This window comes from Ruditapes philippinarum, unplaced genomic scaffold (assembly GCF_026571515.1).
Source record: "Ruditapes philippinarum isolate M1 unplaced genomic scaffold, ASM2657151v2 ctg1951_1_1_1_1, whole genome shotgun sequence".
Classification (NCBI taxonomy): domain Eukaryota; kingdom Metazoa; phylum Mollusca; class Bivalvia; order Venerida; family Veneridae; genus Ruditapes; species Ruditapes philippinarum.
Genome location: NW_026861315.1, coordinates 43,718 through 115,806, shown reverse-complemented (window position 1 = coordinate 115,806; position 72,089 = coordinate 43,718). Strand labels below are relative to the sequence as shown.

The 72,089-nt window shown below is 30.0% G+C and overlaps 2 protein-coding genes across 3 annotated transcripts; one reads left to right on the top strand and one right to left on the bottom strand.

The window, feature by feature from the left end:
* Positions 1–19,724: 19,724 nt before the first annotated feature.
* Positions 19,725–44,189, top strand: LOC132715225 (uncharacterized). 2 transcript variants are annotated; one of them, XM_060698216.1, is made up of 6 exons: positions 19,725–19,862; positions 34,289–34,385; positions 39,089–39,264; positions 40,930–41,038; positions 43,338–43,449; positions 43,854–44,189. In XM_060698216.1, exons 2-6 carry the CDS (start codon positions 34,305–34,307, stop codon positions 43,931–43,933), a joined length of 558 nt encoding a protein of 185 aa, XP_060554199.1. In that variant the 5' UTR covers positions 19,725–19,862; positions 34,289–34,304; the 3' UTR covers positions 43,934–44,189. The 2 variants fall into 2 exon arrangements, with proteins under 2 accessions (XP_060554199.1, XP_060554198.1); XM_060698215.1 differs by having other exon boundaries at positions 19,726–19,862; positions 43,851–44,189.
* A 19,751-nt stretch (positions 44,190–63,940) lies between these two features.
* On the bottom strand, positions 63,941–68,994 carry LOC132715223 (uncharacterized). The gene is made up of 3 exons (XM_060698214.1): positions 68,641–68,994; positions 67,467–67,634; positions 63,941–64,562 (listed from the first exon to the last, which is right to left on the bottom strand). The coding sequence occupies exons 1-3, from the start codon at positions 68,954–68,956 to the stop codon at positions 64,321–64,323; spliced, it is 726 nt and encodes a 241-aa protein (XP_060554197.1). The 5' UTR covers positions 68,957–68,994; the 3' UTR covers positions 63,941–64,320.
* Between the last annotated feature and the right edge of the window lie 3,095 nt (positions 68,995–72,089).

Here is a 72,089-nt window from a genome sequence, read left to right as displayed (position 1 = left end):
CTCTTTGTCATATATTGACTTATAATATAAACATTTAGTCATGTGGTTTTCAAAACAAATTTATAATAACACATTTATTTATCATTATTTCCCATGGTCATTTGCTTCGAAGAAATTGAATGCAATACCTGCATAAGATTGCAATCTATCAATAACTTATAGAAGATACATTTTACAAATGCATGATACATTTTCTTAGGATCATATTTGCATTGTGAAGCGAAACCTCCAATAGTCAATTCATGAACAAGAATAAATAAATTAACATAGCAATGTTACATTTAAAAGCCAAATACGCTGAATGAAGACAGTACTAGAGAATTTATTCAAACTTTGCATCACCTTAAAATGTTTTAACAGAAACATTTTGAACGAAACACTAAGTGGGGGGTCATCAATCTCTTTTTTGACTTGTCTGTCCCTGATTTTGATCCATGAGCTCAGTGAGCTCCCATATTTTTTGCTTAAATTTGTTTTATTAAAGTAATAATTTAAAGATCATGCAAAGTTTAAACAGAGTTTATATATTCTGCTTATATGTCTACTAGTATATAGTACCCTACACCCTTCAGGTTGTTTTGTTAACAAATGAAGATCAGCTTCCATTTTCATCTTCCAAGAAAGATTATTAATTATGAGCAATTATATTCAGAACTGAGTTTAAAAGAAGATAACTGACTGTTCCCCATCATTAATTCAAATGAATCACAAGAATGGCTTATTGTCAAGCACAAGTTACTGCATTTTTGGAACATAACATTGCCTTTTATTACAACATTACCACTAAAATGCTACTTATAATTAATAATTAATACAAATCAAGATTGCATTAGTATTTGTGTCATATAAAGGAACACTAAACCCAAATCAAACCTGGAAAACTGCAGTACTATTGATATGTGGTATTGTTACTTTTCCATTAAGATTCAATTGTTATCATACCCAGGAATAATGTGTCTGTCTATATTCCTGTCATTCATGAACTCATTGACCTCTGCCATTAACCGACTTGATGTGGGACAAACACGCATTTTCTATTGTTTCCATTCGTGTGGTATTAACAAACAAGTACCGTATGTTTTAGGATATCACATTAAAACATATTGCGACTGCATGTCACTTTTTCAGTTGTCATATCTTTCTGATATTTGTGTATGTTTGGCTTCAAGACCTAAGACTATTGCTTAGATCACTACTTAAAGGCAGAAAGCTATAATCAAAAATTATTTCTATAACATTTATCAAAAAAGGTTAAAGCATGTTGTAACCATAATCTGACGGTGAGTTGTAACATATAATATCTATTTTAATTTACACACAAGCATATTGCATTAAATAGAATACAAAATATTATACTGTTATTTTAAGTAGTGTTATAAATGATTTCGTGTATACAATTCGCCATTCACTCAATGAAATGATGAAACGATTTCTTTTATACTTGCAGTTTTGAAATAATATTAAAACTTAAACCAAACACAAATTTTGTAAACTACAAACTACAGATATATACATGTAGGTTTATACATTTAAGAATAATTAGCTAAATTTTATACCTGAGGAATCAGCTATTGCCCTAAATACCCGGTATGTCATTACAAACTGTTTACATCAAATGTTTGTGTATTCTTGCATATTCGTATTATATGTCAAAACTTTACTTCTATGTTCACTTTAAACAAAATAATTTCATTGATTATACGCACAAATAGAAACAAAGAATACAATATCAAAACAGAATCTTATCTCGCATTTTCATTTTTTACATTCCATGATGATACCAAACGCATAAGTGTTGCTAGGAGAAGTATAGGAAACAAACAGTGTAAAGCAGATATGCATTGTGCTTTCTCATCGTGCCAGTTAGTTTGATAAGACTGATATATTGCAATGATGAAATATTTGAAATTGAAGTTTCTACAAGGTTTGTAGTTGCATAAAATTCAGTTGAAAAGCTTAAAATATTTAACATAATTGGACTGAATTATTACAAATGTATCCGCAAAAACTCTATATCTTATCATTGTAAATATATCGAAGGATCCTCCTTTTCTAGAATTATTATGCTCACAACAGAAGGTATTAAGTGTTGCTTTGTGGCAATAAAATCTGGTACTTCATACTTCTCAGTGCAGTTATATTTTTCTTCTCGTTCAGGATCATTTTTGAGGGAATAATTGTGGAACATTAATAGCCGCTTTAATCGGTGCAGAGGTGGGGTAGAGACGCTACAGGTTTCATGTTTACATCATTGAACAGGCTCAATCAAACCGGCTCTGCAATTTTAATGCATTTTTGTTGTTTTCACTATTTCCGAAGTATCTCCTCTTTCACAATTTTTTTTTACATTGCAATTGAAAAATTCAAATGCTTGAACTTCCCATTTGTTGTCAAAACCTGATACTAAGTGAACTACATAAAAAAACTTTAAATAAACATTACAATCATAAATTCATCAATTATAATTATACGTATTATGCTCAATGATGCCATGGAAATAATCCGACAAAACTATCTTTTAATTTATATATATTTTATTAGACTAGAAACAATAACAAGGCGATAATGGAGAAATGAATTTGTTCTAAATATGGTTGACTAGATATGGTACTCAAAATATTATCAATAATTTTCTCCACTTGTTTGGTGAAATGAATTGGTAAAAACAGATGTAACAAAATTTGATACATTAAACAAGATATTCTTCCCGCTGATAACAATGGCTTTTCTGAGTTTATTTTTACGCCATATTAAACACCAACTCACTCGATTAATATGGATTATGTTACGGTGTATATTGGCATATAAATATAGTAAGCCTAGATAATAAATCAAATGTCACATATTTTAACAGCCATTTTAGACAGGACAATGTTTATTCTTGTCGTTCGATGTTTTCGTTTTAATTTTGTTTCTGTACATTATCGATAGTTTCGTACATTATGGATAGTTTAAACATAATTATTTACCCTCGAATGCAAGACAAGTTGCAACTTATATTAATCACTCTCGAGTTCGCGTCCTGGAACCAACCTGTACTGGTGTTCATATGCAGAAACATGGTCGTGACCGGATCGAACTCATGATCCCTAGGCTGAGAGGCAGATACCGTTATCACTAGCCATCCACTGCCCCTTAAATGTACATTCATGTTCTTAACCTTGTGAGATATAATTTTGATATTGTTTTGTTTAATCAGAAGAAAAAGAAACTCGTCAATATCTGAAAAGAATAATAAATTGTAGTTGACTTTGATTTATTCCTTTCCTGTATAGTTTTTTAAAAAGTATCAATTATAACACAAAGAAGACACCGTCTAGTTTATAGGTTTGAAGTCTACGTTTTATTCTTTCTTTCATCTGATCGTATGATATGAAACACGTGCACCGTGAGAATTATCTCTGATCAAACATGCTAAAAGTCGTTTAGACAGCAATTATCATGGGAAGTTCAAATATTGAAACAGATTATGAAACAAAAATTCCTCTGGGTAAATTTTATAATTTACTTGGTATCTATCCTATTCAATGTCACTGAACGTAATATATCTGTAAAGTACTCAATTGAATAATTCACAATAAGTTCTCACACATCGTAGTATATCTATAATAAGCATAATAAAATAATGCCATCACAATAAATGTCGCAAGGCGAGGCAAAATTGCTACTTTAGCTGGTTCGATTGTATTGAACCTGTGCATGGATAGAAAAGTTGCTATGCCAGATACCGTTAGAAAACTTTCTCATAATCAACTTACGTCAAAAGTATAGCCATAACTCCACGACAGCCCTTATGCTGTTGGTAAATAAGGACGACTGATGAAATAAAGTTTAAGTTTCTTCTAAGTTAAATTAATAAGTACATAAGTATTGATGCCTCTCACACAACAAAGAAAAACAATCACCTACAAATCTTATTTGTGAAAGACCCATTTGTTTTCGTTAATGCCATTTTAATCAAATTGAAAGACAATTATACACAGACGTAAAATTAACATTTTGCGACTTGGTCGTGTACTCATGTGTAATGATATAAAAAATATTATTTCTGTTCATAATTAATGCTTTATAAAAGTTAAAAATAGGCAAACATTTACAAAAAAAGCTAAATAACACGCTATTATCAGAATGGGGAAAACAAACCTACATTTTAGATGTATAAATAATTGGGAATGTAACTGAAATTGAATTATCTATATTTTAGTCATATTAGCTTAAAGAAGGATACAGTTGATGCATATGACCATTGATTCCATGCACTGCCAAGAACAAGCTGTTAAAGTCAACAGTCTTAAATACGTGTAGCGAGCTGTTAAAGACATCAGTATTAAAAGTGTGCAGCAAATCGGAAGTATGTAGGTGCTCCTTCAAAGTAATAGCAAATGTTATTGACAATTCTCAATTACTTGAACCCTAACTTTCATTTATAAATTATGCTTCATTTCATCAAATTTCTTAACAGGTTAAACAATAAAGGTATCAGAAAGAAAAATCTGAAATTAGTAACTTAAGCAAATTATTCCAATCAAAAGGCATATAAGAATTGGCGGAGACTGTTAATACCTTTCAATAAAGTTGTTTGATAGTTGTACATTTAAATTTATATATTATCCCCAGGACATTAGATAACGTGTTGTCAGACAAGTATTTCATTCTTGTTACTCTAAAATAAAAGGACAATTCAATTTTATAGCACAGTCTTTTGAATAAGATATCGCAAAACAATAAGTGATTTGAATTTATGCATATTTTTAGTCTCTGAGCATAAAATGATATAGTGTTTTTATCAGACTAAGAGGTGTATAACGTGTTTTTCTGTTAATTTGTCTGTGCAGACTTGATATTGCGCATCAATATTATTATTTTGTTTATAATTCAGTCACAATTTGCTTTTCCTCAATATATACTTTATATACATGTTTTACATGTAAAACAGTAAAACAGGTTTTGTAACATGTTATTTACGATATGAGATGTATTTAAAGTATAACACAGCTTTTGGAAATAATATTGGAGTTGCTGTGATTTTCTCAAATAAATTCCCGTATTTTATAAGTCAATGATTCGTAATGTGTAGTTCAATGATAAATAAACAGTAGATACATTAAATATTGATATAAACTGTATATATCAAATGCAATTTATTCATTGGTTGCTAAACATGGATTTGATATTTACCGCTTGTATCGTGAGACTTCTCTGTGATCAAAGATGTTGAAATTATTTAGTCATCATTTGCCATGGGAAATTCGTATGCAATAAATGATTGAATTACATAAGAAAAAAATTGCTTTTCATACGGTGATACATCTATTTACTGTATAATATTTATATTTATAAACTGGTTCACCAACTTTCAAACCATAAATAGAAAGTTTGCAAGGCAGAATGTTTAACATTCAGACATAATTTATCATTTTATATTTGTAAATGATCAATCTCAATCTCAAAAGGTACAAATATTTTAAAACTAAACCCTCTATATATAAAAAGGCCAATGCCTTTATGGATTTACAAATGCTTATAATCAGATCTTTAAAAGAAAGATAAAATTTTAAAATCGTGAACTTTCAAAATTGACAAATGAATTTTGTTTGTATGAGCCTTTTAACTTTATGAGACAAATCGAAGTATACAAAACAAACTGCGACATACATATTTCTGATGGTTCAGGGACATACAAGATACATGTTTCTGAGAATTCTTATTAATATGTTTTTGATCAATTTTGTTTAATTGTTTTTTGAATTTGAGTAAAGATTTTGTGAACGATATGAACAAATTTTAATGAAACTAATTTCAAAAAACGATGTTTATTAAATTTTATGCTCACTTTTCCTTTATGCTTTTCTGCTATTTTTTATTTGAATATAATTCAGATTATAAAGCTTATATCAATTTGGTACAATAATTTAGTACATGAAAACTTCAGTAATGTATTTTAAAATATTTGTATACTTTTAAGTAAAATCATCTATGAACTGATTTAACTATTTAGTAAAATCGTCTATAAATTGATTTATAATTCACTTAGATATATATATTTCCATAAAGTTTTCATATACCTGTCAAAGATTCTTACATTGATACTGAATGAAAAATATTTAAATTTGTTTGAATTAGTTACAAATATTATAAATAATATAAACAACAACAACAACAAAACCTTATTACTATATTAAGTACTTTGGTAACAAGTGGTCAAATATGTTTGGATTTTTTATCGTAACATTTAAATTCATCAAACATTAAATTAGATTTGACCTGCAAAGAAGTTGTGTTATTAACCTGTTAAAGTGTTCTAAGATATAAACATACTGTTCCATATATAAAAGGAACTATTCTTTCAAGATCGATAAAAAAGTATGCGCACAATTAAAAGCTTTTCCAAATACAATTTAAATAACATTTTAAGAAAGGCAACAGGAAAATGATTTTGATAACTCAAAAACAAAGTTAATACTAAAGAGACGAAATTTAATAATGCCTTGAAAACACTATTTTAAAATTTGTTCTATGTTAAGTCTAAGTCACACAGAGTGGCGGCATGACCTAGTGGTTGGCGCGTCAGACTAGTAATCTAAGGATTGGTGCCCGCGTGAGTTCAAACACTGTCAGGGGCAAGCCGTTGTTTCCTTGAACAAACAACTTTACATTCATTGTTTAGTACTGGTTGGTTCCAGGATTCGAGAGTGTTTCAATAAGCTTATAGCTTCCAACACAATCGAACTAAAATAAATTTGTATAAACTAGATAACACAACATACCTCTTTTTCAAACGAAATGAAAATATAAAACAAACCAATCCAATTAGTGTAGACATTTAAGTCATTAAAAAAAACTAAAAGACAGTTTCAAGATATTCAATTGACATTTTACGGCTTGTATATACATAGACAGGTTTATTCTTTCAAATATAATACTTAAGGATATATAAAAAAAGCGTCCGTTTCTAATCAAAATATTTTATTTCAGTAATTATACGGTCTAATATAAGCTAAAATATCAATAACACTTAATCATTAAAAGTCATATGAATTCAACTAGCAATATCATCTTTAACAAATGTATTTTGTCGTAAAAACACAAGTGTAGGTTGAAATGACCGTTCTGATAATAAACTGTTGATTTTGCAATTTTTTTTGCAGCTGTGTGTTTTTTTTGTTTTGTTTTTTTGTTGGTTTCTTTTCTTTTTTTTCTTCTTTTTTTGATAACTGTAATATTTTTGAAGACATCAATGTCTCGATTTTTGATCATAGTCAAATATATAATTGTCTACTTTATTTACATCTACTTTATTTACACAAACTTATCATCTGTAACTGTTGAAGGAAAATTATAATGGCAAAGACCACTTGAAAGAACAGAAAAACATTGTGAACGAACCATATGTTGTTAATCGTACGCTTAACGGTTCAAATTTTCATGTTAACATTTTTCGTTAAAATGAAATCTTATTAGACAACGATGGCAAAATTATTAAGACATCATTTGGCATAGGAAATATTTACACAATGAATATTTGAAAAAGGTTCTTCAAGTATTATAGCTAATCTAACTAATAACAAGTACAAATGTTGCTGCAATGCAGCAATTGAGAAGCTCCGCGCAAAAAAAAAAATGTGCTCATTTCCGATACCTTGCCAAATTATTCCTACGCACATGTCATGTTATATTCAGATTAAGTACTATTGTAGATTTTTTCCGAATGTTTTGTAAACCATTTTTTGCATAGTTATACTTATCTTATGCACTGTCCATAATTAAAAAGAGGGGAAACATTTTTAATATAAAACTGCTTTCACTGATGCCTACCTGGTAAGGAAAGTAATTCCTTACCTTGTAAATGTTTATTCTGACATTAGGAACGACTTGTTTGTAAAAGCTATAGAAATAGATAGTGGGTTTGAAAACTTAAGTGATGATAAACAGTTATTCTTTATACTCCCCAATCCAAATATTGTTAAGTGTGCGGCAAAATCCTGTTATCAAATTCTTAACATTCGAAATAAATATATGTATCACAACACTTGAGACTCAGTAGATGATTTTAAACATTTTAAAATAAATATTGTATATTAAATATAAGATATTATTTGTTTTGACAATACTTGTTTATATCTTCAGACTTGCGGTGTCTCCAGATATATAGTAGTTAAATGTCGAAATAAATTAATTTTATACATGGGTAGGATTTCCTTTATAATAGTAAGGGGTTTTTTATTATATGATAAGACATGATGCTAATCTAGTTCTCATTTCTACTCTTATTAAAGTAAGGAAGTTTGGTTTTAGAGGGCTGATCATTACTTATATCAGAAATTTAAGTGTTTTACATATCTTGTTTTTAGATAAATGTTATGTTTCGATTAGCAACTGTGTCCTATTCATTTTTAACTGCATAACTATATGGAAAATAGTGATGTCTGGTTTATGTGCAGTCAGGGTATGGGTGGAGCAACGAAGTGTCATCATAAGGTTAACACTTCGGTGTTCCACAAATGCTGCTTACTGCTTAGTGTATATACATGTATAGTGTTCATTAATTGTATATGCAGCGGAGTTCCACTAATAAGACCACCTTGAATGTTTCAAGATCATGGAAATTTAGGCAATATAAAGAACCGTTTAAGAGTTTAAGTTATGGAGCTGAAGTGGCTCGCTGGTGGGACCTTTCCGCTGTTGGGGCCATCATTTTATGTGGTCTTTTTGGTGGAACTTTACTGTATATGTAAACATATAGTCTCAGATAATTCTTTTTAGAATGACCATATTGTAATTGTAATTTTATATGTCTCTTCTAATTGTTAAATATGGATGAGACTCAAATAAAATAAATGAATATTCATATGTTATGTGACATGACTGTACTGTGTTCTGTTTGTGTCACTACTGTAGTCAGTACATGTAACAGAAGATGATAGAAATATCAAAGTCTGTAATAATTGTAACAAATATACAAATAGTAACAAAAGGGACTAATATTATAATATACATGTAGTAAAATTGCATGCATATTTTTCATGTCAAACTAAAAAATGGTTTCTTTCAATACTGAAAGTAGAACACACTCTGGAATGAAAAAAAAGGGATGAATTTTAAAAAGACCAAATTCAGGTTTTTTTTGATTGTTATACACGCGTTACATGGTGATACAGTATTTATCAATATAATAGAAGACTGTTACCTGATTTTTAGGTAGGTATGAGGAAATTCACTAATATCATATTCGTGCGAGACAAAGTGACATTGGTAATAAATATAAAAAACTATTGTTAATTAATTTTTAGGGAGATCAATATATATTTTTTGTTGAATTGCTTTAAAACCATTCATAAAAAACATTACACTTCATGTTCAAACTGCAGATCAAAGTTTCTGTTGTTGTCATGATATCTATCTATAGCCTATGCTTAAGGTGATTCCGCTTTGTCAGCCATGTTTGTTTTCACTAAAGTCTGTCCAAAGTGAAAAAGGCCAAAATTCATACATGTATAACAACAAAGCTCTTATTGTAAAATGATGAACCATTTGAAAGTACACTTCCAGGTTTATATTTTAAGGACAATTATAAACAAACATAAAAATGATATCAATAAGAATATTTACCTTGAATGTGCTACTTTTCATAAAGACCAAAAATATTCTGTTGCAAAGTTTTATGCACATTTCATAAATGGCAAAATCCTTTTTAAAGTCTGTTTTAGTGCCAACAAAAGCTATTTTTTGCAGCAAATACAAAATTTTTTCAAAACTTAACTCCAAATAAATCAGTATCCCATGTCCTTCTAAGCACATGGCCTCCATTATTTTTTGTAAAAAAAGTAGTGCAAGAGAACAATCATCATTTATAGCCTTATGAACTACAATTAAAATGAAAACACAATCAAACTTTAAAATCTTACCTTTTTATGTGTAAAAGTGAAGTGTGTCTGTCTGTCATGTACACAAGAAATAGGTAAATGATGTTTATTTTCATTTGGTACTACAATGTACTTTTTTACACATGTCATGGAGGCCATGTTTTTTCAAGGTCAGATAAACTACTTTCCTAAGATTTAAGTTTTTTTAAAGTGTTTTGTATTTTCTGCCAAAAATAGCATTTAATTGCACTAAAAAAGACTTTAAACTGGATTTTGCCATTCATGAAATGTGCATAAAACTTTGCAACAGAATGTTTTTGGTCTTCAGAAATGTAGCCCATTCAAGGTAAATTTCTTATTGTTATCATTTTTATTTTTGTTTAAAAAAGTCTTTAAAACATAGAATTAAAAGTGTGCTTGCAAATGGCTCATCATATAACAATGTGAGCTTTGTTGTTATATGAATTTTGGCCTATTTTCACTTTGGATAGACTTTGTGAAAACAGACATGGCTGAGAAAGCGGAAACACCTTATTGATGGACCATCCGCTCGTGGGGGTCCAAATGCAGCGAAAGCTGCCGAGTACGAACCCCCGCACTTATCACCAATCATACCACTAATTTGTTTCTTTTTCACGAAGTGGTATGCTGTTCCAATGTAACGAATGAAATGTAACGTTATATACTAAAGTTAAATTATTTCAAAACAACCAATATATCAACATGTTATTATTAAACAATTAATTTCATAAATATAAATTAAAAATAATTATCAAAAGCAAAATTGTTAAAATCTTATGCCTGAAATCTTCTTTATATTGACAAATTCAATCACTAATAGTATACTTGATATGCTGTGTGTAAATGTATTTCAAAATGTAACAAATTATTATTTCATGTACTACTAAAAAAGGGAAATAACAAATTTATAACCGAAGTAACATTTATGGCTATTTATAGCTTTCGAATTTATGTAACAGCAGAACTGCTTTCCGGTTCTTATTCATTAATATGACATGCTGCGGAAACCAATATAGAAATCGAAAGGAGTTCTTGAATGCGGATTTACTTTTAGCTGTTAATCGAAAGGATGTATTACTCAAATCCGGGCCCATGGACAAAAAAAATAGTAAACACAAATAGCCCCGCGCCTGTGGGCGCGGAGCAATAATCGTACTTACATATATTGCCGCGTAGGTTTATATCAAATAATTTTACACGATAAATGAATAAACGTTGTACATTTGTACGGGTCGGTAGTGTCATTCTTTATAACTAACACGATCTAGAGCTTTACTTTATACAAGCTTTTATTTGCATCTAAAATACATATAACTGAGGTCTAAACTACTATCATGTAAGAATTTACCTTACAATCATTTCATTCTGATTGTGGTTTTTACCTAGCACATTATACATCTATCAAAGGCGTTAGTAACGCAGTAGAATTATATTGATTGGTACTACAAAATCAGTTATAAATCCCTCATTATATGTAAATAATTAATCAAATATTGAATCTTTTAACTTTTGTTAAGATCTTAATACATTTTTCTAAAGATTGAATTTCTTGAAAAATTCGGGAATTCGGGCTTAACTTGAGGTGTACGGCTTTAATGGGTTGAAAACTTTAAAAACTGCTTTTTGTATTGCATCTATTATTGCTTATTTCCTGACAAGATATTTGGGTTATTTCTGTATAATCACAAATTCATAAACCAATCAAAATATCGATTTTTAAATTTATAAGTCTAAATATTCTAAATTTGGACTCGCTAGTATTAGAAATGGTGCAGAGTTTGATCATTATTATTTTCATAGTACTTAAAAAATTATTCACTTTACAAAACATTATCATATTTTTAGATATCAATAATAAATATACTTACCTTTTTGTCACTTGTTATAACTCAAACTAAACGGCTTTGTTTTCAGTTTTCAGTTTTCCCTGTCATTTTCTGTCTCGGAAAATGAAAACACCAATCGATCAAATATCAGAAATGTCTCAAGATAAAACATTGCACATACTTTGATTGACTTCATGCAAGATCACATGGAATCAATAACTCAAAATCATATGAAAAGAAAGTAATATATGTACAAATATAGATTATGAGTTTATTGTTGCTCTTTGTCATATATTTGACTTACAGTATATTAATATAATTGTCATTTTTCCTAAACAGATTTATTATAACACATTATCATTATTTCCCTTGGCCATTTGTTTCAAACAATCTTAATGCAATAGCTGCATAAAATGGCGTTTGATCAAGAACTTATAGAAGATATATTTAACAATTTATGATATTTGAATTGTGAAGCAATACCTTATATTTTATAATGAATAACGGGTTTCTTTAAGAAAACCCAACACGTCAAAATTGAAAATGTTGCAGGCTTTGTTTGATGGAGCCTTTTGATGGACGGTCATGGTAATTTCAATCCATATTCAAATATATAAATGAATTCACATAGCAATGATACATTTAAAGACGATATAGTTACCAAGAGACAAATACGTAGAATGAAGACTGTATTAGATAATTTATTCAAACCTTGCATCATCTAAGAATGTTTTGTGCGAAAGACCAAGGGTCATCAATCTCGTTCGTTGTTATCTGTCCTTGATTTGGATAAATGAGCGCAGTGTGCCCCTTATATCTTCCGCTGCAAATGTTTCTGTAAAATATTCAAAGATAACACAGTTCATATATTCTGCCAATATGTCTACTTGTATGTATAATAATAAACTAACGCCCTAAAGGTTGCTTTGTAAGTGAAGATGTTTTACCCAAGCTTCTATCATATATTATTTATTGCGAAACATGTTATTCAGAACTGAGTGATAAAGAAGATTATTGTGTTTTCCCCCAATTATTTCAAATGAATCATAAGAAATGTTCATTGTCAAACTCAAATCAATGCACTTTTTTAGTTTTGGAACATAACATTGCCTTTTATTACAACATTACCACCAAAATGCTACTTATAATTAATGATTAATACGAAACAAGATTGCATTATTGTTTGATAACATGTAAAGAAGCATTAAACCAAAATCAAAACTACAAAAATGCCGTACTATTGATATGTGTTATTGTCACTTTTCCATTAAGATTCAATTGTTATCATACCCAAGTATATTGTGTCTGTCTATATTCCTGTCATTCATGAACTCATTGACCTCTGCCATTACCCGACTTGATGTGGGACAAACACGCATTTTCTATTGTTTCCATTCGTGTGGTATTTACAAACAAGTACCTATGTTTTAGCATGTCACATTGAAAACATATTGTGACTGCATGTCATTTTTTCAGTTGATATTCTCTTTCCGGTATGTGTGTATGTTTGACTTCAAGACCTAAGACTATTGCGTTGATCACTACTAAAAGGCATAAAGCTACATTGAAATAACTTTTTCTATAACACATATAAAAAAGGTTAAAGCATGATGTTACAATTATCTGAAAGTGAGTTGTAACATATAATGTCTATTTTATTTTACACACAAGCAAATTGAATTTAACAGTATATAAATAACACATGGGTTTGTGGGTAACAGTAAAAATATCATCCCGAGGAAAATACTGTTACCCGAGGCGTATCCTTATACGAAGGATGATATTTTTACTGTTACCCACAAACCCATGTGTTATTTATTTTATTACCCCGAACAAATACTGTGATGATCTGAATTTGTCAACTAAATCTAACTGTAACAAAAATAAGCCAAGAGAAGCAATAACTAAACTGTCCTTACCTTGCAAGTTTTAAGTGCACTGTAGGCCTACTTGAGAAGCTGTTTTTCTTTTATTCTTTAGGCAAGTGATGATATCTTCCAGTCATAAACATAAAATAAGCTGGTTTTATTCAGAAAACAAAACACTAACCCATTTATAAGGTTATGATCTGTGAAATCTGATCCTTCTGCATCCAGAATATTCTTTCGCATGGTTTTGACAAAGTGCATTTAGAAAATAACGAGGATTATTACGATGTTGTCCACCAATTATTCTGAACGTAAGACATGTTAAAATTGTTCAAATTATGCCTTTGTTGATGTTTAAATTTGCTTTATTTTCCAGTTACAAAAATTATTTAATTACAGTTAATTCCGGGAAAACAAGTGATGTTTGCCTGTAAGACTATTAACAAAATAGATATTACAATAGCCGAAAGATATCTTATTGCACTTGCAAAGAATTCAATTTTATCAAGTAATATTATTCGGCGATCCCTATCGTTTCGAAATCATGAATTGAACGAGGGGGAAAAATGGGGCATTTTCTATTTTCATTTTATTACAAAAAGACCTATGTGTACGCAAGATTTTGATGCTGCTTTTTTTCAGTAAATTCTGTTCCCTATGGTGATAGTACAAAGACCAAAGTACGTGCGTACACTTGCATAAACATTAAATAACTTCCAGAGCACTATGGGAAATTAACAATTACGAAAAAAAAAGTGTAGGATTGAATTAAAATACAATGTTCCTGAGCAAAATATTATACTGTTATTTAAAGTAGTGTTATAAATGATTTCGTGTATGTACAATTCGCCATCCACTCAATGAAATGATGAAAAAGATTTCTTTTACACATGCAGTTTTCAAATAACATTAAAACTAAAACCAAACTCTAATATGGTAAAATACAAACAACAGACGTATTCATGTAGGTTTATACATTTTAAGGATAAATATCCGGTATATCATCACAAACTGTTTACAACATTATTTCATTTGAAGACTATTTTGAGATGGCAAGACGAATTTGACATTATCATTATAAATAATAAATCTGAAATAATTGTATAAAATGTCAAATCTTTACTTGTATGTTCACTTTGAAAAATAAGTTCTATGATTACATGCACAAAAAAGAAACAAAGAATACATCAATGCATCAAAACAAAATCTTATCTTGCACTTCCATTTGTTACATTCCATGATGATACCAGACGCTTAAGTGTTGCTAGGAGAAGTACAGGAAGCAAACAGTATAAAGCAGATATGTATTGTGCTTTCTCATCGTGCAAGTTAGTGTGATAAGACTGATATAGAACAACAATCAAACGTTTGAAATTAAAGTTTCTACAAGGTTTGTAGTTGCATAAAATCCAGTTGAAAAGCTTACAATATTTTACATGAATGAATTGTATGCAAAATAACTCTATAGTATCTCATCATTGTAAATATATCGAGGGATCGCCTTATTCTAGATTTGTTATGCTCACAACAGTAGGTGTTAAGTGTTGCTTTGTGGCAATAATATGTTGTACTTCATATTTTATCTCAGTGTAGTTATTTCTTCTTCTCGTTAGGGATCATTTATTTTAGGGTATAATTGTGGAACATTAAAAGCTGCTTAAACCGGTGGAGGGTTGGGGAAGACACGGTACAAATTTCATTTTTACGTCATGCTCAATAAACCGGCTCTGTAATTTTGATGCATTTTTGTTGCTTTCACTATTATATTGCAATTGAAAAATTCAAAAGCTTGAACTTCCCATCAAACCCTCATATTAAGTGAACTACATACAAAAAAACTTTGAATCAGCATTACAAGTTCATAACTTATGATTTTTACGTATTTTGCTAAATAATGCTATGGAAATAACCCTACAAAATTAGCTTTTAATTAATATATATTTTATTAGGCTTGAAACAATAACAAGGCGGTAATGGAGAAATAAATTTGTTCTAAAAATGGTTGACTAGATATGGTAGTCAAAATATAATCAACATATTTCTCCACTTGTTTGGTGAAATCAATTGGTAAAAACAGATGTAACAAAAATTGATACATTAAACAAGATATTCTTCCCGCTGATAACAATGGCTTTTCTGAGTTTATTTTTACGCTAAATTAAACACCAACTCAGTCGAATAATATGGATTAAGTTACGATGTAAATAGGCATATAAATATAGCAAGCCTAGAGTTAAAATCGAATGTCACATTATTTTTGCAGTCATGTTAGACAAAGTTTATTCTTTTCTTTCGGTTTTTTGTTTCGTTTTAATTTTGTTTCTGTTCATTATCGATAGTTTAAACATATAAATTACCCTCGAACGAAACTTATATTAATCATTTTCGAGTCCTGGAACCAACCTGTACTGGTATTCATATGCAGAAACATTGACAAATGATATAGAAATATCCGCAAACTCCTCTTTTCACCATGTTTCTCTTAATTATTTTTTTATCAAATGCATACAAGTATTTGTATTTTTTTTATTTTCTTTCTTTATGGGGTTTAATTAAAATAATAATTAGCCTTGTATTATATTTACATATTGCTTTTGTTAGAGGAGAGGACTACCATGAGCTATTGTAGCTCTCGGTCCAATTCCTTTCTGCTTAAATTGTAAATTATTAACATGTATATAATTATTACCTTAAAAAATATGTTTAAACCAAACATGGTCGTGACCCGATTAGGGCCGTTGATCCCTGGGATGAGAGGCAGACACATTAAGCACTAGCCAACCGCTCCCCCTTTAATGAACATTTACGTACTTAGCCTTATGGACTATAATTGTGATATCGTTTTATATTGTCAGCAAAAATAGAAACGGGTTAATATCTGAAGTGAATAATAAATTGTAATTGACTTGGATTTATTCTTTTCCTGTCAGTATAGTTTATAAAGAAGTATCAAGAAAACTAAGAAAACAGCGTCTAATTTATAGGTTTGAAGTAGGTTTTATTCTTTGATTACATCTTTCATCCTATCGTATGATAAAAACACGTGCACCATGAGAATTATCTGTGATCAAACATGCTGAAAGTCGTTTAGACAGCAATTATCATGGGAAGTTCAAATATTGAAACAGATAAAGAAACAAAAATTCCTCTGGGTAAACTTTATAATTTACTTGGTATCTATACTATTTATTCAATTGTATTGAACGTATTTATCCGTAACATTAACAATAGAACATACAAGATATTCTAACATATCGTTGCATGTAATCTGTATAGTAAAGTAGTGCCAACAGGACGCAAGATGTCGCAGGCGCGAAGACACATTGCTTATTTAGCTGGTTCGGTTTGAATGAAACTACTAGTATGTATGGAAAGAGGTGTTTCGGTTTCGCTGCCAGATACCACTAGAACACCCTCTTGTCGATGATATACCCAAAACGTTTAAAAATTTGCAGATATGCTCCAACGTATCACAGGGACCTTCAATTACGTATTAAAAATCGCTGTAATGCATAACTATCCGGTAATTTTGGAAAAAAATTATTAAAGGGACTGTAAATATTTTCCTTAGATTCGTGTACCAACTGAAGAAAGTATGAACCAATAACTTGTGTGCAAACGTGTGGGTCATTCCCTCACCGCATTTTTCTAAAATAATCATCTATTTTTATTGTGCAAATCACCAAAAAAAGCGTTGAAACGCTTTCCACTTGAATTCAGCTAAGAATCGTAGAGAAATCGATTTGCAAATTACTTCTGTGTATAGTTCTATGTTACCCATTGTAAAGTTTTCCATTTTAATTCCTTCACTTGAAATTTGTAAGATTTTTACTTTTTATTGTTTTTAGACCTTTGGATCTTACTGGAGTTCCTTTCAAACTGATTTAATTAACGTTATTATTTTAAGGTTTTTTATCAATGTTGATTTATTTGTACAGGATGTAAAACTATAACTTGGGAATATACTATAAGAATGTAAAAACCATTTTTCCTAAAAATGATATCTGTTCAATTTTAGAAAAATGTTCCTCATTAACCATACACTGAGCCATCTTTTGCTCCTTTTGTGTTTTGACAATAAGTACTGTTCTAGTGATTTCCTATTTTTGTTTACATTTTGCTTCTTGTATGTAGAGGATATTTGTTTGTTTGTGTATAAGATGTAATTTTATTTCATCGAGTGAGCTTTTAAAACAGTATTCTCAAGAGTACCGTAGCCGCGAGGAGAATACTGTTTCTAAAGTTCACGAGATGAAATAAAATTACATCTTACACAACAAACAAACATTTTTTTAGTTTATGCTGAAAACAAGTTTAAATTAAATGTCTTCAATATTGACTTTAAAATTAAAATCTGTTTTTTCCACTGCTAGCAACATTTTCAGTTGAATTTCTCATAAATACAAGAAGTCTTGAGCTGAAAAATAAGTTCAACAATCAACGTTAAAAGGCGATGATATTTTTTATTCTATTCAAAAAATATTAATGAAATTAGTGAAAATATTTTTTTATAATTTTCATTGTGAACTTAGTGAATAAAGTTTTCACGGATAAATCAGTAATCATCCCAAAAGCATAAAATAATACTTGCTATTTCAAATTCGGAGCTATTTTATTAAGGTGATTAGCATCTCCTATTTCCTATATTTCTTGATTATTGTAAACATAATAATAAGTCACATTTTTGCTCACTCTACAGAAAGATTTTATTTGACTTTTGGCTCAAAACAAAGTTCTTATTTTACAACAAAATTCTTTTATATTGTTTCGTAATAGCTGGAATGAGTTTTTTTTGTTGTTTTTTTTTTTTTTTGTTGTTGTAAAATGTGTCTGTTATTCAATTCAAATAAATAAAATTTTTAAGAAAGTAAAATGCAAAGTTTCCTGAATGAAAACAAACAACTTTTATTTCAAGTTTATTGGGTAATAATTTCGCGTATACACCACCTGCTTTAACGGAAGTTTTCAAAAGATCACTGAATATTTTGGTTTTTTTCGATACACAAACAAATATTCGACGGCCAATCACATGTTTATATCCTTTGAAATTATAAAAAAATTGAGAGAAAAAAGGATTTCATTGTAGTACTCCCTCCAATCTATTTACAACATTATTATACCATATTATTTTTTGGAATATGCAAAAAGTTAAAATATGATACAAATACAATTATGTACACACGTACTTTGTAGGCAGTCATACAAATAAAGTAAACTAGTATACATTTCAACAAATCTAGCTCTTTTTTTACTTTTTCGTAACCCTAATTTAATGGCAAAATTACAAAAAAAATCAATTAAAAATATCACAGCGGCCCCTTATATACGTTTAAAATAAAATAATGTTTTACGCATTTTTAAAAAAGTTAACCAAGGCAAATTTTATTAAATAATGTAACAATTTTTATTGAGTTTTCATTGCGTAAAAATATGGGTTGAATTTGCCAAAAACTATCATGGCAAAAAGAAACCGGCAGCTATTATTTCTTCATATACAGATATATCTAATTTATGATAATTTAATTAAATACATGTATCATATTTATAACTGCTATTGAAACAGTGTACTGTTTGAATGTAAAATTAAAGATAATTTTGTAATCATGAATCTTGAAGTGTAACCTTTTAGCTTAACATTTTGCTAACGCCGGAAGAATTGTGAAATTTGATTGAAAAAAAGTTTAACTTAAAATCCCACGCTAATTTGAATAGAAAATTTATATAACTTTATATATCTTATTAAAACAAACAATGATATATTATCTAGGTAACATAAATATGTCATCGCAAAGTAAAATAGATTTCTCCTATGTCTAGAAAATATTTTCATAATAAAGATTAATTTTAGACGTGAAATCAACCCTCAAGCTACATTGTGCATCTAAATTACTTGTTTAGTACTTTTAAAATGACAATAAATATATTTAGATCATTTTATTACTATTGCAAGATGTTAGTGTAAACGATCATTCTTTATCAATGAACCGTAGATTTGACAGTATCCCTATATTTTCCCAATAATGATTTTAATGGAGGGTAACTAACGCACTCCCGCCCTTAAAACATGAAATAAGATAAATTAAGACTTTAATATTTATTTCATATACGAAGTGGCATTTCTAGCTCATTTAAGGCTTATCGCAATTTTTCGATTGGACGAATTTGATTGGTCGTCGCTTCGCAACGATTCTCATAAAGGAATGTAATTCTCTGTTCATTTGGAAATTATTGTGTTGGATAAAAACAGTTGGCTGAAACAGTTGAATTCTTGTTTTTGGATATAGGTAGGTTCATTTTTCTGTTATTTTATTAATATTAAAGTAGTATGTTATTAGAATTAAACCTTTTGAATAAATAACAGTTTTATCATCTTTGATATCAGGATAGATAATATTTTGCTTACTGTATCTTAAAACTCTTGAAATATTGAAATAACTTTTCAACATCTAAACGGTTTTATTTATACGTTCAAAGTTTACACATAACAAATATTTTATCAGAAAGTAACGTAACTATTTATATATTAAAAACTAATTATAAGTTCTTACAATTTGTTACAAGTTGATGTTTCCTCCATATTTGCGTGTTTTTTTTCTGTATTATGTTGATAATTACCATTTCAATCAAATACCATTTTCCCAAAAATACCATTAAAAAAACAAACTTAAATTTTGCTGTAACGTTAAGTTCGTTTCAACCCTTATACCTTAAACTGCTCGAAACTATGTTATTCAAAAATGGTTGATAAAATGATGATAATACCATAACAAGTTAAGTCTTAGTTAGTTTATCCCATATATTTAAATTTATTACGTTATATACAATTTAAAATGGAATATTTTTATTCAACTTTGGACAGTTTTTTCTCAATCGTATTTAACACATTGTCAGATAATAATAAAGAATATGATATGATAAAGACATTATATATTAAACTTTATATCATCTTTGTTACCAAATCAATTGCATATATCTGAAAGAAATATGAATTGCCATTGAAGTTTTAGATCAAATTCTAATACAGGCTTTATAAAGTTTCAAAGGAACCAAATGACTGTAATTTCATATTTTGCCATGTAACACCATGGGGAGATACGTTTATATTTATTTTTATGACAAAGCCGAAATAGAAAAATGCTTAGAAATTTGGTAGTTATCATGTTAAAAAAACGTTTAAATTTACAGCGTCCTAGATCTGTAAATCTGTATTAAGTATATAAGAACCACTGTTAATTACGTTTAAGAACAAATACCAAAAATTACAAATGATTCATAGTAAATATTGTACTGTTTGTAAAAATGTACAATAACATAGTTATAATTGTCAGCTAAAGTAGACAAAGTGTTTGAAAAGTAACGAAAAGAACATGACAGCAATATCATCTCAATTATTGGCAATATGTTTAGCATTTATCTAGTAGACTAGTATCTAGTAGACAGGGACCTTTTTCCTTAAAATTAATTTAATGTCAATTATGCCTGAAATGGTATTATTTTCTTTTATAAGAAAATTTTTCTTTGTGGTACTTCCTTTAATGACCTTAATACTCATTTGTAATATAGCAAAACAAATCATATCGAATTATGTTTAATATCTTAAAGTGGCATTAGCGCATCCAAATGTCAATAATCAGTTAACAGGCTTAAATAGAAATAGAATGACATTTTGTCATAACTGTATTTAATGTTATATTAGATTTTTTTTTAATCAATAATAAACGTGACCAAAAGAAATTTCATTAAATATCCTTTTATTAAAATGTATCGTTTACGTTAACTTCTTATAAAGAGTGGATCAGTCATAGTTTTTAATTCAGGTCGTTTTTATATTGTATCATAAACATTTATAATTATCAATTATTGGTCAATCGCCATTATCATAGTCAATCTTACTTAATCATATCTAATAAATATTACTTATTAAACTCAATGTGGCAGCCACAAAAAATAAACATAACTATAAATGTCTTCTTTCTGTATCCATAAAATTTCTAACGAGAATGACGATCGTTCCTTGACCATGAAAAACAATTGTCATATTCTTATTATTGATTATATTAACATAAATATATGTTTTGCAACATTTAAACTGTTTGCGGTATTTGTGTTTATATAGCTGAAATAACTAGTACACTTCAATGAAACGTAATAGCCATTTGCTTATGAGAATTCGAATAACCAGAAATTTAAATTGTACAAAATTAAATGACATTTCCGTACTTCATTTTTTATACTGCTTTGTATGATTGTTTGAATTTGTTAGTCGCTAGACTGCTAAGGTATTTTATTGTCTTGTTATTGCTTGAAAATTGTTTTTGAACGTCAATATACTTTAATCAGATCGAACCGTTCAACGCAGGTTAGGTTTAACAGATTTCTGCGTAGGAAATAACTAAATATCCGGATGATACTTTGATATAGTCTGTTGCGTGAAAAAGTAAAAACTCGAAGACAAAATTAATATGAGCAGGATAGAAAAGTGCTTTAAAGAAACGATTTAAAAGCGACGTAGATATTGTTATTCATTAATCAAACTTATTTGATGTCTTTTATCAAAGATAGGTGCCTGCTTATGCAGTACAAACAACCTCTGATATGATGGATACTTATTTGTAACTATTGCGTATTTTTATTTTGTGATAAGATAAAGCCATTTGCACATAATCTAACACTTAGCGTAATAGTCGCAACTGAATCTATATATGCGACAAGTGCAAGATTAATCCCTGCATCCATGCTGTCTGATCATGGTCTGCACTGTCCTATATTCAGTCAGTACTTATTTTGAAATTTATCTGGAAAATGATGAATACGTTTGTAAATATAGAAAGATGGACAAGTATATTTAAGATATTTTGCGTGGTAAGGCACAAAATGATCCAACATTGTTCGGACCGAACTCACCTAAAATTTTAAACAAGGAGTATGTATTATGTAATAAAACAGCAGTACCAGTCACAAACAATTTTGACACAGTTACGCCTACACCCAAACTCACAAACCAGAAGAAAAGAATCACCTTTCTCATATTTTTTCTACATGCAGCTTTAAGACAGCGTTTAATTGTAGGTGGTAAGAACTGTTCCATTACTATGACAATAGCATCGTTTTATAATGGTATTTAGAAATTATAAAGCAAGTTGTTTGCTTATCAACTGGAAACAATTAATTAAGGAAATAAACGGATCGTATTATCCGTTAGGTGTCTTCTTTCAGGCAATCACTTATACATCCTACGATGCCGACAATAAAATTGATATTTGCACCTTTTATAGAATCACAGCTTGAACATACGTTGGCTATTAAAACGTTTTTATTACCGATACAATTAGCTTTTGATACAATTAGACGAAGTTTGCGACGACAACGACAATTTATTGTGCAACAGTGTAAGGAAATATATAAAGCTAAAAACAATAACACTTAGAGATTCATATCATATGACGTACGGTCGTAAATATTTAAAAGTGATAGTGATATGCAAATAAATATTAGTTCACCTAGACAGTCATATGTCTTAGGTAAGCAGACATGAGCGCAGCGAGGGGGATACAATATATTAACGAGAAAGAGAAGATTATGCAGGTACTCGATTTCACATATGATTTAAAATGAAAAGGCAGACAACTATGCTAATGATCAGTGTAATTCATTTCATTACACACAACAAAAATTCTCGATTGCGGAAGTTCTTTGCAAATGTAGGTGTGGAAATTAAAATACTAATACAATTTGTCATTTCGACGATTAACTTCGACAAAAAAACGAAGGAAATACAAGAGTGAATAGACGAGTGCCTTTATTTTATACACATGTACTCGCATGTGTAATATAAATTCGATTTGGGTGACTTTTAAAAAAAATCTTGCCTGCAAATGCATTATAGTCGGTTAAAAACCTTATCTGTATTTTAGTAACAAATATTTTACTATAAAATAATTGAAATAACTGAGCTATAGGTTTCTTTTTTAAAACATCTGATTGAAAAGTCCTTATATTTGCCGACAGACGGAGATAAGTGTGTTTAACAATACATTGTCATAAATTACACGACCAATCACATATTTGGCGTTACCTTGAAGCACAATTCACGTCCATACATGTACTGGGCTCCCTTTTTTACCTCATAAGAAGCATTCGAAAACTATTTTTCAAAACTTCTTACTTAATCAATTAGTATTTTCTTTAAGATAAATAGAAAATTTTCAATTCCATTAACAGCATCTAACATTATATCTTTAGGAGATATCTTATTGTTCTTTTCAAATGTCTTCAATGTAACTTGAAAAGACGCATTACATCTTTTATTCTTTAGTTATGCCTGTAAGAAAACGATCGAATTCTTTTCTAGAAAATTACGAGTCATGCTTCTGTTTGAGATTTCATCAAAGTGAATGTGACAAAATATACTTTTCATGATTAATTCATTTAGAGGAAATGACATAAAAGACAATTTGATGGTAATCTTTAATAACATTATTTCATTAAACAGAAAGACATGTGAAAAATCCATTAATACAAATTTGATTTACATTGGGCATGCATTTCTTTCATATTCTGTTTGACAGAGGAGAACTTTATCAAAATTATATCCGCGATTTCCATTCATGTGTTCACCAGTTTGTTACAAACTATTTAGATAGCCTTTCTTGAAAGCAAACTCCGTATCACTTAAACATATAGTTAACACAACTTTGCGTCAACATTGAAAATGTCGTATTTTACACATTTAATCACATATCGCTAACTTCCAGTATAATTAGGTGATGCACAGCTGTGTGTGCCCTAATATCACAGGATGACGCCCTGCATGAACGCTTCAACATGCATTTAAACATTCAGTAAATTAAAGCATTTCCAGTCAAACTTAGACCGCAATCACTTGAACGTTGCTATGTTTTACAGCTATTTTACGTTGCGTCTTCAATATAAATGTCACTTTAAAGCTCTCTTTGAATTTGAGAGTTCAAAAACCTGTTCTTATATTTGACAAAAAGATACTTTGATATCACTTTTCCGTTCAAACATTTTAGCTTAATTTTTCAGGAATTCTTTATCTCTAAAATGAAGACTAATTGAAGTGAGTGTTAACACTAGCTAAAATATAAATATGAGAAATGTTCTACGTCAATGCAACATGTATTTCATTTAAAATAGAATAATTATTTTATACAATATATAGTCATATAAGAAACTCGTTTTCGAATATTCATTTTTCATTAATACTAGGCATATGTTAACGAATTTTGAGTTGTCTTTTGAAAGAGTAACACCCTGTTTTTCGATCAAACTCGAAATGTTTAATTAGATCACCGATGCCCACACATGTCAATGTTTTGTCAGTTTACGGACGGACAGTTTGGAAACACGGAAGTGGAAAGGAAACCTGAGTGGGTGCAAAACAATGCTTCGACGATAAATGCATGAAATGAAATGGCAAAATTGTTTTGGAATCTCTGATAGTAAACTTAAATCCTTAACAAAATCATTATATTGTCCATTATGATAGTTTCTCACCATTTGATAACAAATGAGATTTTATAAAGTTTGTAAGGCATTTCTACTTAGTTCACAACATCATATCTTGTTAATTTGTAATTTGGTCCTTTATTAATTGTAAATGATTTTTATAAGCCAGACCAAAAATAGGAGACACATTTTTTTATAATCGACCTTTCTTTCACAATTTCAATTCATTATCATTTGATATGAAATGAAAGAAATACAAATGGTATTTTTGTTTGAACTATGTTCATGAAGCAATTAATAGAAGGATATTTTTACCTCATTACTGTCGAACTATGGCGAGGTTTGAAATAATTTTTTTATAAAATCATGTTAGCTTTGTCAATGCTGAGTTAAGTTTTGTTTCCTTTGCTTTGATATTTTGCTACGCCTACGGTCTTGATTGAAGAACAAATATATAATATATTCCCTCTAGGTCTTGTCAGTTTTTATGCAAATCTATCTGTTATTCGGCTTTGCACTTTAAAAGGTAACTCATTGTCGGATGGGATTGCAAAGAAACGAAGTCCCACTGATGCTTATAACCGTTGTGAGTAAGGTTCGATGCTTTATGTGATGCCTAATTTAAATGTCTGTTTTGGTTTAACGGCGCACTAACACAGTATATCTCATATGGCGTCAAAACAAGAAAGATGATTTTGACTAACCTCAGATGTTACTTACAAAGCAACACCAGAGGTCAAAATCATCTCACCTGCCGGAGCTAAAATGCATAGATTCAAGTTATTCGGACCCATTTATTCGCATCTAACCATCACACAGGGATAAACAGTGGCTGTCATTTTTATGCCTGAACCATTAAAGGCAATTTTCCGGCCACCAAAATAAATAAATAAATAAATGAATAAATAAAACAAGAGTTTTGGCTGATTAATATCAACTATCTAGTTGTGTTAGTGTGTTATCGTTTATAACAATATACAAGTATAAAAGAATATATTTAGATCAACTATCTAAATATGATGAATTATATACAAATACATGTGTAATTTTTTATATTCTCTAATGCCTATCTATAATAAAGAAACAGGCACATTGCCAATGTACAAAAATGAAACCAGATTTTTACAGAAACCATATTAGCATATCAAATTGTTTTTAATAGCAATTGACGATATTTCATAGTATTGTTCTTCTGAAAACGTTTAATATGAACTACTACTGCATTTAGTCTAATTGCTTTCCTACAAATATTGTGCTGAATACATAAAAGACATTAAATTACATCACCAGGGGGACAATGATGGCTTAGCAAATGTTTTTTCTTCTTTTTTTCTCAATTCAGAGTATTATATCCACTTTAAAACCAACTAGAGCTGCAGGTATGACCTACTTAAAAATGATAAAATTATAGTTTTTGTTTTGTTATGATAGTAATGGTTTCAATGTTGAAAACAAAACAACAAAAAACAACAAACAAACAAACAAGAAAACAACACAACAACAACCAAAAATAACGCTTAAATGAATAACCTTTACTTTTCTATCATAGTTCATTTTCCTACAATCAGTATCCCTTCATTGCTATCCGAGGCCATGATTGTGTAGGATTTTAGTAATTACTTTTTCTGTGAAGAAGGGCAAAGATAAGATTCTAGATGGACTGTTTTCATGCTCATATTGACATTAATGTTATTACAAATAATTTCCCTGTCGTCCCGTGACACATTTTTGTTACAGCTAATAAATATCAACAGCAGTGTCATTGGAAATGTGTGAATAGTTCATATGAAACGTTATTAGAAGATAGTACATTGTTGATCATGATCTAATGTTGTTTAAACAAATCCCCATGGTTCATATAGAGAATCCTGCAAGAGTGTACTATTATGATGGGTTGAATCGCTTTAGTTGTATGGCAAAGTTGTTTTGCAAACGCGTACGTAGAACGATTGTAAATAAATACATCTGTAAGCAATCAACTAAAGTGTTACAATCCAGAGGTGTATCGTTTTTCTTCAATTATATTTATACTGTATAACACGTTCAGAAATTCCGAACAAAAGCATTAAGTCTGAATAAAACGTCAACACCAATGACGTCACGACTCAGTCAATGCACATGCAATATGTGAAATACTGTTAGTCGATCCTATTTTTTTTTCAGTTGAAAATGGCCGTGTTTTCATCGGAAAACTTTAAATATAATAACCAAGCGTTTTTGCATTTGGATTTTACTCAATTAATTTTTAAATTATGATAATTATGTAAATTAAGCATACATGTATTATAATAGACTTTAATACACTCAGTTAAATGTGGTCTCAATGGCATATTCATAGTAAAAAGAGTTTTACTTCACGTGAAATATGTTAAGTTTTAGTATTGACTGATTAAACAGGATATATAATAAAAGGTATAAAACTAAATAAAACCCCGTAAATAATAAATGTGCAATTAAAGGCAAACATAGTTCGTTGTAATCGATGCGTTTGGAAATATCAAAAATGGAATTAATTACATAAAACTAATTTTGTTTATCTAAATAAAAAAACGGGTATAATTTGTATATATAATTGTTCCTAAATGTTAACTTTGATGAATGAACTGACACTTTGTAAGTAAAGATTATTTGAAATCGTAATATTTGTAATGTGCGTCCCTCTAGAATGTCCCTTCCGTTGTTTGTCACATTGAATTTCAATCATTATACTGGTACTGTGTAAATTTTACTTCGATTTTTTTTCCAGATTTTCTATCTAATAATTTCTCTATTTGTGTTAATATATCTTAAAACGTATTTAAACTCGTAAAAGATCTTATTTTGTTTAAAAATAAATAAGCAAATCTCTGTCAATTATACTTTATGTAACAGCCGACTTTAAAATAACTATTTTTTGTTGATAATTCAGAAAACTTTTATATTTGTTTGAGCACCAACTCTTCCGGGTTTTGTATTTCAGTTTTCAAAATGTCTAAAACGATTTTCAAAGATGGTGCATTTGTTTTTCTACGACATATTTCCTTAATCTCAGATTTACATTTCTTTCCTGTTCACTGTCCTTTCGTTGGGAAAGAATCGGTATTTTAAGAAAATAAACTCTTAAATCCCTGTACTCGTATGTAAGATCATGTCTCGGTTTAAATGAGAGTGATATACTACTTTGTCTTTAACCGACGTAGTTCAACCAAGAATATTCTAAGTCATCAATCATTGGAATAGGCACAGCAACAATTTTAAGAAAGGCTTCATCAATAGGTTTCAAAAACCAAAATAAAACATTAATGTCTTTTGGCGAGTCCAGTTAAATTGTTAAACTAACATTAGGGTTGTTTAACAGTGACCGTCATTTGAATGGAAGCAAATTCTTTTTTGCATGCAATAATGAATAAAAATTATTCATATTGATTTCATTTAAAACTGTACCAAATAACCATCTTAAAGATTAGTCTTTTTATTTCACTTAATTTAACTTAACTTGTTTAAATAGCAATATGTATATCGCTAGCCAAACTGTAATGTTATCTTGTTATATAACTGTTTCCCTATAGATAGTACTTATTGCGAGGGCTTTATCAGATTCTAAAGATGTAATGTTTAGAAATTATACTCATGTTTCAGATACACGCGTATTATATAATCGTAAAAAGGAAATTTACTCAATTTGGCGTTGTAAAAATTTATACTAAAAATGTAATAGGTACATGTAAAAAGTATTTTTCGGTTATAGTATTTATCATTGCCGGTATATGCTTAATCCATAATGTATGATAAAAGGCTTATGATGCCCCAGAAATGCATTTATTTTTATATCTCACTTTGTTATTTTGGTGTTTTTTAATAGTTTTAAAAAGTAACTTATTGGCCATTCGCCTAAAGCTTCTTTTTCTTCTGTTGCTGTGTGGCAATAAGTACACTTATAGTTATTTGATATTATGTACGGAAGTCTAAGAACTAATTTGTTTACAGTATGCTTCTTTTATGACAAGTTATCACACATTTAGCTGTAACTTATTCAGGTAACAAGGATCTAGCATGATCTAAAATCATTATTTACACATGAAAATAAAATTCATATTCGCCCCTTCCTAAAGAAATAAAAAAATATTTGTTTCTGAGGAATAATGTGTCTATAAATTTAGAACGAAATGTCCTGATTGAAATAGTAGTCATTATAGCAGCCATTTAAAGATTTTGGTAACCATTGCTTTTTAACTTATGATAATGCTATCCGTTAACACTAACTTTGCTGTCGAATATTTGTCTAATACAGTTTCGATTTGAATTTGATAATTATTCTATGTGTGGTACTAAATAATATCGATTCATAGAAAACAAATATTATTTCAGCTGCATGCTTATTGGCAAAGAAATATTAATAAAATAGTCGAAAAAATCTGTCTTGAGAAAAGTGTACTTAGATTTTAAGAAAAGTAAAAAAAAATAGATTCAAGTAATAATTTACATTTTGTATGAGTCCAACCACTGATTTTAGAGTAGTTATCACCATATTTCTACTGCGTGGCTTAGGAAGTTAGGGCTATTCTTACCTATTCTGACCTATATCAGGTTATTTTCGTAAAGTTCAAGTGCCTTTTTCAATGTGTTAATTATTTTCCTTGCTTGCCTGTCGATAGTTTACTTTTTATACATCTTTAAAAAATCATAGTAATAGCATTAGTCAGGTGCTGCTATAAAGAATAAGTTTGCTTTTTATGCCATTGATGAACGTACGGGTTGTTCATAACCGTTTCATTTGCTGTTCAATTTCGATTATTGTAACATATATGGTCTAAATCATTTATGTTGCAATAAATCATTTCTTTAATGCTTAAATGAGACAGGTTCAGCATCTTTCATAAATAAACCCAAATATAAATTTGTATTTGATTGTAGAATTTATAGTAACTGAGCAATGACTTTGTAAAACGGTTCTGTTTTTATATAGTTCTTTTTTCTCGTTATCGTGAAAAATACAAAGATCTTGTCGTCTTAATTGTATAGAAATAAATCATTTACATGATAGAAAATACATAAGACAAACAGTAAATGCACCTTTAATGGAGCATATCAATTTCGCTGAAGCCTTTTTTTTAAATTTACTCAGCCTATATTTGTCTATAAATCCATTGACTAATGCAGTAATAGAGGCCTAAACTATTTGCTAAGTGTTTGCTCCTGAGGCATTAGGAAACAAAAAAGGGATAGCAATCAATCTTAGACAGTTGTCTATACAAATCGTTCCTAATATGATGATTATGTTAAGAACTATTTGTATACCCAACTGTCTGAAATCACAATTACCTAAAGTAGACACAACTGTCTAAAGAAACTGATCATAGTTAGATATCGTTTGCTGAAAAAGTTTAATTTCACGTAATGAATCGTTTATTACCAATAAATAATATACTTATAAATGAAATATTAAGAAATATTGATGATATAAAAATAAAATGCGTATTTTCAGTTTCTGTATTTTCACTGTAAAAATGTATTTTACATTTTTCTGTGGTTTCCGTATTTTCAATTGTGTCTTGCCGGACAACTTTCTTCTTAATTAGGCCAATACAAATATTAAAGGAGAAGTCTTAAGAATTTTAAGGTTGAATGTAAAAGAATTGTAAAAGAAAAAAAAGTATAAAACAAACAGAAAATTCAAGTTTTTATTCTATAAACACAAGATTTAGTCCAATCGTTTGATAAGAAAATTATAATATCTAAAAAGAAATCATGTATTTATAGAAACAAAATGAATATCCTTTATAGGTTATAAAGAAGAAGATTCAGTTCTGTTAAGAAATATAGTTGCAAATCGTGATGATTGACAAACTACTTGTACACAGTAAATTGTCTAAAAATATATTAAATAGGCTATTTTTGATCGTTAAAAAACAGGAATCTGAAATAACTGCCTATAAATAGCATGATATCTTATTACAACAAGGAGACATTCCTGGCTATTTAAGTATTGTTTGTTTGATGATCTCATGAAAATACTTTTAAATTTAAAGTTATATTTGTTATTATTGTCTTGCATTTTTCAAAAAAAAAAAAACATTCAATAACTGATAAATTTCCGGTGGAATTTTGCAAGGTAAATATCTTTTTACTTTCCATTATCGTTTCAAGATCATTGTTCAATAAAGAACGGAACCTGCGTTTTTCAACTTTTTGTTTTTGTTTCCATCACTCCCGAGGGACCTCCACTTTTCCATTATTTTGAAAACTCACAAGTAAGGCGTTGTGTATTATGTGGCAGCTGTGTTTTGTTTTTGTTTTTCATATCAGTGTTGCCATATTTGTCTGTTCCTTCTGGATCATTGAATGTTATACTTTTAGTGTATAAGGTTACATACCGCTTAAACTGGTGCTAAAGAGGGTGAGAAATGCAACACTTTCCATTATCTTTCATGAACAGTCTGACTATTAAGAATTTTGTACACACTATTATAAAAAAGAAGTCAAAGTTTTTTTATATTAAGTTGTTAACAAAGATTAGTACAAAAATGTAATATTTCAGGTTTTTCATGTTAACATTACTTTTTCAAATTCTGAATTACAGAGAAATCCCCAAAAATCATTGTCGTTGTGAGATAAAATTTCGAACAAGAATGCTTAATTTTAAGTAAGTAAAATTTATCAAAAGGTTCTTTATTATTTTTTCATATGATAAAATATATATTTATGAGTTACCTACAAAGAATGTGTATTAATTTATAACAAATTTGTTATCTATTTTGTGATTAAAAGCACACCTCTTCATAATAATTATTGTCCCTATAGTAACATCACTGTGCCATAATTTAATTAAAAAACATTTTGACCTTGACAAATACAGAACATTATATGACTAATAATATTAAGACTATAAGGTCATTTTATTCCATGTAAAGTTTTTATCATTGAACATAATACATTTGAAAACTCGTGATAAATGTAAAATAATTATATTAAAAACAAAACAGGAACAAATGTTTAAAATATACATACAACATACATTTCAAAACCTGCGCAAGAACGCTGTTTCTATATCAGTATGGTCAAACGCCTAAAATACATTGTGCCATTTATTAAGGTATAGACATTTAAAAAAGAAAAGATTAAAATGCTCTTTGACGAAGTACTTAATATACTGCTATTTTCATAAGGTTAAGGGTTGATTTCTGAAAAGCACCACCTGCTGTATTGAAAACAGACGAAGATCAACGTCATTAAATTTGTTTTAAATTAGGTAATTGGTGTAAATTTTGTCATGAGACGAACAAAATTTCCTACTAATTACAGACATCCCAATATAGAATTCCATCCTTCAATTTCATTGCAAACATAGTTGTTTTTTTTTTATTTAAATAAATATTTTGCTTCTGTTGCTTTTGTAATTTTGTACTGTAACAGCGATTTGGTATTTTGTATGACAGTCAAAATACTACCTCGTTTACACTTTGCCTCCTTTATGACAAATAATTTCAAATTCAGTGCTACTTTTTTCTGGTGATGAGTATCTAACATATTCTAAAACCATTATTTGTTTCTGAGGAATAATGTGTCTTATTATATGTTTGCCCTTTCTAAAATGGAAATATTTATTCATTTTTGAAGCATAATGTACCTTTAGAAAGATATTAAACACAATATACAATGTCATAATTTTAAAAAAAATACATAATCATCAAGCGCCATATAAAAGGACTAGGCATCAATACCAGCGAGTAAAGGTATGAAACCCTTAATTAATTACAGTGTCTTACTTCAAAGAAGTCATGCTTGTCTCCTCTGTTTCGTTCGAGTTTTAGTTATATATCATGACTTTTTTGTACTATTGCAAGTACGTCCATTGAGAACATTTTTATGTGTATACAAATCATATGAATGTTTCTGATAAGAATTCAAAATTGAGTGCAAAAAAGCAGCGTCGCCTTGAAATGTTATCTTGCCCTCAAGTGAAAAACAATTCATTCTCAAGGCCTGTCACGAACTTTATGATTGATTGATTTAAACACTGTAATAGATGCCAGTTTGCTTGAAAACGAAATCGACGTGGGAAAGCTGAACCGTTGAAATAAAGAGATCAAATATGAGAAAGTTCCCAACTGATTAAGCAGAGACAATCTAATATTAAAGAATGTAATTAAATCACCCATGTTTAGTAGAATGTTATCAATTAATGTTACGTCAAGGTTTCAGTTAATGCATTAATATATGTAAGAAAACGTGACATTTCTTCATGAGAATTTAATTTTATGGGAAAATCACACGGATTGAATTTCAAGATGTAATTTTGGTTTGATGATAAACAATCCTGATGAATTTCTCTTTTAATTCGCAAAAAATAATTGTTAAAAGTTGGTGTGTTTAGAAAGAATTATTGCTTATAGTAAAACGTATACAGATGGATTTCGCATTTTGCTGTGCCTTCGAAATTTCAATTGCTGCATTTAAGGCACATTATGTCCCAAAAAATGTTTTTAATTTATTTGTCAAAAACTTGTTGTCCTGTTAGAGATTCCAAAATCTCCTCATTAGCCAAGTACCTGAAACATTTTCTTCTGTTGTTTTTTGTAATTTATTATAGTTATAGTGATTTTGTATTTTGTATGAAAGTCAAAATACTAATTTGTTTACATTTTGCTTCCTTCATGACAAATAAGTTTACATTCAGTTCTTCTTTCTTCTGGTGATGAACATCTAACATAACTAAACCATTATCCAACAATTTTAAACGTATGCTTGCCCTTTCTTAACATGGAAAAAATATTCATTTTTGAAGCATAATGTGCCTTTAAAAATCTTCGTCGTTTTCTTGTTACGCTAATCGAGATTAATACCTGTAAACAAAGTATACAAACCACTGGGATGTTTGGAGATTAATAAAGAGTTTCATAACAAAACTTGATTCTAATTCCTCTAACTCGGGTGCAAGTGTACTTAAGCTTTCACGAATTTCGTCAGCTCATTTTAATCCGATCAAGTCATTGTCCGCAATAAAACAAAATCAGAAATTCAGTAAATAACTCATTACGTTGCTGGAGAGGTTTAACTTTCTAAATTTCCCCCAACGTATTTATGTTGATATTTCATGTTTGTTTCATGTTTGTTGTGAAAATGATAAGGGTCGTCAAACGTCGTATTTATTTTTAGATATTCTTACATTGTATGATAGAAAAAAAAAACGATTCTCTTCAATTTTCAGTGAATCTTTTTTGTTCTCTTTAATAATATAATATTTTGCCTTTGTTTATTTCAGATTAAAAACAGCCAAAATGGTCATCAAATACTTAGCAATTTTGTGCGAACTTTGTGTTTTGATGGTTTCTTCATCAATAGTTAAACGTTCTTACCAGGTGAGATAATAATCTTATTTTTTTTAAATTATAATATCTTATTAAAAGCTTTATTATTATCCTTCATTCTCTGTGGCTTTGTGGTTATTGCAATATGTTTGATCCCGCAAGAGACTTGGTATTATTCCATATGCGGAAAATATCTAGCTACCTTACAGAAGACTAATGCTTCTACCGAAGGTTCCCGATCGCACATGAAATGAGCCGCGTCATGACAAAACCAACATAGTGCGTTTGCGACCAGCATGGATCCAGACCAGCCTGCGCATCCTCGCAGTCTGATCAGAATCCACGCTGTTCGCTATTAGTTTCTCTACTTGATAGGGTTGGTGAGCGAACAGCATGGATCCTGATCAGATTGCACGGATGCACAGGCTGGTCTGGATCCAGGCTGGTCCCAAACGCACTATGTTGGTTTTGTCATGACGCGGCTTATTAATGGTTGTAGCGTCTGGGAAGTTTTGTAGTGTCTGGGAGTTTTGCTTCTCTTGAATAGACTTGATAGAACCAATTCTTAAATTCAATCACCTATTAACATGATGTTTTGTTTCAATATCATAACTAAATGCTTAGTTGTTTCAAAAAACAAAATCCAACTATGTCTGCGGCAAATAACATAATTAACTGACCTGTTCCGCTAAGATTGTTTAAGATTAAGTAATTTAAGTTGTATTTTTCTGTTTTGTTTTTTGAAAACTTAAGTTTAATTAATGAATTAATTTTTCAATTAATCAATTATGTCATTACACGTAAGCAATATATGTATTTTCGTTTATTGCGATGTCACCATGTACATAATTGTGATATTTACAAATTTATTTAATAGTAGACTTTGAGAATGTAAAAATACTTGTTAATATATCAAATGTTAACATTCCTGGCATATACATCAGGTTCTAGGTTTCCAGCCATTTATTGGACAAAATACTCCATAACATTAAATATCAATCTCAAGCAGACACGCTGCGTTTCGAAATTCCGAGGACAAGTTAGCTTTGTACTCATTATTTTAAATTGGCTTTCTTTGTAACGGAAGGCAAAATTGTGATTATAATTTTAGAAAATACTACAAATACTACCATGGTTACACTGGTACATATCTCTGGGCAGTATAATTAGATTTTTTTAATATTAAGGAAAGAGGTATTCAATGCCCTACAATATCCAGGAAACGTCACAAATGACAAGTTCAACCTTTTCAAATGTCTCGGCAGATGCTACATTATGTTTGTGTTGATCTTTGTATTAATCTCAGAACAAGCTATATTGGATTTCGTCAATTTGATAAGATCAAACCTGTGGACTGAATTGCGACATCGTCAAGATATTAGAAAAAATAAAATGTCATATGCTTGCAATAACGTTATAAATGGTGTACACAGTTGAATTTTGCAGAACGAGGAAAAACAATGTTGTTCAATATTATTTGATATTCGGTTATTTTGTCTTTTTGTATATCTAACTAATACATTATTGTGATAATTTCCTCCTGTTCGAAGTATAAATATGATATAAAGCAAATATCACCAAAAATCATAACTGAAAATTCGTCTTCAAATGCATTTTTGCTAAACATTTGAATATTTGAATATGTATTTATATCTGTATTTTACGTTTGGTTTTTAGACATTTCTGAAACTGATAATCGATACATCGTTGTCTATAAAATAACCTAGAATTAACGTAGACTATTTTCGTTTAGATAAAATTTTAAAAAAGTGTTTTCATATAAAGCTGAACTCTTCATTCACATTAAAGATATACTTATCTATCTAAACACGTGGGTATATTGGATAAAAGGAATTCTCATAGAATACCTTCATATAAAACTTTAATTTCTATAAAATTAAAGAAATCGAAGTCATTCTTTGTTTAATTGATGTCGATAGCCGCGTCATGACAAAACTTACATAATGGCCTTGCGACCAGCATGGGCCCAGACCAGCCTGCGCATCCGCACAGTCTGACCAGGATCCATGTTGTTCGCTTACCAACCCTATAACAAGTAGAGAAACTGATAGCGGATAGCATGGATCCTGATCAGACTGCGCGGATGCGCAGCCTGTTCTGGATCCATGCTGGTCGCAAACCCATTGTGTTGGTTTTGTCGTGACACGGCTCAAATCTATTGGCAATGTAAATGACCGTTTAATCGTTGAATAAGGCGTTTTATATTGAAAATAACATATTAATCTTTCTAATATCTGAAAGACGAACAAAATATTTCATGACAATAAGACATAATGAAAAGTTGATTAATCAAACGACTTACAAGTTTAGATGAAAAAAATCAAAGAAGTATAAAACTAAAAAGGTTCTCATATCCCCGCAAGGTTTTCCAATTTATGTTATGAGAATCGCAATCCAAAGGCTATTATCTTCTTGACTTATTCTAAGGAAAAACAAAACCTGATAATTACTTTTTGAGAATTTCACATGAAATTTCTAAGTAATGATATCAAAAATCCTTGTTTCAAGGAACAACAAAATAGGTCATCGGATTTAATAGATTGAAAAAAAAGTAGAAAAGCCTACGGAAAAGCAAAATTTAACCTGCAAGCAAAAGACCGTGAGAAATGAAGAGGAATAAATAGCAAAGAATTAAAAGACTTTCTATTAAGATCTCATATAACTTTTTAATGCTATATCTAACTAAATAAATGTGCACGCAATTCCTTTATTTGATTTTGTTCATTATTTATTATCATGGGAAAAACTGAACAAATATACGTCAAGATTTGTAATTACAAAAAAAACGTATAAAATTTATTTACATACCCTTGTTAAGAGTAAAACTCATTTGTTGTTTGTCTAAAGAATGTCTGGTTGCTTCTTAGAGATGCTATCTAATTATTCCCCACAAGTTCCACCCCCGCCCGCACCCCCCCCCCCAAAAAAAAAAAAGAAGCATGATAAAGATAACAGTTCATCATTGTAAATTTGCTCATTTTCAAGCGGGCAATATCATTAAATTTTGAAACCTGAAACTTTTTTTTTTCATCCGACGCCAACAATGAACATTATTCTCCTACGGCCATGTAACAAATTGTGACAAACAAGACAATTCAACGAGCATCAATAAAACGTGATCATCCATTATTGACAATGAATTCACAAAGGCGTTTCACTTATGCCGGCGCATACCTCATAAATATGATTTAGTTTCTAATCAATTTAACGTAGCCATTTTTTTCGCCATTCAGTGCTATGATTTATAGAGTTTGATGCTCTCGTTTTTTCCCTAATGGTGGGTGACATCCAGCGTTTGGCATTAGGACGATTTTGTCACCAAATTGTTACTATGGGAACTGATAGTGTTTTTAATAAAGATTTATTGGTCTGAAGGGCCGTAAAGTTCTACTTAAATGTTATTAGCTCAACTAGTGAAACGTCATTTATTCTTTTAGGCAAGGAACTATCTGCATTCTTCTGACTCACTTTTAGACTATTTTAATGAATTCATAATAAATTATTGTTTATGGATTTAAATGTGTTTGTGAAAATTGATATTGAAATAATCATAAACAATTTATGTAAAGTTTTGAAAAAAATAAGTATTCTATATTGAAAAAAATGAGTAACAATGGTAATAAAATAGATATCTTAGGGTTAACCGAGACTCGTGCAAAGCAGACACAATCACAATTTGTAAATCAAATATGTCTAAAGACATAATGAAATATTTGTTTAATATTAATAAATTGTATTCCTGCAATTCCGGAAAATCTAGAAAAAAAAGTAAATAAAATATTACTTGCACAGTTGATATAGAAGAAAACAAAGGTTCTTTACTTGTAGAAGGTATCTGAACATTTCCACTAAGATAAAAACATATATACTTTACATAGCGTAATAAATATGCCAATAAAACTCATTTATGAATAAATCTTAAATATAATACTATAAAATAATCTATCCGGGAATAATCTAAATATCAGAAAGGATAAGATTTAAGTCAAGGCATGTTCTTAACTTAATCGTAATAGTTTTATTTATGACATTTGCTATTGAGATAAATATTTTATGTTATTAGGCATGAAAGAACACTTGAGTTGTAGTGGAATTGAAAGGTTACAATGTCTTTACAAAATTTCATGATTTTACAAATCACGAAATAGAACAAAACATTACTTATTTACAAAAATGAATCTGTGACCTTATGATAAGAGATGATGTCTCCCAACCTGCGAATTGTGGGTTCAAGACCTACTCGGATAAGAATAAAAATACTATTAATTTATCTACTTGAAAAACCATGTACCATGTACCCAGATCAAGCTTGAACTGTTTGTTTGCTTGATTGTAACGCACACCGACACTTGAAATGTCGTATGGCGACTTCTGGCTTTACTGATGGAGAAAAACACCTCAGATGATTATATATTTTGTATATTCATCAGTTCGTACTTAGCACAATGTCATGATAAAAACGCAAAATATAGAATTGTTATGAAGATTTATGGATAATAAAGATAATGAACATATTATGAATTTCTTTAAACGTTTACTATTATGCGTGCCACTATAATCCAGGCATCTGCCTGATGGATTACCCGTGTTCTATTTAATTAATAAGCATTGATCAAACTTGTGCGTTCATAAACACTCAAGAAAATAAATTGCCAGTGAGAATTAAACAAAGTTTATAACACGGGCATATCACTTGTTTCCGGTAAATATAATATAATTTATGTTTTTTCCAGGATTTCCCGTTACAGATGTGCCCACAGAATGCAGTATGCTCAGATATCGAGAATTTGTCCTCACTAGGTTTAGGACCAGCAACATTTAAAATCCAGTTCAAATGCAAATGTCCCGGTGCTACTGAATGTCCTTCAATGCCAGGACCACAGACATTAACAACAGGGGAAGATAAATGGTATGTACCGTCGTATTAAATTATCATATATTATTATATAATCTATAAATAGCTAAAAATGCGATTCTCTGGTTGGCAAATATGTAACATTTTTGTAAAAAAAATGACAGGTCAATATCAGAGTATATATGATAACCGTCGTACGAAACATCTTTGATAAATTGTCAGTTCATGTTTAAATGTTAAAAATCCTGTATACGCCGGTGCCAGGGGGGTTACGGCTAGAACCATACTACTGTTAATCAACAGACTCAGCCATTTCTAGCTGCAGCATTATTAATTTTGCTATTTTTCGGGTTCTTTAAAGGTACCGTTTCTCTCTATTTTTATCTAATGTATTCAATGAAGAGTCATATCCAAAAGTAACTTTTCAATCAATCAAACCTAGCTGCAACATCTTTTGTGGTACCATTTCTCTGTATTTTCTTCTAGTATATTAAATGAAGGGCCATCTACGAAATAATTTTGTTTTCAGAAAGACAAAGGTTTTCAGAAATATTTATTCTGAAAGGGAAATTTGACCATTAACTTAAAACCGCATTAATAACGCATTAATAACGCAATCTAATGTTTCTAACGCATGACTTCAATGTGAAGTGAGCATTATGCAATTTTAAATCTTTGCAATGAAAAGAAAGTTAAAAGCATTAAATGTAAAAATGAGATACACCGTGATAGATCGAACATTACTTTAATGGCAAATCTGTTTCTTAATGTTTCCTTGGGGAATTTATATCATAATATTTAAGTAGAAATAAAACATTTGACGTACATTAATTCTTTTTACCAGTTTCGTTTTATAAATCGTTTTATAGCAACCATAATTTGGAGAAATAGTTCAAAATGGAACACATAAACATGCTAATGCAATTTAATTCTAATATACATGAACAATTTAGGACCTTATGTTTCTTGAAAGAAGAAATACATCAAATAAAACGTAATATATAAAGCTACGATATATAATTTATCTTAAATTCTTCCATAAACTCCAAAGATTTACCGTTTTTGCTATTAAAAGTAACAATTACTTTATTTCATTCTTAAAGAAAAAATATATTCCGTAGGGATATCTTCGTTTAAAGGAAACCGTGTGAAATTATAAAAGTTTCTGTTGATCCAAATTCACATAAACTCTGGTAATTTAATTGGAATGAAAAAACTAAGCGATATTGAAAACATGACATATAAAAGACCTGCAGATATATACATTAACCTCAAAGCAACTGTTTTAGATATAACAGTTAGTTACTTTAAAAGTGGCTTAACATTACAGCAAGAGAAAAATAATGAGGAGAAATGGCGATTATATTGCAAGTTACTTAATATTAATATGTCAATAATCATTTTTGTCTGCATATGAAATTTAGAACGTCAGTGAAATTTGATTGTTGTATTCAACATTTTTCAAGAATTTTATAGACATACAATGTTTATCTATATATCCTCTGGATTTTTGCCATATAAAACACCTACATTTTCGAGATAAGTCTTAATATAAATGATTGTACACTTCAACTCAATAAAAATTGTGTCTTTAGCTGAAGTGAACTTCGTCTAGTGCCTAAAGATAAGGCACAGTAGCATAAAGCAAAAGATAAATTATAACATTAAACTAGTTGAAATCTGACCCGCGTACATTGTATACATGTTTATGTTTTTAAGGTATGGAATGTGTCAACCAGTAGAAGATATTCCACCGTGTTCCCCAGGACAGGTTGCAGAACAACTTATTCTTGACGCTCCAGAACTAACTAGTCAAACATACGTAAAGGTCAGTAACATTTTTATACATTTAAGCAGCAATTAAACACGCCCATCTTAATGTTAAATCAATTTTTTCCGCCGGAGACCGGTCTTAAATCAGTTTTACTTCCTGTGAAATTCATAAGTAAGAACTGAAAATAAGAAGAGTTTTCATTGGTGATTTCAAAATTTCAAAATGAAATCTGTTAATCTCATTGGCCATTGTAAAAAAAATGTAAAGGATAGTTCTTGTCATTCTAAGATATTTCTTAACTGAAAGGTAAAGAATAGTTCTTGCAATTATAAAAGAAAATGTAAAGGATAGTTCATTCTCATTCTAAGATATTTCTTAACTGAAATGTAAAAGATAGTTATTGCAATTATAAAATAAAATGTAAAGGATAGTTCATTCTTATTCTAAGATATTTCTTAACTTAAATGTAAAGGATAGTTCTTGCAATTATAAAAGAAAATGTAAAGGATAGTTCATTCTCATTCTAAGATATTTGTAACTGAAATGTAAAAGATAGTTCGTGCAATTATAAAAGAAAATGTAAAGGATAGTTCTTGCCATTATAAAAGCAAATGTAAAGGATAGTTCTAAAGTAAACTGTACAGGGTAGTTCTTTAACTTTCTAGCTCAATTGCTCAGATATTTAAGTTATATTTAACAATACTCCCACCCCCCACCCCCAAAAGAAAAACAACAACATTTTACACTGCCTTTAGATCTCATGACATTTTATAGTGAACAGTTTACTTCGGCCGAGAATATTTTTATAAAGACACTTTTGTTTCCATTGTATCATAGTTTGGAGACCTTTCTGTTGAAAATGTGTCAGGGTTAAATCGTATACATATACATGCACAGTGCGTTAACTGGAGTGCGGGTATTAGTTACCCGCACTTCAGAGCATGCCCATTGATTGGCTCATTTTTGCTGGGGTTTACATATTGTGACGGCAGAGAAAGGGAAAGCGACAGAAATATCATATTCAGATGTTCGTTCATTGGTTCATTTTTGCCGGGGTTTCATATTGTGACAACAGGGAACGTATTTTTATGTTTGACTATGATACAAAAGAGAAAGAACACCAAAACACTCGGTAATCTGATTAATACTCGGGGGCTACGCCCCCTCGTACAAATCAGATAACCTCGTGTTTCGGTGCTCTTTCTATTACTTATTTATAGTTTAATTTGTTTAACAATCTGTGTTCACAGTCGCACTTAAGAATTTATATTATGTTGCTAAACATTCATGCCTTTGTTAAGAGTTAAGATTTATTAGCCAATATTAGTGTGTATTCAAGTAACAGAATAATAATTAGTTAATCAGTTATTACTTGTTATAGGGTCTGTAAGCAAACAGCATGGATCCTGATCAGACTGCGCGGAAGCGCAGGCTGGTCTGGATCCATGCTGGTCGCAAACCCATTATGTTGGTTTTGTCGTGACACGGCTCAAATTATCTACTGCGTATTCTAATTTATAACTGAATTTGTTTGGTTCTCTGCATCTTATTTCTAAAGTTCTTATAACATGCCACATTCAATTTGAGAAGTTGTAACTTTGTTTGTAATATTTAACGTTTGTTGTTAACAATTTTCCTTAAATTTAAATTTTGTGAAAGTGCATACTAATATGTTTTTGTTCTGCAATATTGATATGAAGTGGTATAAATATAATACCATGAAATATGTCTTGTAGGGGAATGGCAACCATAAGCTTACATATTGTTAGTACAATATCTTTTAAAAGTCAAGCTATACAACGACTATGAATGCATGTGTTTTAAATGAACTACGTGTATTCTTATTTACAGTGACTTTGTATAAACTCAATTTAAGGGAAAAAGCTAATATGTAATAGTACGATGTATATTTATGTAGTAGTCATATGTTTAAAACACATGCTACATATTTATTATCACATTTCTTTTAAACTTTTCAGTTTTGCTTTCTTTACTTTAAATGATATTATAATAAAACTTTATTCCAAGTCGAGCTTTGGAAGTAAAAAAACATATCTTTGTTTTATTTTTAAAGTAAAAATTCAACTTGTTTTGCATTAAAACATATTTTAGAGTTACATTCACATTACATGCCAATGAAAAATGGCAAACGCCAGAGAGTGTCAGTAACATAACATTATTTGTATTGTAAGTTTTTAAAAAAGCATGCCACGTGAAACATGTGCATATGCCAGTCCGCTTCGAACTTTGGAATTATAGAACAGGTGTCGTATATTCCGGCCACGTTTAAATGTGATTTTTGTTTATGCGTTTGCCGATTCTCTGAATATTATAAACACTCTTCATATTTTAGGTGTTGTGTACATGTTCCGGTCATTTGTCTGGTGACAGAAGTCCAGCATCAATTTGGGCAGATGCGATCGGAGGCTCAAGAGGTCAAAAATATGTCAACCTTAGGTGTAATGGTAATAAATCTTACCTTATATTATTTTTAATAAAATTCTCCAATACAATACACAGTTTTAGAAAACAAAATAAACATGGTAAAACAATCATTACATGTTTTGATTAAAACAATTAAACAAAATTTGGTCTAATATAATCAAATGCAGATATGTATCTTTCACGAACCTACCGTAGTTCATCAACATGATAAATTCTAGAAGAAAAATTTGTACAGAATTGCAAAATATTTTTGCTCCATTTTAAAAGCTCATATTTACATTGCTATAATGGAAATGATATGCAACAATACGGAAATTCAAAAAAAGTTGCACAAATATTTGGCGTTCATGCCTTTCAATGCACATTTATGAATGCAACATGCTAAATCATAATCTATTATTTTATTTTCATTTCATTCCAGCAGACGACATTATGACAAAGAGGGGCAGGTATGGAAGTGGTGGAAGCCGATCAAGAGGACGATTTTATTTCTATAGAAAATAAAAGGCTGTCATAATATTGGCATAAAACAAGACTTTCTGCTCATTAAATCATAGCTATCTTTTTGAATATCGGCTTCATTTGAACGTATATTTCATAAATGAATAACTGATTTTGCGTAACATACATAGTTCGTGTATTTTGCTACGGCTTTAATGGCATACAAATAAAACAATTTCTTAGAAAATAAAATAAGTTAAAAAAATGGATGCTCACGGGTCTTATGTAAAAATATTTTAATAAACAACAAATAAATATGTTCGGGCTTATTTTCTTTGCACTTCATTGCCGCTAAACACTAGAAAAATTTAGCATTACCTTATTGGTGTAATATTTGCTAAAGTTATCATAGATTCAGGGTATCATAGATTAAGAATATCATTTACACGATTTACATATCATAGATTAAAACATATATATCTTCAATATGAGTGAAGAGTAATCAGGATTTGAATTATAATACATTTCATTTAGAATGTATATTTGCTTGAATAAAAAGCATTTAAAATGGTTGAAAGAAATTTGATGCAGTTGTTGCCATGTCATTTAAATGTATATATAAGAAACATCGTCTTTTGAATTTTCACGAACAAAAAAAAAAACACAAAAAATATAAAAACAATAACACACACATACACACAAAAAAACAAGGAAAAAATACTTGACGGAATAATTTCAAAACAAAAGAAAAGAAAAGAAATAACGTTAAGGTGAGTACATCACGTTGCGGTGCAATAGCCATAAGATAATTGAAAGAAAACAATACGGAATAAAATTAAGTAAGCATCGAATGTATACATACATAAAGATTTCTTTTCATACCGAAAAACCTGTTGTTCCACATTTAGTTGGTGACCATACAAATTAAATTACGTAAGCATTACGTGAATCAATCAAGCGACAGCTATGCCTTACTTTGTTCTTGCCACATATACCAATATAACAGATTTTGTCAATTGTGCTTATTATCGCAATTAGTATATTTTCGATCAATTATCACTCATGCTTATTTATTTTGATTGCGTCTTTCTGTGCGTAAGGTAAAACCATATTTTAAAATCCTTTCCAATGTTTATGATTGACTATTTTAAAAAGCTTATCTATCTAACAACTGGATGTTGCCATCATGTAAATTCTATTCAGATGTATTTAAATTATGAACTTTCAATTATGTGTAACAACTAATGTAACAACTGATAAATTATGTACAAGCATTCATTTTTTTACAAAACTTGCAAGTAAAGACAAACAAGAATGGAAACATCCCCGGAACGCAGCATCTGACACCGGACAAAATGACACGTTTTGAAGTCACTCAGCGCCGAACAAGAAGAAACCTTACATTTTGTAATAGTTATAATAATATTTACAATTTGGGGATTGAATTCAAATATGGATATTGCCTAATACAGTCTTGCAAAAGTCATTTATTTACTGTAGTATCTTGAACAAAATTTAAAAACTCCTATTGCAGTAATAACTTTACGGTAACCGTTAAGATGACGCTTTAAGATATTCCTTTAAGTTTTATTCATTTAGTCAGCAAAAACGATTAATGAAGACTTATGAAGAATCTTAATATTTCTTGATTTCCTGCAAGATAAGTAAATACCATTAAGTTGTATTAAGATTGCAATGGATGAACGATATACCACTGAAAGGCATTATCACAAAGACAAAATAAACTTTTATGAATGAGGTAAATAAAAGAAGTGCAATTATATATTGGGTATTATTTGAGGTGTTATGACAGGTGTAAATTGTTATTTAAACGAACTACAAAGAAAACGATTTATAAATTTAGGAAATGAAAGAAATAACATGTTTCCGTTCATGGTAAAGAATAAAGCATATCATTATTAAATGGTCTTGGCCTGATTTCAATATCTCTCGGCGATGCAGAGGTGATCATATATTTTATCTAATTATGTGCAAGGGATCATATGAATTTCATTGCAGAATTTATGATAAACTTAGGGCATACCTGTCGTCATACTAGATCCCAGTATGTATCAGTTATCATGGAGTTAATCACTCAAGATACCGGTGATTATAGATTTAATCACATAATGTATATACCGATGAATTATGAAATATTTACCAAGTATAAACCGGTTATCATAAATATGAGCCCAGTATGCCGTGGATAATAATTTTGATAACGGCATGTGTGCACTGATGGTAATAAATCTCGACACAGTGTTAAGCAGTGATCAGTATTATAGTTGATAGCATCACCAGTGGCGATCATAGATGTATGTTCCAATTATAATTATGATCATAATTGCATGATATGAATCTATGATCTTATACTGATTTGATTTATATTTGAACCGGTTAAATCTAACTGATTCAAGTTTAGTCCAGTTATAATAAATCTGCCAAAAATACATATAAATATACTATGCCGAACATGAGTTTTTTCGTCTAACATTGCATTTACCTTATTTATGTAATGAAATATAATGTTTGTTCGAATTTGTATTACTTCAAATACGAAACATTATCCCAAGTATGCAATTTACGTAATGCTTGATATATATTTCAAAGAAACGGGAAATTAGAAATGTATAAAATTACATTTGTTTGATGTCTGGTTGTAATTCACGAATATTATTTGATGTTAAACTACATTTCAAACAATTTAGATTTATGTAGGAATAATAACTGCGTCAAGAGGAAAGTATCATTGCATTTGTAATTCTATCAATACACGTAACTTTATCTCAATTGTTAAATGCCGCTTTCGAAGAAACTTTGACATTTATAATTCTAAGTATGTTTTATATGCCTATAATGTAAGCACATCATGTCTGAACGTATTGCAATCGTTTGAAACATCACTACTATTCATACTAACGGTTTATGGTTTATAAAATAAGTATAAATCTTCACAATACTCTTATTTAATAGAAGTATTCATTGCATGAATAACTAAAGCCTCTTCCATTTCTTAAACACGACAGTCATGTCAGCTTAGTAGTATTACATCTACAGCCAAACCTGCAGGCATTGTTTTGATATTTGAGTTACAGTCTATTTACGAGTACATGCAAAAATTCAAAATTCAGCTTAAAAAGTCAGGGCCTATTTTAGTAGGACTTGCTCAATAGTTTTGATATAATGTTGTCATATTTCAGCAATATGCTTAATACACAATACTTTATCAGGAAGACTTTACAAAGTTAAAGGCCATGTATTTGTTTGGCAACTGCTAAAAAATAATTAAACTAAAAGTGCGTTATTTGATTGATTACTTTCAACAGCATTAATTACGTGATCGAACTTTTCATACGCATGTCATCAAAGTGAAGAGATCTTTGGACAGTGGTTGTGCCTCTACAATGACAAAAAAGAAAGAAAAACAAATTAGATAGCATTAAATGTAGAAACAATGTTGGACGATAGCGTGATATAATAAGCATTACATCAATGGCAGATCCGTTTCACATCGATTTACATTTTCCAAGTTAAATCGTGATATTTAAGTAGAAATAAAACATTTCATTCATTTTACCAGATACAATGACAAACGATGACTATAAATACATTTTAAAGCAGTCTTATGAATCATATTATATTGAGCATTCGATATATGTTCAAAACGTTCGTGGACTTCTTCTGTCATTTTGTACTTAAATTATAAAAACAAAATTGGTTGATACGTATCAAAAGGGTGTCTTTACTTCTAAAAGTGACTTTTAGTTTTATCGTACTATTTTATTTCCTTCACCAACTATGTTCATTGCAACATCGGCGCACTACAAAGCATAAATATAAACTAATGTTTAATTAAATTGAACACTCATTTCTGAATGAAAATGCAGGTAAACATTAATAAATATATGAATGGCTCATATCGGAAATTTGACGTCATTTGGACGTTTTAAATGGCTTACAAACAATTTTTATGCAGCACTAGACACTAGCGAAAAAGTGAAATATTACGCCCGTTTAAAAACGAGAAATTCGAAATATCGGTAAGGTTTGCCAACACATTGAAGATACTCATTCAGCTACACATGGGATGGCTTCAGTAGACGCCAGCGGTTAAAAGACGGCGAATACAAGATCAAAGACAGAAAGGGGCAAGGGAAAAAGCGGTAAATTGCCAGGCCGCTATTAACGTGATAGCGCTACGGGAAGGATAGGCAGTATTAACAGTTTGTGAGCTGTCTATCATGTTTAATCAATGAATCGGTCTACACATTCAATTCTGACCAAACAATTTAATTCAATTAGACAAAGTTTTATTTTTATTATTTATCAGGATATATGCGTTTTTCCAATTAATAAATGTAATAACAATACATAGTTTGTACTTGTATTACATGTATTTTCCCTGATCTGTTTGATAATAAATGCTTGCCTGTATTAGTACATGTACTACAGAGAATAATTGTCAGTTGATAAAATATTTTCCTTTACTGTAAATAGTCATATTCGATAGCTTTTTTTTAAATTGATGCTATAAATCACCAATTTAATTAACTTCGTTAAGTGTCGAGATTACTCAAAAATTGCGGTCGGCTTTTGGACTTTTATGCTGAGGAGGGAGCGAAAAGATGGGCGTTTTGTTTCTCGTTTTATCATTACAAAGAGAAAACTAGGTACAGTTGCATAATCTGGAGACATTTAATACTCGAGATAGTACTTTCAAAAACAACATTGACACTGGTTATATTTTCCATTTATATTGCAACGTCACGAACGTCATTTTGTTGTATTTTGAACGTGTGCCTGGTCGTGTACCCCTAGTTATTTACACATGTAATTATCACGAAAATGTTGTTTGTAAACATATTGTATTGTTTCTTCATTATATATTAAGGACATGCTCCATTATTTGTCTCTTGCAAAATCATGTACACAAATTAAAAGATATGAAGAGTAGAGCCGCAGTCCACAAACTTTTTGAACAACCCTTCGTATAGTTTGATAAACCTTTTAAAAAAACAAATAAAAGGTTTTGCAATTGCATTTAAATATACACGCAATGTCTATAGGGAAATAACTTTATTGATAAATTACACGTTATTAGTAATTACGTGAAATAACATAAATGTGAAAATATCATTACAATTATTGTAACATGAAAACGTGAATATTTAAGTTAAAGGCTCTGATTAAAATAGCCCACCATTTAATTTTCACATATTGTTTATTTTACGAAACGTCGTTTCTAATTGGTCTGCTAGTATAGATAAAGGAATATCATGTTAAGCCATTTACAATTTGTTTCTTATAATAGACTGCTAAATTTAGTACTACACTTTATAATAGAATATCACTTGCTATTTACTGGGGAAAGTTTCAGTTATATAATAAGCATGTATAACGCTCCGAAATGTCATACTCTTATATTCTTCATCAAACTCAAGGGATTAAATTATCTTATTTAAAAAAAAGATACTTATTTAATTTCCTGCTCTACGAAAAAATGGGTTACTCCAGGGTTTACATTTCATACGAAATTATGCAACTTTCTTCAGTTATAAAATTTCACATGAACTTCGGAAAGACATTTATAAATGCCTTAAAAAGGTCAAATCATCGTACATGACATTTATCTAATTGTAAGAATTGAAGAAAAAGATTCTTTAAGTAATATCTGCTTATAAAATTGATTAAAATGGCGGATAATGGCATTAAAAAATATCTTGAAAATATTTTTTGACATATATCAAATTTGAAGCATTTAGGCTTTGGAACAATATTCCTACCTCTTGTACGTGTAAATGTTAACAAATAATTTGTCTTAAAATGTTGTTTTATCAGAAGTAAGTTAGTTTGATCTGTGCATAAAAAAATAAGTGCGATAATTCAAAATTAAAATCTGTTTCATTAACAGAAAAATACAGCAAGTTGTTTAAAGCATTTTGATAATAAATAGGATGAAAATAAAATTCATATATTTATCTAGCTAGCTTACAAAAGATCGGCTGTTAGATTCAGTTTCCCGCTTGTGCCTGAAATAAAGCACCTAATATTCCCCAAAAGGTTATCGCATAAACAGTGTCGGTAATGCTCTTGAAACTTGAAACTTTTTATTTAATTAAACGCCTGTTTCTATTTAACAATATTCAACGGCGTTGCACAGTACATATAAATAATAAGAATAAAATTGTGAATGCATAAGAATATGTGGATCAACATCAAGTGAAATAAAAGCTTTTACATACAATTCCAATTAACATATTTTTTAAAAATTGCAGAGACCATAAAATGATAAAACTGATTGAAATACATGTAACATGAGATAAGATTATGTACATACATGTAACTTGATTACAAATAGATTAAAAAGAATAAAACATTCATTTACATTGCACATTCATCACACTGTCAGTCATCAGTTATACGTTACTCATGTTTATCTCATTTCAGATTTTAAAATAGTGATTCAAACTTTCTGAAAAAATGTGTTTTTAAGATTTCTCTTAAATACATCAATATTCTTAGATTGTTTCAACTCTAATGGCAGCGGATTCCACAATTTTGGACCAATAGTTCCGAAACTTCTGTCACTAAATGTTTTTCTTTATTGAATGGAATAACGTAGCAGTTCTCAGAGGTTTTAGCTGAACGTAGTCGGGTATTTGGTACTTGTTTGGTTAGGAGTTCAGAAAGGTATTTTGGAGCATGACCGATTGAACAATTGTATACAAAAGTCAAAATTTTATATTCGATTCTAGATTTGATTGGCAGCCAGTGAAGGTCGAACAGTGCTTGCCTTGAACTGTCAAATTTCTTTCGTTGCAGAACTAACTTAGCGCACATGTTTTGAATACGTTGCATTTTTTTTCAATTCAAAATCGGATACACCATAAAGAATGACATTGCAATAATCCAAGTGTGACATTACGAGTGCTATAACTAGTATTTCAGCTGCTTCTTTGGTGAGGTATTTTCGGATACGTTTTATTCTAAGATAGTTTAACATTGCAGTACGACACTTTCGTTTGACATGTTCCTTGAAATTTAGTGTTTGGTCTAGAAATGCGCCTAAATATCTAATGGACTCCTCGGAGTTGATCTTATCTCCGTTAATACAAATGGATTTTAGGTGACACTTTTCGAGTTGTTGAGAACTTCCAAATGTTATGAATTCTGTTTTCGATGAGTTCATCTTGAGTTTATTAGCGTTCATCCAGTTGTTGATATCAATCGCACCATTTTCTAATTCAGCGATTGCAGAAATTTCCCTATTTTCTTCAGTCGGTTTAAAACGTTTGGTTGCAGTATGGTCATCAGCGAATCCATACACCGATAATCCAGATGGAATCACGTCAAACGCACAAGCATCAAACAATATAAATTAAAGATAACTTCGTCGCCTAGCATTAAATAGTTTTATACAATGTATTAAATAATGAGATTTCTGATAATAAATTAATCTCTGATACTATCATTAAACATTTACCAACATGCAGAATAAGTGCGTGTCAAGAATAAATTGCATTCACAGTTTAATTAAAACCTGTATTATTTACCCCGAGTAAACAAACGCATTCATTTGGACAAAATTGACAAGGCCAAACATTTTTAATGAAACGGGACAGTTTGCAACATTAAGATGTTTACTGTGTTTTTATGGTGATGAATGAATTGTCCCTTCTGTTATCTTAATGTGCTTCGTTCATAATCTATATTTGTGTTAATTATCATGCTAGAATAACAATTTCAAGAATGTGAGAAAAGATCAATTATAATGAAAAGCGTAACTTGTTACATTAGTAAATGTAATACATTATAGTACAAGGAAATTGACAGCTAACCCTTGGCCCTTCTGGCGGCAACATATTCTACTCATGCGACCACCAGACCATGATGAGCCGTCATACCGCCGAATATTTGGCTGGAAATAGGCTTCCAATTTTGTTTTATAATGTTTGAAGTAAAATTAAAAGAGTCTGTATAGCCAAAACTGCTAAATGATAGCATAATAAAAGAAACAGCTCTCATTATAAGAATCAAATAAGATTTTGTTTTCAATGGAATGGCTTTGTTTTGCGCCGGAAATTTCTCAAATGATACTGAAATAACACTTTGCTTTCATTGCACGAAATTGTTTTGTAATAAAACTAAATTAGCAACAACGTAGCGTTTGCGCTGAAAACGATAACTGCGTCAAGGGGCAAAGTAAAAATAAATTTGCCTCGTGATAAATGGATTACAACTATACCTCAAACGTTCAATGTCGCTTTTGAAGATACGTTGACATTAATAACATCTTAACTTGTTGTTTATATGTCTCTCATGCAATCAAATCGAGCCGTAAAATTGTCTGAACGAAGCAGAATCGCCTGAAAGTTCTTTTTGCATGAAACATGTGAAAAGGGCGCCGGCGTATTGCTGGTATGAGTCTAATGAATCAAATCAATACATATATTAAATTAATGAAATCCCTTACTTGACAATGTCTCAAGAAATAATGTTTCCTCCGTTGGTCTGTGCATTGTATGTGTGGCATCTATGTGAAGAGAGCAGCATGTGGTCTGTATTATGCGTATGGTTAATCATTTATCTATGTTCGTTCCACATGTTTGCTAGAAGATTCCTATTGTAAAATGGTATCCACACATTTTACATAACAGTGTGTTTTGCATTTTCTCATTACCTTTATGGTGACATTAAGCCCACCCAAGTGTAAATGCACAGTTAACAGGTAAAAATAAATAGTAACGTTACATTTTACAATAATTTTGTTAAAAATTATATTTTACCATAAAGAAATTATCAACGTAAATGTCTATAAATATCAATGAGACTTTACCGGAAACGCTCAATTCTTAAAAAAAGTGTGGGACAGTTAGGGTAGTTTTTATAGTATATCTTCCACATTTTTTTTATTATCAATTATTTGATAATCACCATTTTAACAGTGAATATGTTGAAAAAAATACTATTTTAGCTCAACTTGATAGCAAAACAATGAGCATAGTATAACTTTATGGAATTTATAAACTTGGTTTTAGTTATTATTCACTACATTATTTCGTCTATTTTATTGAACATTTTAATATACAAATACAATCAAGCCGAGAATAAAATACTGATATTTTACCACAGTCTATGTTTTACCAAGTCAAGCACGAGCAATGCTTTAACTGGTCTTTTCATTTTTGTCAAATTAGCTCAAATTAGCACAGCACAGGCATATGGTTGTGAGGGAACATTGTTTACGGGAACGAACCTTGTATCACTTTTGTGTAAACATATTTCAATTACATAGCATTTCTTTAGCCTTTCGGCATTTCTTGATTATTGAACCAATTAAGTACATGTATTGCGTAGGTCTGGAAATATTTTGTCTGTCAAAATGAAAATCGTTTTGCTTTCTTATTTAAAGCAAAAGTAATATCTATGGACAACATAAAGTCGTCGCAGGAAAATATCTTTATTATACCAACATATTTTTTTTTTATTTTGAAAGTTAAACCATAGTTTTTATAACGATTTAGTATTTGAAAATGGTGTAAATGCACAGAATCTTAATCAGAAAAAGATACCTGTACAAACATGAAGAGAATCCATTTTTGTGAAATGATTAAAAGGAAAGCATCTTCAAGCCTTAAGGCTATTTGATTGTTTACTCAAGATAGCATTGACAATAACCAGATTGATCTTCAAAACGAAGAGAGCATTGAAATGTTTTTGTCTTGGCTTTGAGAAGAAGTTAAAAGCATTCATCGCAAAAGACAGCGTGATAGGTCAAACATTATTTTATTGGCAAACTGTTTTTTCTATGATTCCCGCTGGAATTACAAATCATACTATTAGTTAATAAGTAGAAAAAAAGCACATTCGATTGCTTATACCAAACAGAGAGAGAGAGACAAACGGTTACTATAAACATTATTGTACATGTTTTTCTTTTTATTAATGATATATTGTAAAAAGCCACTATCAAAAGCTTTGCTGACTGCCAATAAACTTTTACTTTCAACTTTCTTTAAGCAATCTTTGTGTTTAAAGAGTATAAGTTAACATTCTGAGATATCTTGACAACAAAATGAATTTCGATATTTTCGAGTATTCATATTCTTTTCCGATATACTTGGGGGAAAAAACTTTATTATTGTAATATAAGAAGTAGTGTAAAAATGTCATTCGAAATAATTGCATAGCATAACTTGATTGAACTTATCAAATTATCTTGAGTTGCACCTGATGTTTGCTTACAATTGTTTGCTTTTTATTTTTAATTTGATGCTTGAAAAAATAATTTATCTATCACTTGATATGATAGTAATGGTCAAAACCAGACTAATATACACCTTTATATTCTTGTTTTATTTCTTATCGTAAAATTTGAATTCGGTTTAACGAGCTGACTTTGCCTTCAGTTTATATATATTAAAGAAAATATGAAATTTTGTCAAATTGTTAATAAACTCAAATCATATTGACAGTTAGAAATCGTTATTACTAGACAGTCCAGACATTTAACAGGTTTTTGTCTTCAATTGTGCAACGCATTGTCTATAACCGAGTGTTTTATTTGAAACATTTAGAAAAAAAGACTTCTTGCGGCAAAGAAAGTGTTTTGGGAACAAATAACTTGGAAATTGTTGTTTAAGTATGTTTTGAATCATTGTAATTGTTATTCATTTATTGATAATAGTGAAAATACCAATAGAATTCTATTGCAATAAAAAAAATTTTTGCCTCACTAAGAAGATATACTAGATTTCTCTGAAAGTTATAAGAATATTAATTAATAAATAAAATAAACATGTATGTTCAAAACAATTTCTAAGTTTACCAAATGTCTGAAATAAATTGATCATCAGCTTTTAAAATTAAGCTTTTTTTACCCGAATTTTTTTCCAAAAATCTATTTCTTTTAAAATGCGTTTTGTCTGGACTCAAGGTTTGTCAGTTAAGCTCCTTGATTATTGATATGAATTCTTTATAATGCAACAGGTGCTTTGTACATGCTGTGAATTGCTATAATGTGAAGTCAAGATATTTACCAGCCTAACTGAAAGTTTTAAGCAATACATTATTATCGAAATTTATTATGTAAAGTAACTGTCAGCATATTACTAAATGAATATTTGGACATAACATGAGAAACGTTCGGTAAACAATTCTTAAAATGTGATTTCATATCATATAATTGTACATAAATAAGGATTAGATCGTACATGATATATCATTAGTGCTCGCCAATTTTTTTAAGCCAATCACCGACGAGGATTTTTCAAATTTTCAGGTTTCAAATCTTAATAGAACAGATTTTATATAAACTGGACGTTTTATATTATAAAACGCAAGTGGGCGGAGCACTAAGACGGTTAGAGTGCATATTGGATGTTCTTCGTAAATAAGAAAGCTACAGTCGCTTCGCAAGCTCCGCTCCTTTTTAGCTTTCTTATTTACGAAGAACACCCAATATGCACTCTAACCTATACATAAAAAGACAGTTAACGTCATTTGATATTCTAACAAATCAAACAAACCTTAATATTTAATTATTATATATAAGCAATAAGTAAGAAACAGAAAGGTCGCCTAAAAGGAACAACCAACCATAAGTATTATCATGGCAATATATAGTATTGGGAACAAAGCAACAACAAAATGTTTCATTTAACACGTTATTCAAATATTTGCAAATTGAGTCAGGTTCACGCCCACTCCCAAAACTACCCTGTCAATGTTTAGCTTACACACAAAGGAACAAGTAAGTTTTCCTTTCTTATTACTCAAACAAACAATTTCTAGTTATTTAGCACACACATGTAACTTACTTGTTACAATATAAATAATTCAAAGACGCATTACACCTTAGAAATTTTTATTTTTAATTCTACAGATAGGGCAAAACATGTATTTTATAATGTTGTAATTATGAACTTAGAACTAAAATGTTTCTCATTTAAAATACATATCATAGAGTTGAATGATGAATAATTTCTGATAAATGTAGCAAACTGCAACCAAAATAAAATTTTGACTTTCATTTAAAATACTTAATCGCTGTATAACTTTTATAATTGCCAAAACGCAAAAATCAGGTTATGAGCAATTTGTAAAATTTTGGAAACTGCAACAGGACATAGGAAAAGCATTTGAAAGTAAACTTAAAATTTAGGCATACTTGGTCATTATATTTATTGAACTGAAATACAACAAATGCTTCAATCATTTTTATTACTATAAAGAGTTTAACATTAAATATTAAGATTTAAATTTATTTTAATTAACAAGTCTCAGAACGGAAAAAAAATGAAATCCAACGAACAAAACTTAACAAGTTTTCTCTTAATTGTAAAAAACATGACAAAATATTTGAGACAAAAGTTATCTTATCATGTCACTTTTTGCAATTATGAAAAGCTTGGGTTCAGACACCTGTCTTTACGATAAGAGTTTAGACATTTTTCCATCTACAAAAATACAATACTGCCATAAAGATATATTACAACTTGATTTGAGTGACATGTGCGTCCTTCAAGAGGGCATACAACTTGTGAATGATTAAAGTAACTAGAGATCAAATTTGACTGTTCATCAGTAATAAGACTGTATACCGAAACGTGCTGGAATCAATGCTCACGAAGGACCACATAAATGTAACAACATGTCTAACGTAAAGTACGGGGCAACTATTTCTTAAGTCATATATAAATAAATTAGTTAGAAAATGAAGTGGGCGGAGTCAAAATCATTTTTATTTTCTTGGACTACTTTTTCAGAGTTGTTTTTTCTTGAAGGTTAAATTAGATAAAAATATTACTTTTTTTCGTTTGAGAGAAAGATGGAATATATTTTCACTTAACATGATAAAATTCAATACATTTCAGTTGCAGTTCCGACCCGTGGAACTATATGGAATTTTATCATTTTTCGTACAAATGTTTTCCATATTTCACTCAAACAAAATATCATCTTACTATTATTTTAACTTATATGGACATTTTGATTTTTTTTTTTATCTTTTTATATACATTTTATACAAATCAATGAAGTTACACATCATTTCGTCAATTATGATTATGTCGTATTGTCCTTCTTCTACGTAAGAATGGCTGTTTATGATTGTTAAAGACATAAACAAACGCCTTGATAATTTTAATAAACAACGAGTAACAATTCCTGGCGTAAGATAAGAAAATATATTTATCAAAATGCGCATGTGTAATATGGTTTGTCTAGGAAAATTGTAAAAACTGAGACCCGGCATGCAAGTTATGTCTTGATAAAATATTAGTAATTAGTAGTTAGGTAGTCTTAGAACAGATGATGGAATGGGAATGATATAGGAATGATATAGGAATAATAGGACTGTAGAGAATATAACACATCAATAACAGACAATTATACAAGTTATATATACAAATGATAAGCACAAAATGATACATAAAACTGTATTCGTAATATCACATGACACTAAGTTTACAAAAGTTTACAAAAGGATTGTCAATGTGATTTACGTTAATAAATAAATAAAGCAATTTGATGATCACAAAGAAGTATTGACTAATATTTACTGAATTCTGGAATAGGAGTATGATGATGGAAACTCAAAACGCCTGTTCTTAATCAATACTAAAAACGCCTTGATATCAATATTAGAATAAAATAAATTGCAGTAAAACTGGCTAAATAAAATTAATGAAGAATTTCAACAATAAAGTAAACGATAAATAAGTATTTCACGAGATACTCTTTTGTCAGATCATATTGATAACGTTTGTGTTATAAAAATTAACATGTAAAGAAAAACTCATCTAGCTTTACGTGAAGTTGTCACTTTCATAGAATTTGAATTACAGTTACTAAAGTTTTTATGCCAATTTTCCATGAATTTGACGATTATTCTTAATATTTTAGAGATTTTGTCTAGCAGAATGAATGGTCTAGACAATTTATCTAATAAAACCGGAATTGTCAGACCGGAGAAAACCATAATCTGTATAAAGTTATTGAACAGATAACGTTTGCTTTTTTGTAACATTAGACAGCCTTAATATAACTGCCTACAGTAATGTGAAAAAAAAACAAATTGATTTAAGATGATTCGTTCAGAAATGTCGCGTTTAAGAAATAATAAACACTAAGGGCAATACGCCAAATGACTGCTTATAAATATAGCAAAGAAATAGTTCAAAGAAGGTGATACATTTTGTGTATATACCTTTCCATTCAAATCGTGTATAGAATATAAGAAAATTCTATCTATTACGACAAGGCCAAGATATTTCAAATTGGAAAGATATTTACAGAGATATTATTTCGTGAGACATTATGTTAAAATCCCGTTTTCTTGTAATAAAGAAAACGTCAGTTTATTGTCATAGTTTCATCACATTTACAGCATTATACCCGATGTTCAATATGGGCGCATCTATGGACATACTGGTTTGCTTATAAATGTTATGCCAAGTGGTTCCTTAAATATTTAGAAACAGCAAGCTTTATTATCAATATCACAAATGTATATAATTGTAATCACACAACCCACGGGGCAAGAGTGCAATAGACCCATTTAATATAATGTCAATATATTGTCATATTGTCATCACATTTACAGCATTATACCCGATATTTGAAAAAGATGCATTTATTGACATATTGGTTTGCTAATGAATGTTGTGTCATGTGGTTGTATTATATCAAGCAATTTCATATATTATTGTTTGAGATGTTAAATGATGATTTATTTTAAATTTCTCACCTAACTGAAATGGGCAAGATTATAAATTTCCATTCAAAAGCTTTTTTCACTTTATATTTCATTTATTTGAAAAATAAAGTACACGTCACGACATTCCCAAGGTAAAAATTGTCCAATGGGTGTAAGCCTGTTTCAGGAAGAAGAAAAAACAACAATAAACAAAAATATTACAAACAAAAACACTAACGCGCATTATTTATGTGTGTCTTTTGTCGGTCACTTCTAAACTAAAATACAGTGTTCTGTTTTATATATATTTTGTTTCTTCGTTTCCTGTATTATCAATTGTATCAGTACATGATATTAAAGTAGATATAACTTTATGTCTTAAATAAAACAAGTGCGGCGACTTTGATATATTGTAATCAAATTTCGTCGTTTCTACCTATCTTGCTTCGGGGTCATTTATCAAAATTCTAATAGCTTATTTCCTGTTCATTGGACACTTAGTGTCAATAACATTGCCCGAATTGCTCTTTAACTAATAAATATCTGCCTGCAAAACAGTAAATATATCAGACCAAAGTTCAAAGCTGAATGCGTTAAAATTATTATTCTTATGAGTAAAGTATGAACACAATTTCTATTAATACCTGACGATTGATTCAATATGATATAATATTTGCACAGATATTACCACATTCTTTGACAAAACAATAAAACAACAAATTAATTTTTAACTAAATTAAGATTCATCTTTTCCCAAAGGTCAAACTACATGGAATATAAAACATGATCACGGAGATATTAAGATCTTAAGATAAATTTATCAAATTATTGTGTTTTTATAAAACGGATCTTCTTGCAATACATAATGTCATCAATTACCCAGGGATGTCTTTAGTATTATCATATTCTATACATTGCATAAGACATGGATTTTAATCTTCATTGAGCTACGTCTGAAATGTACAATAACATTAAACAAAATGGTTTGTTTTAGTATTGTCTCTTTATTAAACTGATGTTTCCACTGAAAATTGTCTTACCTCACTTTCTTTATAAACATTCAAATTTAAGTAAGCAAATTGCTTACTAACAGATTATGACATAGTATCTTATACTTTTACAAGTGGCAGCTGTCTGTTTTTCTTTTCTCGCTCTCAAAATGTTAAATGATGACTTATTTTAAATTTCTCACTTACTGAATGATTGCAGGTTTATAAATCTTCATTCAGAAGACTTTATCACTTTAAAGTAAAATTTTTAAAATAAAGTACAAATCACGACATTCCCAAGGTTAAATTTCCAATGACTGCACGGCGAAAGAAGTACAGAAAAAAGGACTTTGTTATATAAATCACACTATAATACATTTAAGAACTTTTAAAAGCTCTATTTTCTAGTCATAGCGCATTAAATGTAACCATTACTTAACGTTTTGTTACCTTAGACTTTTATAAATATGGGTAGAATTATTTTTGTGTGTTAAACTTATCCATATATTATATTAAAAGTTTTTTAAGCCCCAAAAGTGCAATCGTAGAAAAATTATGATTTTTGTTAAATAATTTTTATCTTAAAAGAATCTTTATTCGAGGAATATCTCAACTGACAATAAAATTTAAACGATATTTGACTTTTATCTCACTAGATTTCTATGTAATATACCATACTTAAGAAAACATAGATCTTTGCAAAAAAAATCATGCTTAAGTTGGAAAGTATTTTGGTACTGCTTTCTTAATTTTCAGTTCATTCATTGAACTTGTCTGTAGCTGTTTGTTCATATGTTGATCTTTAATTGAACTCTATGGAAACATTTTACCAAATACTGGAAAGGCAGCATTTAATCTTGTTACGCTTTGGATTGATTAAAATGAACCGCAAATCATCTTGTGCAGAAATATCACAATGTTACAAACAAAATATAATATATCGTGACTGTTGACGCTATTAGCTATAGCGTGGGTTCAGACATATGTCTTTTCTGTTAGAAAGCAGTCATTTGTTCTAGCATTCTAGCAAAACAATATTGCAAGAAAAGCAGTTTCACTTGATTTGAATGACGTGTACCATGCCAAAGATCACTGAAGAGCATCCGTTTATAATGAATCTTCGCACACATTGACTAGCAACATCAGAACAAAGGTTATATAAAATACAAAAATGAAAGAATAATTTCATATCTAACGAGTTACAGTGAGAATATATTATGGTAGCAAACACATAGACCAATGGCTGACAAAAAAAACTAAAAAAGTCTCATTTAAGGTATTTTTTGCCAAGCTCGTCAAGCGTATTTTTTAATTTATAAAATATAAAGTATCCACTGCAAATTTCTTAAGGCATACATGTAAACACCAAGATGATTTAAGGTATAATGCACGCTATCTTATTTCAATATTTTTACGTAACCGGTAGCCGAAACATGTATATATATATATATATCCCCAGGACTAAGGGACGTAGGGGGTGTATATACTTGAACACTATTTGGAAACAATTCCCTGTCCATCTAAACGGGGCTCTTATTTCATGAAAAAGCAAAGTATATAAGTTATTGACATATTTTTTTGTCTCCCGTTTGAAATTGAGATAGAAAACAATTTTGACGAAAAGTGCTTAAATCCGCAACTTTTTATTTGCATCGAAATCGAACAAATGGTGTTTCCACGTTTGACTGATGGACAAATTGTCTCTTGAACACGAGTGCTTGGCTAGAAATGGCCATTCTATAATTTTGAAAACAAAAAGCAAAACAAAAACAAACAAAAAATGTGTATTTAATTCAGGATTACAAACTCAAATATAAAGACCTAAATTTAGAATAATTTGGTTTTCTTTTTCTTTTTACCTTAAGACTATAAGTAGTTGCCTGATGCTCTAGATAGTGAGAGAAAAATTTCAAAAATAGGGCATGGATTTTAATAATAATAATAATTATGGATGATGAAAGTTGTTAATATTTTAAAAAAAAGTCGTCGAACACTCGTAAGAAAACAATAGAAGTTATGAAGTTATGAAGTAATAAGAAATGATTCTCAGTGATGTTCATTAGGGTCCGTAATTCATTATAACCTTATTATGGTTTATACGTTTATCTCAACATTTCGCTACCACGACGATTTTCGACAGTCCCGGTAACTTCAAGATAACCACAGTCGATTGTACATCTACACGTATCTGTTAGACAGTGTCTGAGATCAATGTGTATGCCACCAAAAGTGAAAACTTTAACATGTAAATGAATTAACCTTTCCTTGAACAGATTCTGATATAGAATTCCTCGAATGGTACTAAAGTGATATTTGGCTTTTATCGCACGAGCATTCTGTGAAATAAAGATACATTACCAACATCGTAGATTTGAGCAAGAAATGATAATTGTGTCGAAAGAATAATAAATTTAGTAAAATTCCTCTCGCATTAAGCATATTTTAACTCTGTCCCAATCGTTAAATTTAGCAGTTGAAGATTCTTCTATTATAAAGATATTTATAAGGTTACTATTAAGTCTCATGCGATAAAACACTGATGTAAAATTTTCTGAAGGATCTTTATGCATAAAAGAGAATAATAAATCGACATAAAGTTTCGGCTGTTTCGAGGCCAAAAAGCGTCAAAATGACATGGCAAAATTCAGCCACCACATGATTATGAACAAACGTTTAGAAATCTTCAGGGATTAGAAAAACATAAATAATATCAAATGACAGGCGATATTGTACATGCCTGTGAATTTTCAATGGAAGAAATATATTCACCCTGATCACACTCATTTTACATAATGTATGTAGTGAGAAGAAAATTATTGATTTTGATTATTCATTTAGGCCCGACAAAAATTGTTAAAAAATGCTGTGGAAAAAGGTCTTTACGTAGGTTTAATTTAAGATTTAATTTGACCATACACGTAGCAAACTTTACAATGAGAGTAGATACTTTTATAGTTGGTAATACATGTATATAATTCCTACAGAATAAGAGATTAATAACATGTATAAAAGTGCGATAAAAGTGTTTCAAAATTACTATAAACCCGTTAATAATATACATGTACATATTTAGATAAATAAAAATGCTCATTCTTTCACGGAGAGCCGTTCGGGTTGATGTGTTGTTGGATTTTTCAATGTGAGGAAGCTATCTATACGGAACGTTTGTCGTTCTATTCAGGTTCAAGATTGTGCCTCAATTCATGAGTTTATGCACTTGGATCACCTCATGTCTTACTACACCAGTATAGCCGGTGATTTGTTTTCTAGTTATGTTATATGCACATATGTTTTTTAATGTTTATAGTTCTGTTTTTTTTTTTTTTCTTAATAAAAGTTAGTCTGTTGAAAAAAATGCATTTGTTTCTTATTAAAGTTAATCTGTTCTGAACCATTGCACGTTGATGTGGTTTGTTATTGTCATAAAATGTTTTGGTTAATTTATCGCACATTAAGGTTAAATGTGGAATACAGCAGCGGTGAGAGGCAGGTAGTTTGAAGTCATGGACCCCTAGTGTTGCTACATTGGCTGGGTCTTAGGAAACGTATATAATCATACTTATAAAGATGATGGTCGATTACTACTGATAAGCCGGTACAATACATCATATGACATTTCATTTGTCTCACATGAATTAATCCAATTGTGTATGCATTTTTTTCTGATTTTAATTATGTCAACCGCACCACATATTGATCTTTCTATTGAAAAATTGCAATTTAAAGGCCGTTTTTTTTTCAACTCGGTCAGCCGATTGGTTGACTACAATGTAACATGATATGTTTGCTATTGCAGTTTCAACTAGGGTTTGTGTTTTCAAGATTTACATTTCCTACTACAGACCAGTAGCTTTCGCATCGTAATTGACAAACAAGAACAAAATAAATGCCGTTTACTAAACTTTATATTTCTCATTGTTGTCCTTAGGAATGTAGGAATTTGAAAGGGACAAACCCAGTGGTTCATAATATCTTAAATTGGTCATAACGCTAACGTCAAAGTTGAATATCCTTGCATAGGTGTTTCGTGCATTATACAATTAAATTGATATCACATACGTTCGTTCGAATGTTTCAAATGAAACGAGGTTTCAAAACATTATTTGTTTTTATTGTTTATTTAATAGGCTTTAATGCCGATATTAAAATATTTGTGGTTATATCTCTACGGTCAGTCTACCTTTCTGGTCACTAGTGAATGATATCTCGTTGTTATAGCAAATATTTGTGCATTGTATGCGGTCTTTTATGCTCATCTGTCTACAGATGCGAAATGCAATCTATACATTTATACTTTTTCCCAAACGTTCAAAACAACGTAAACTAAAACCAAGAAAGACACAATCAAACTATTTTTTTTATTCAAATCAAAGGGGAAATATATAACCTCTTTCAAAACAACGTAAACAAAAACAAAGACAAAATCAAAGTACTTTTTTTCTAATCAAAGAGAAAAATGCAGCTTTTTCTATTCTTCTGCTGTTAATTCTGAACTGCCTTAACTTAACAATGATTTTATGAAGTCAATACTGTGCTTGAAACTTGTCCAATTAACCGTCAAACGGTTGTGTGTGGCAAAAAGCATGGATATTTGTATTGTAACTGTCAAGGTTGATACCGTAGAAAGAAACAGATAAACAAAATACATTTTTGAGTTACTACACACAGATGTTATACATTTATATATTTTAGACTTTATTTATTTATTTATTTATCAATCAGTTGGTAAATTAAGGAAAGGTTAAACAATTTAGATTTGTCAATCAGCATTTCGTTATTCCACAACCGGTCATTACTGTTCCAGTTTCTGTGACTGCATAACACCACAAGTGCCCCCATATGAGATTCGGCAAGCGGCAGTAGTTTTCGGCTTCAGAAAACGACGTCTCTGGTAACAGATCCACATTTATGTTATGACTGTAGTCATCCCATCTCTCGCAAGTAATGCCAGTTTCTGTTATGTTTCGTTTTCCTCTATAGCTTCTTACGTCTGTGATAAAGCAATCTGTAAGGAAATTCAATGAATGATATGTTGTCATCTAAATTACTTTCCATCTACACCGGAAATATATTTTGTTTCAAATTAAGACGCATATATTATATAGTCTTACTATTGTAAACATTATTACTTGAAATGATATTGAGCATGGTTTATGTAAAATATTGCACATTTTTTATATCATTACTTTTTACACATATTGTATTTAAAACAACAAGTAAATCAAGAGAAGAGAGAACATATGTTAAACAGCGGGATTTATTATAAACTGGTATAGCCTTTGCTAGGGGGCGTGAGGCATTTTGCACTTTTTCAGTATTCCTCATGTACAGACTCAATCAAACCGAGTCTGCAATTCTTATGTAATTTTGTTGTGATTTATGCTTCCAAGGGATCACTTTCTTCCCAGATTTTTATTAAAGGATCTACCGTTAATGTATTTAAGTTATAAACTGAAGCAAGGCTTTTCCTGCATGCTTAAACATGATTATCAATATGGCAAGTACGAGGGCTGTCCGGAAAATTCGTAGACAAGGCTATAAAATTATTATAAGCAGTCATATCAATATGATGATTGAATATTTTGCTAAAGTATTTATCTGCTACATATTTCTAAATTAAAAAACATGATGAAAGTAATATTCGCAAAGCGCCGATCACCATGGCAACATGATCAACGAATCACGGAGCACTTTGATTTTATGATGATAGCTACTCGAAAAATAAGTTGCTAAAAGTTGTAATTTTAATGCAATCTCTGGTTTTTATTTTGTGACATCATAGGATACTATAACATGATATTTAGTGTACATTATGACGTTATAAGTAAATAAACAGCTTGTTAAGAGCGATTAATATGCAATGAAGGTGCGTAAATTTTGTGTTGCAAAAATGACATCAAATTGACGGACGGAGCAACGTTATGGTATTTAACTTCATAGCAACGCTAATATGGCGCCAACAGAGATTTTAATATTTACATTAAAAACAAAATCAACCATAAAATGTTGAAGGCAACTTGTGTTTAAATGTCAAACAAGATTAAGAAGCGGTGATGCCAGAATTTTGTATGAGAGCGCTCTAGACGACCAAAAGTAGCATGGCCGAAATATTGTAGATTGCGTTACAACATTTTTTGAAAGAGGCAGACATCTCAGACACAGTATGGGAACCAGTGAAATCTTTATTTTTAAATGATAATTTTAAATATGAAATTCATGAAGTAATAGCAAAGGAACTTAACAGGCAGACAGGTACCATGGCTGTTGAAATCGGAAGAAATAAAATAGTTGGTAAACATGAATTTAATTGACGCCGTTGACGTTGTCAAAGTGCTCCATGATTATGTATATATATTGTATGTAAATACTTTTAAAATACAAACGTTAGTCACAGGTCAGTAATTTTTGATAAATCTGTTCGCTAGATATGTATATTTATGCTGACAAAATTTGTACAGCGTATGTATTGTTTTACAATAAAAAATGAAGATGTAACTGAACTTTCCGGACATCCCTCGTAACTACACCAGGCTCTATTAAAACATATCTTCATAGTTTGCATTTTGTTCTTAACGGATTTAATGAATTATTAAGTTTTCGATTAATAAACATTAATCTATATGTTAAAAAAATAATTTCTATTTAAAGCAGCACGCCTCCAGAGTTCTGCTAATTCTCATAAAAATTTCGAAAATGTATCAAAAAGTAAAATATTGTGATGTAAACAACGAAAATACTTTACCCATTGTAAACGGCACTTATAACCGATGTAAATTACAAAAAGTAGGTTAAATATGCAAACATAGTCCTAACTAAGTTGGCAATGTAGTGGAAATATAGTAATTGGTACTACAAAATCAGTAATTAATCGTTATTAGCATGTAAATTTTTACTAAATCTTGGATATTTACTTTTCTTAAAATTAAACATGTTATACATTTTTCTCAAGTTTTATATTCTTGAAATATTTGGTTCATCTGGAGGCATGTAGCTTTAAATAACAACATAAAAAATAAACATAAATATTTCCGTAAAAATAAACATTATGTTTTCTATCAAAATAAAAAAAAAATCTGGAAAAGAAACTCGTCAAAACAGTGCATTAATTTAATACTGTCTGCCTGTAATTTATAAAAATAATTTTATGCATGTATTGAAAAAGCTATATTAATGTCTTTCTTTTGCCCTGGTTGTACTGTATTGAAAACAATATTATCAATTAAGCACTTATATTACAAGCAAAACAAGGAATCCCATTCTCTTGTAATGATCGCACACAGCCGATATAGAACAGTTATAAGATATAGATATCCTAGATATAAATGATTTAATTTTGTCTTATTTTTATTTTAAATTAGTAATGGAACTATAACCAAGTTGTCAAAGGCATACTTTAAAGGCGTACTTTTATTGCTTTCTATCCCCCTCCTTTGCCCTTATAAAAATAACAAAAACAATAATTCTTATTATAATATATTGATAATGATTTGTTTTGTTTCTACGCTGAGGACGATATCAATTTACTTGCTTAAATGCATAAGGCAATTCGGCACTAATTCGTTATCATTTTATACTAAAATAATGTAATAACTTTTATAGATCTTGTATCTATATCGAAGGATGAAAATAACATGCTTTCATCTAGCAATTGCGGCGCGAAAACTCAAAAAACCTGTTTCCTTAAAGGGCTCGGTAGATCCTCGTCCTATTTGTTAAGCTTGACTGATAAATTTTGTAATATCATTCAATAGCATTTATTCTTTATAAGCGCGTGTAGTCTATATCCGTCCAAACCAGAGACCGGGTAATCAAAGGCTTAAATATTTTCATTTCATGGTGGTTTTGGGATAAGTTTAGATAATTTTGTTCTCTACTGAAAATTTACAAACAAGAACAAACTTGATATTACCGTATTCTTCACAAAAGGCTTTCTCCCAGTTACCATTGGATGTGCACGATATTTCGTCAGGCCTGGCCCGGAATCTAGGATCACAATTAACAGTTGCTCTGTCCATGAAATGTGTTCCGGATTTCAGAGAGATATTTCCGTAAGCAATAGAAGGTAGAATCCCACAATCTGTGGTCAAGTAAAAAGAAAATATTCTCAGAAAGTATTGTTCTTCCACAACATTGAACAAGGTCAATGGCATTGTTGAGGCCCTTCACATTTTTATTTAGCAGTGTCACTTTAGAATATCCTTAAAGATTTTAAGTTACTAACAGCTTGATCAGAGTTATTTAAACATCTTCATATTGAAATATTTTAAAGTTATTCAATTGTTTTACTAATTGATTAATCGATTAAGTCAGAAAAAAATGTAAGTTGTAAAATAACTTGACAAATTATATCAATATTGCGCTTCTTTTTTCACAAATTTAAAAACTTCACAATTTCCGCGCATATATTTCCGTTAAACTGACTCTTACATCTTATATTAGTGTTTATGTGGGTTTTACAGTCACATCGGGAGGAAGATTCTTTGAAAACTTGCCGTCTCATAATTATGGATAACAATCACCTTATTTCACAAAACATACGAACTTCGGGGCATCGGTGTTCGAGTGGTTAAGGTCATTGACTTTTAACCATTTGCCCTTCACCACTGTATAATCAAATGTGTATACTAGTAATTATTCGAATCACGCCAGAAACTTTGGATTCATTCATGTGAGGAAATTATCAAAATTATATAAAAAAAAAAAAACTTTTAAGATTAAAGCACTCCTCACTTTCTTTTTACGGAAAAATAATATTCTTTATTAATTAATTCAGTCAATCTCATAGAAAAGATAATTCGGCTTGAATACAGAAAAGAACACATTCAATTACATTTTGATATTTTAAAACAATTGTACATTAACAAAACACTTTTCACTAAGTAGAATTTCTTTTTGTAATAGAAGAAAAAATGACGTTCAGTGGAGACACAAAATTGAATAAAACACAAATAAAACACATGCAGATGTGCGTTTATCTTACTAAAATATCATTTAATTCAGTTATGATAATTTACTCTGCTTCATGGATTCGTTAATTCGTCATAAACATAAATAAACTAAGAAGATATGACAGGAATATTTACCTCCTCCCCTTGTATAATGCAAAGACCCGTTTGCAATTTCCAGTTCTGTCTCTAAAACATGCATACAGCCGTCGCATCTCCTTTTCTCTGGTTGGTAAAATATGTCAACACAGGACGACGAATATTTGCAATACAAAGCACATTGCATATCGCTGTAAACCTTGTCAGTACTAAAAACGCGTTTCAAATCAGGGCAAGTGTAACCATCAAACACTCTATTCCTTCTTAAATCAAAGAATTCTGAAGAGTACAGCAGGCAAACCGACATACCAAGAGCGAAAAAGGAGAGAGCATTAGCCGATGCCGTGTTCCTCATGTTGCATGCGCCTCACGAATCCACCTGAATCAGTAATCTTTTAATTTCATTTCGTTATAACAAATATCGCGCATGCTCATTACTGTCAAAGTTTAGCCCAGAAATATATAAAATTTTAATTATAGTTCTGGCGGATGCCATTCAAATGTGTTTTTGAATGAAAAATATAATGGCGTTAGAATATCTAATAGATCGCCTGTAACAATATATCGCATTGGTTTGTGCCTATTAATTTTTGATATTGGAAATATTTACCATGTCAATTTCACGACAAGAACTGATGTTACATTTTGGTCCATAAATAATTTTAAAAGTAGACATTAAAGACCAAAAATAGAGCTTAAATAAAACTGTTACAATCCCTTGAGATATAGTGTCATATTTTTCAACAACGAGCAAACAAAGTTACAGACTAGTTGCAACTTTATAAAGTAGATAATGGAAGAGACGTGACGATAAACAGCTATAAGAATATAGACACACTTTCGATACCGTTCCTGGAACCAACCAGAACTGAGCAATGAGTGCAAGAAAACGACTTAGTTACTTGTGGCCACGACAAAGTATCTAGTGCGCACGAGATGTATAAAAACATACACATGCCACCTCTGTGCCATTGTTGTTAACCTTTTCCCCATGAGCATATTGTGAAAAATGGCTATTTCATTGAAAAGCCTCCTGTTACAAGTTAAAACTGTTATTAAACTATAAAAATGTTTCAATACTGATGAAACTTGGCACAAATGTTGACTAGACCATTGCCTATGTAACAGCATGCTCGTTCGTAAATTTCCTGTTACCATGGCAACGGGGGACGTCTCAAAATTGCCAAAAATCACTATTTTGCATTGTTTTTTCAAATCTGATTTCAAAGTGCTGCAACTTCTCAATGAATTAAGATAAAGTAAAAGGCTTTTAGCGTCGGTTACTAGTTACCCTAATATCGACCTGAGGTCATTTTTAGTCTGTCACATGTCCAAAATTTATTTGGCGATGAGGGGGACTGCCGCCCCCTTCAAACCCCCTAAACAGAAGGGGCCCTTCTGGCAATCCCCTGATGTATCATATTGATGGGGGCAGCGCCGAAAATGTGGTCACTTTTTTCACAACATTTTTCAAACGAAAAACAGTGTTTGGGGCCTTAATAGAGCAATTTTTTCACTGTTTGAGAACTCAAAAAGGGGGGGGGGCAAAAAGGCCGCCAAAACACGTTTATATGAGGGAAAGGTTAATATCTATTTTCTCGATTGATATTAAAGAGATTATTATGTTTGAAAACGTACTGTTGGTTTTCTCTACTTAAGGTCATCAACGTAGACCGTTCCTGTTCTATGACAGGACGTCTAAAGCCGCATCAGACGAACGAAAAATGTTTAAAAACGGCTTATTAAGTTTTTGAAGCCAGAACTAGGTTTTGTCATGCTCTGATTTCTCAGATTATTTATTAATTCATAATAACGAGATTTAGCTTCAATAGGGAAACTGAGAATATATATATAACCTTAAATACTTTTCAATAACGTCCCTTGAGATAAGCATTTCCAGTTTCATTTGCTGTACCATTGTTCTCACTGCTCTCTGACAAGCATTGTACCGTATACGTTGTAACACAAAGGGGAAAACAGGAGTCGCCAATACATAAAACATCGATTCTATTCAATATATTTTTGACGAATTGCGAAATGTCAACACACTAACCTGGGACACAGGTAATATTTGAGTAATGAGTTACAAGTGATATTTTGAACATTAATATTAATTAATTCTGGAATATTGAATCTCTTTAAAACCACATTTTGTAGTTGATTTTTTTATTGTTCTCCTCGTTCTTTACGATAATTGATTAGATTTTGCAATTGGCAACATTCTTTGCCATTTTTAAACTTTTCATTTAAGCTGGTCATGTGGATATCATAATTATCTTTATTCAAGTTAGGACATTGATATATTTTTGTCATTTTGAGAATCTTTGCATAAATATTTTTCTCTTTTTTCAACAAAAAAGAACAAGAATTTTTGCGATGATGACTTTTATCAAGTTAATTCTAATGTTTTTCTGAGAATTGTGAACTGTCTAAACACGACAGGGTCTGTCGTCACATAAATAGTGATTTTTAAAAAAATGCACGCCAATAAAAAAATTTACTGGTGAAAAAACATTGAATTACAGCCGTGCTCAATTTAGAAACGAGCTGGTACATCAGTAGTACGGTTCCTGAGTAGTAGAGCCAACCTTCTTTAAGCTACCTTTATATCTTGATGACATTATAAATAATCCAAGTTCTTTAGCGGTATAAGAACAGTGATTGTTATCGGCGATCTAAGCAATGAATTACCGAGTGCAAAATAGTGAAAATAGTGAAAATTGTTTAGATATTACTTTGCTAAAACAAAATAAAACACAATAAGGTGTGGAGTTGATATATCTTATAAAACGTATAGATCACTTAATTTGGATGATAAATTTATCACAAACATACTGGCTAAAATCTTTAAAAAATTAAACATTTTGATCAATGATTCGTGATTCCACAATACACCTTTAAGGTATACACTATTTTTTATTTCAATTTACATCGTCGATTTAAATTTTGTAAATATCTGGATGACAATAATAAGTGAAATAAATTTTTAATAAAATTTCTAAAAATTTCTACTACTTGTTCGTTTTAAATAAACGAACAAGAAATTTAAAATATAACAACGAAAGACCGGTAAACATTTCAACTTCATGAAATTTCCGATTTCATCTCCGTGAATTCAAAATTTAATCTTCGTGATTTCACGTTTCCAACATAAAGGATTCATTAATTCACGAATTAACTATTTCAACTTCATGAATTCATGGTTTCAACTTCAAAAATTCAACTTCGCGAATTCACGTTTTGAACTTCACGATTTCACAAATTCAGCTTCACATATTCACAACTTTTTGAATGCACAATTTCAACTTCATGAATTAAACTTTTTGTTTTCACGAAGTTCAAATCGTGTATTCACAAATTTCAAATTGTGAAGTTTAAAACGTGAATTCTTGACGTTAAATTCGTAAGCTTGATTATCATGATGTTAGTCATCATAATATTTAACATCATGATCAATATATTTATTATTATTGGTATCTACGTTATCA

Coding starts and splice junctions, on each gene's coding strand:
- LOC132715225 (XM_060698215.1), top strand. CDS start 34,305: ATGGTCATCAAATACTTAGCAATTTTGTGCGAACTTTGTGTTTTGATG. Junction 34,386..39,088: donor TAGTTAAACGTTCTTACCAG/GTGAGATAATAA, acceptor TGTTTTTTCCAG/GATTTCCCGTTACAGATGTG. Junction 43,450..43,850: donor TGTCAACCTTAGGTGTAATG/GTAATAAATCTT, acceptor ATTTCATTCCAG/CAGACGACATTATGACAAAG.
- LOC132715223 (XM_060698214.1), bottom strand. CDS start 68,956: ATGAGGAACACGGCATCGGCTAATGCTCTCTCCTTTTTCGCTCTTGGT. Junction 67,635..68,640: donor GCATTATACAAGGGGAGGAG/GTAAATATTCCT, acceptor ACTTGACCACAG/ATTGTGGGATTCTACCTTCT. Junction 64,563..67,466: donor AGCCTTTTGTGAAGAATACG/GTAATATCAAGT, acceptor ATTTCCTTACAG/ATTGCTTTATCACAGACGTA.